Raw genomic sequence first — 72,089 nt, forward strand, 5'->3', positions numbered from 1 at the left:
AGATACATATTTTATATCACCTTGATAGCATCATGGAGATTTTGTTTGAAGGGCGTAAAACTAAAACCTGGAACAACAGTTAGGAACCTAGTACTAATTCCAGTAAGAAGTAATTGAGAACAGGCTGGGGGGATGGACAAGGAGGAGATTGATTTCAAGATGTATTCAGAGGTAAAATATGCAGATCTTTGTGACGGATTAGCTGTGAATCAAAAGAATACTGCATTAGCTCACGAGTTTCTGGTTGTGAAAGTGTGGAGGAGAAAGGAGTGTATTTGTTGTGGTATATTTATTAGTTGAATGGATGAATTGATGGAGTTGTAAAACAGGAAGGAACATAAACAGGTTTGGAAGATACAGTGATACTCAGTTTTGGATATGTTGAATTTAGGATGCCTATTGAATATCTAATTTTCTTTCCTTTTTTTTTTTTTTAAGAGAGAACCCTAGTAGGGGTGGGGGAGGGGCAGAGGGAGAGAGAGAAGCCCAAGCAGACTCCTTGATGAGCATGGAACCTTATGTGGGGCTCTGTCTCAGGACCCTGAGATCATGACCTGAGCCAAAATCGAGACCCTTAACCGACTGAGCCACCCAGGTGCCCCAAATATCTCATTTTCAATACATTCATTAGGCAGTTTGATAAATAAATCTTATCTTCATAAAGAAAACTGGGCTACTAAATCTAAGAAAATGAAGTAGATGGCAAGTAGAAACTATATGGGTCTAGAAGCTACTTTCCTGCCTTGTTTTCTTCAGAATTACTCCACTGAATACAATATAATAGTTTGCAAAGCGCTTTAAAGACTGTGAAAATACTGTATGTGTGTGATGTATGTGATAAGAATGTGTTTATAGCTATATTCATCACTCAGAAAACTAAGAGGGACTGTAAAGGTCACCTGACTTAGGTATATTAATTTATAAGTTCTGAATATTCCACTTGCATAAAAGTCAATTTGGATACTTTTTTTTTTTTTTTTTTTGAGGGACTTTTAAGGTAAAGTTGTGGCAAAAGGGCATTTTCTTGACAGGAGGGGATTTTTGAGATCAGGCAGACCTGGGATTGAATTTTGTCTGTGCTACTTTCTGGCTCTGTGATCTTGGATAATTTGTCTTTCTTAGACTCAGTTTTTCATCTGTGGAAATAATAGTTTTCTTTTAGCAAGGTTGAGACTCCCTTTTAGTAGTTGTAGAGACTAGAGATAATGTGTAGGAGTTTTCTGGCATTTACAGTAGGCTACTAAATAAACTGAACCTCTTCTGATAGTTATTTTTAGCCTCTTTCCATCCAGTGTCATACTTCTGTTGTGAAATCAGTTACCGTAAAGATAAATATCTGGATTCTAAGCTATAGGTGTTTGTAGATATTTAATGATTGTAAAGGTTCCAATATATGCATAAAAATTAGTATTTGTGTTTACATCTGAAAAATGATTCCTAGAGGTTTTTAACAACACTTAATATAAAAGCTATGAGATAGGCAGTGTATTATCTGCATATCTTTAAAGATGAGGAAATTAGGATACAGAAGGGCTAAGTAACTTACTCAAAATTATAGCTAGTGTGTGAAAAAGGATTAGAATCTAGGCGGTCTGGCTTCAGAGCTCATAGCAGAGCCTGTGCTATGCTAAGTATGAGTGGGTAAAACTGTAGTGACAGTTTCACTTATTCTAAAGGAGTGATTCTTTGGTGATGTCTTCTCCATTCCCACCGTCTCTCCACTGTAGCTAATGCTCTTCACTAGGTTTGTGTCTGCCACATCACAAACCCACACCCCAATCTTTGAGAAAATGCAAGATGGTTCTGAAAAAAGCAAAAACAAAAGCAGTGTGGGTACATGAAAAATTAAGATGTGCTGCCCTCTAGTATTTATCAAAACTAACCTTTAATTAAGCCTCAGGTAATTCTAACAAGACTTTTACATCATTGCCCCATTTAATCCTAACAGCAGCTTTGCGATAACTTGTATTGGTCTTCTCATTTTATAGTGAGTAAAGAGACAATAAGCCGACCAAGTTTGCACAGCTGGAAAGTGGCAGAGCTAAGTCAAATTGAGGTGCTCTGGCTGAAAATTTCATACTTTTTAAAATGCTGTGCTACAATGACTTGGTTTCCATTTATTATTAGGAAAGTTCTGTTGAAAGTCAAAATGGCTTGCTCAGTTCATTTCCCAGACTGTGGATTTTAAATTTTTTTAAAGAGAATTTTTTTTTTAAGATTTTATTTATTTGTCAGAGAGAGAGAGAGTACAAGCAGGGGGAGCAGCAGGCAGAGGGAGAAGCAGGCTCCCTGCTGAGCAAGGAGCCCGATGTAGGACTCCATCCCAGGACTCTGGGATCATGACCTGAGCTGAAGGCAGACGCTTAACCAACTGAGCTACCCAAGTGTCCTGGATTTTAATTTTTTTTAAAAAAATTTTATTTATTTATTTGACAGAGAGAGCATAAGCAGGGAGAGCAGCAGGCAAAGGGAGAGGGAGAACCAGACTTCCTGCTGAGCAGGGAGCTTGACGCAAGGCTCGATCCCAGGACCCTGGGATCATGACCTGAGCTGAAGGCAAATGCTTAACCGACTGAGCCACCCAGGCACCACTGTGGATTTTAATTTTTGTATTTGTTCATGATAACGCCAAATGAGAAAGACATAAAATTAAGAAACAGAATAAATCATAGTATTAATCTTTAGGATCAATGTGATTTTTCCGCCAACCTAAGGATATGGTAATAAAGTTCATTTAAAAAAATTAAAAACACATTTTTGTATACAGTGGTCAGCATAGATCTCAGGTTCTCCCTAGCTCCTGCTTACTCATTGATGTAATTTTCCTTTTTTTTTTTTTTTAAAGATTTATTTATTTGAGAGAGAGAGTAGGAGAACATGAGCCAGAGGGGCAGGGGAAGAGGGAGAGAGAATCTCAAGCTGACTTTGCACTGAGCATGGAGCTGGACACAGGGCTCAAACTCATAACCCTGAGATCACGATGGGAGCTGAAACTAAGAGTCAGATGCTTAACCAACTGTGCCACTGATGAGCCCGTGATGTAATTTTCTTAAGTTGCTACGAGTTGGAAATCACAGTAGTTCCTGTTTCTGCTCAGCGGAAGTGGTTTTGATCCCTGCTTTCTCCAGTAGCTTCTTCTAGGAACAGGGGCTGGTTGGAAGTTCTTTTTTTTTTTTTTAAAGATTTTATTTATTTATTCGACAGAGATAGAGACAGCCAGCGAGAGAGGGAACACAAGCAGGGGGAGTGGGAGAGGAAGAAGCAGGCTCATAGCGGAGGAGCCTGATGTGGGGCTCAATCCCATAACGCCGGGATCACGCCCTGAGCCGAAGGCAGACGCTCAACCGCTGTGCCACCCAGGCGCCCCCTGGTTGGAAGTTCTATTCACTTACTCCAAGCATCTGTTCCATTTCTGATAACTGGTGGAGCTCTTAAAGATTGCTGGCAACATGAGCCATATTGGCATTAGGCTACATTTATCTGAAAAGTGTAAGGCGTAGTAAAATCCAGTTGACCTATCTGATAAAACGATTTAAACCTTGTGCTCTGTAGATCAGCAGTGATCATATATTCATTGATGGCAGTATATTTATTTTGTTACATCTGCTTTTTTCTTCGCTAACTCCTTTTCACTTCTTTGTGTTTTCTTTTTTTTTTTTTAATTTTTTGTTTTTTTTACTTTTGCCTCCCTTTCTTGTAGCTTAGGCTTTCTAAAGGTACTGCTTAATTGAACTTCATTAAATGAAGTTTCCAGTGTCCATTGTGGAGCAGAACTTTGTGGGCAGGACTGCAGTGGTCACCAAATGTAGTGGCCACAACTGTTTTTGGTTTCTTGAAACCCAAAGAAATCCTTCATAGATCTCTGGGGCTTTGTGTCATAAAAACTTTTTTGAATTTTGTTTTAGGAACTGCAACCATGAATGAAGAAAACATAGATGGAACAAATGGATGCAGTAAAGTCAGAACTGGTACTCAGAATGAAGCAGCATTACTTGCTTTGATGGAAAAGACTGGTTACAACATGGTTCAAGAAAATGGACAAAGGAAATTTGGTGGTCCTCCTCCAGGTGTGGATTTATTTATGTTCAAAAATATTGAATTTTTAATGTACATTAGGTATATATATCTACAAGTATCCCAAACAATAGTTCTTTTTTTTATTATGTTATGATAGTCACCATACAGTACATCCTTAGTTTTTGATGTTGTGTTCCATGATGCATTGTTTCCGTATAATACCCAGTGCTCCATGCAATATGTGCCCTCCTTAAATACCCATCACCGGACTATCCCAATCCCCCACCCGCCTCCCCTCTGAAGCCTCCAAACAATAGTTCTTTCCTTAAAACTACTTTAAGACCTTAGCAATCGTTTTTACTGTTGTGAGGGAAAAGGGGTAGATTATATATGTTATGCATGTTTGACCCTTACCTTTTTTTCTACTCTGCTCTTGGTTTAAGAAATAGTTGAGAAGGAAGTTGGGTTGTTTTTTTATTTTTTTTTCGTGGGTTTTTTTTTCCCCCAATTTTTAAATTAAATTTTAGTTAGCGTATAGTGTAATTTTGGTTTCAGGAGTAGAATTTAGTGATTCATCACTTATATATAATACCCAATGTTCAACGCAGCAAGTGCTGTCCTTAATACCTATCACCTCTTTAGCCCCCCCTTACCCTCCCCTGTCCTATTCCCCCCCTCCCCCAGCAACCCTCAGTTTATTCTCTGTAGTTAATAGTCTCTTATGGTTTGTTTCCCTCTCTTTTTATTCCCTTCCCCTATGTTCATCTGTTTTGTTTCTTAAATTCCACATATAAGTGAAATCATATGGTATTTGTCTTTTTCTGACAGACTTATTTTGCTTAGCATAATACATTCTATCTCCATCCATGTTGTTACAAATGGCAAGATTTCATTCTTTTATTCCATCGTATATATACACCACATCTTCTTTATTCATTCATCAGTTGATGGATGTTTGGGCTTTTTCCATAATTTGGCTATTGTTGATAATGCTGCTATAAACATTGGGGTGTATGTGATGTGCCCCTTCAAATCAGTATTTTTGTATCCTTTGAGTAAATACCTAGTAGTGCGATTGCTGGGTCGTACGGTAGTCCTATTTTTAACTTTTTGAGAAACCTCCTAACTGTTTCCCAGAGTGGCTGTACCAGTTTGCATTCCCACCAACAGTATAAGAGGGTTCCCCTTTCTTGGCAACTTCACCAACATTTGTTGTTTCTTGTGTTGTTAGTTTCAACCATTCTGACAGGTGTGAAGTGGCATTTCATTGTAGTTTTGATTTGTATTTTCCTGATAATTAGTGATGTTGAGCAGCTATTCATGTCTGTTAGCCACCTGGATGTCTGCTTTGGAAAAATGTCTATTCATGTCTTCTGCCCATTTCTTTTTTTTTTTTAAGATTTTATTTATTTATTTGACAGAGAGAGACAGCCAGTGAGAGAGGGAACACAAGCAGGGGGAGTGTGCAAGGAAGAAGCAGGCTCCCAGCGGAGGAGCCTGATGTGGGGCTTGATCCCAGAACGCTGGGATCACGCCCTGAGCCAAAGGCAGACGCTTAACGACTGCGCCACCCAGGTGCCCCTTCTGCCCATTTCTTAACTGGATTATGTGTTTATTTTGGGTGTTGAGTTTAGTTAAGTTTTTTATAGATTTTGGATATTAACCCTTTATTAGATATATCATTTAAAAATCTTCTCTCATCCTGTAGTCTGACTTCAGTTTTGTTGATTGTTTCCTTCACTGTGCAGAAGCTTTTTATCTTGATGAAGTCCCAATAGTTCATTTTTGCTTTTGTTTTCCTTGCCTCTGGAGATGTGTCTAGGAAGAAGTTGCTATGACTGGGGTGCTTGAGTTGCTCAGTTGGTTAGACATCTGACTCTTGATTTCAGCTCAGGTCATGATCTCAGAGTCATGAGATCTAGCCCCACATTGGGCTCCATGCTCAGTGCGGAGTCTGCTTGAGATTCTTTCTTCCTCTCACTCTAAACAAATAAATAAAATCTTAAAAAAAAGAAGTTGCTATGGTTGAGGTCAAAGAGATTGCTACCTGTGTTCACTTCTAGGATTTTGATGTTTTCCTGTCTCATACTTAGGTCTTTCATACATTTTAAATTTATTTTTGTGTGTGATATAAGAAAGTGGTCCAGTTTCATTCTTCTGAATGTTGTTGTCCAGTTTTTCCAACACCATTTATTGAAGAGACTGTCTTTTTTTCCATTGGATGTTCTTTCCTGCTTTGTCAAAGATTAGTTGACCATATAGTTGTGGGTCTGTTTCTGGGTTTTCTGCTCTGTTCCATTGATCTATGTGTTCATTGTTGTGCCAGTACCATACTGTCTTGATGATTACAGCTTTGTAATATAGCTCAAAGTCCAGAATTGTGATACCTCCAGATTTGTTTTTCTTTTTCAAGATTGCTTTGGCTATTTGGGGTCTTTTGTGGTTCCATACAAATTTGAGGATTGTTTGTTCATTGAAAAATGCTGGTGGATGGGGTGCCTTAGTCACTCAGTTGGTTAAGTGTCTGCCTTCGGCTCTGGTCGTGATCCCAGAGTCCCAGGATCGAGCCCCATGTCAGTCTCCCTGCTCAGTGGGGAGTCTCCTTCTCCCTCTGACCCTTCCCCCTCTCATGCTTGCTCTCTTCCTCTCTCAAATAAATAAATAAAATCTTTTTTTAAAAAAAGAAAAATGTTGGTGGTATTTTGATAGGGATTGCATTAAAAGTGTAGACTGCTTCAGGTAGTATAGACATTTTAACATTATCTATTCTTCCAATCCATGAGCATAGAATGTTTCTCCATTTCTTTCTGTCCTCCTCATTTTCTTTCATGAGCATTCTATAGATTTCAGAGTATAGATCTTTTACCTCTTTGGTTATGTTTATTCCTAGTTATCTTACAGTTTTTGGTACAGTTGTCAATGGGATCAATTCCTTGATTTCTCTTTTTGCTTCTTCCTTATCGGTGTATAGAAGAAATGCAACAGATTTCTGTACATTGATTTTGTACTTGTGAATTTGTTGAATTTGTGTATCCGTTCTAGCAAGTTTTGGTGAAGTCTTTCAGGTTTTCTAGTTGGGTTTATAAAGAAGTCAGGGTTGAGTCACTGTGGAAAAGAGTACTTTAGCTATTAAAGGAGAGGTCGTTTTTTGGAGGATTTTGGAAGAGCAGTGAGTAGAGGAGTGGTATTTATATTAGAAGGCAAACCAGATGGAAACAGCTATATAAATATGATGTTTTGCCTTTCTACTAGTAGCCAGTGTAATTTATTTGCTCAGAATCCTCCAGTTAGCTTTCTATTAGACTTAAAATAAAATCTTGGCCTCTAGCCACATGGATGGTGGCACTGACTACCACTTTAATACTACCTCAAGTATGCATTAGCTGTATAGGCCTGTGTGCTGTATGTGTACTAACATATAAAACTCTTGCTCTTTCTTAATGATATATTTTGAAGATTTATTCCCTCATTTTTTTCATGTCTCTGCTTAAACCTCATATGCTCAGAGGTTTAACTGACTACTGAGAATATCAACTCTTCTGTGGCTTTTTCTTCATAGCACTTATCATTGTCTCTTTTCTCTATTGAATATAAGCCTTATGAGGAAAGGGTCTTCTATTTTGTTCACTGTTGTGTCCTCAGCATCTAGAATAGTGCACAGCACATAGAAGGCACAGTAAATTTGTGGAATGAATGAATCGTTGAATAGTGCATATAAATATCTTACTAGAATTTGTTTATTTTTGTCTTTCAGGTTGGGAAGGTCCACCTCCTCCTAGAGGCTGTGAGGTTTTTGTAGGAAAAATACCTCGTGACATGTATGAAGATGAGTTAGTTCCTGTATTTGAAAGAGCTGGAAAGATATATGAATTTCGACTTATGATGGAATTTAGTGGTGAAAATCGAGGGTATGCTTTTGTGATGTACACTACAAAAGAAGAGGCCCAATTAGCCATCAGAATTCTTAATAATTATGAGATTCGACCAGGGAAGTTTATTGGTGTGTGTGTAAGCTTGGATAACTGCAGATTATTTATTGGAGCTATTCCTAAGGAAAAGAAGAAAGAAGAAATTTTGGATGAAATGAAGAAAGTTACAGAAGGAGTTGTAGATGTCATTGTTTATCCAAGTGCAACTGATAAGACCAAAAATCGTGGTTTTGCATTTGTTGAATATGAATCTCACAGAGCTGCTGCTATGGCTAGGAGAAAACTAATTCCAGGTAAACTTAACCTTTTAGAGTTTATTTTTTCATATTAACCTTATTTTAAATATGTAAAAATGATAGCACCTCATAGATCAATATTTTGAAAATATGTAATGCCCTTAGGTATAGAGATTTTTTGAGTAAGGAAGTAAAATAAAGGGTTCTAAAAAGATAAGAAGTTGTTCCTATAAAATGAGTCATTATCTGTAATATACTAATTTTTACTGAATATATATGCTTTTATTGTGTTAATTGTTGTTTGATAAAAATCCAAAAGACAGTAGATAATTCTTCTAATTTTTTTTTTTTTTTTTTAAGATCTAACCCATTCCAGAGAGAGAGAGAGAGACAGACAGCATGAGCAGGGGGAGAGGGAGGGAGAGTGGCAGAGGGAGAAGGAGAAGCAAGCTCCCAACCAAGTAGGGAGCCCAATGCAGGGCTCCATCCCAGGACCCTGAGGTCATGACCTGAGCCAAAGGCAGATGCTTAACAAACTGAGCCTCCCAGCCTCCCTGATAAACGTCTATTTTTGAAATGTATTTGTTCTGTTGACTCTTGAAATGAATTCCACCATAAGTTCTGGCTGGGTTTGCCCTAGTAAAAACTCTCATGGACATTTTCATGTGAGAAACTAATGTTTTAACCAAATATACTATACTGGTAGGTATTTGAGTTCCTGCTTTTATGGAGAAAGTTTTATTAATAGTTTTTGACTTTTAGTTGATTTAATTGTCTTCAGGTTAATTTATTTTTTTACAGGTACATTCCAACTATGGGGCCATACCATTCAGGTAGATTGGGCTGACCCAGAGAAAGAGGTTGATGAGGAAACCATGCAGAGAGTTAAAGTTCTCTATGTAAGAAATTTAATGATCTCAACTACAGAGGAAACTATTAAAGCAGAATTCAACAAATTCAAACCTGGTGCAGTTGAACGAGTAAAGAAACTTAGAGATTATGCTTTTGTTCACTTTTTCAACCGAGAAGATGCAGTGGCTGCGATGTCTGTTATGAATGGAAAATGCATTGATGGAGCAAGTATTGAGGTAACACTGGCAAAACCAGTAAATAAAGAAAACACTTGGAGGCAGCATCTTAATGGTCAGATTAGCCCTAATTCTGAAAACCTGATTGTATTTGCTAACAAAGAAGAGAGCCACCCAAAAACTCTAGGCAAACCACCAACTCTTCCAGCTCGTCTCAATGGTCAGCATAGCCCAAGCCCCCCTGAAATTGAAAGATGCACTTATCCATTTTTTCCTGGAACAAAGCTTACTCCAATTAGTATGTATTCTTTAAAATCTAATCATTTCAATTCTGCAGTAATGCATTTGGATTATTACTGCAACAAAAATAATTGGGCACCACCAGAATATTATTTATATTCAACAACAAGTCAAGATGGGAAAGTACTCTTGGTGTATAAAATTGTTATTCCTGCTATTGCAAATGGATCGCAGAGTTACTTTATGCCAGACAAACTCTGTACTACGTTAGAAGATGCGAAGGAACTGGCAGCCCAGTTTACATTACTTCATTTGGGTAAGTTTAAAAATACTTCAAATAATTATTGTAGAATATGAAACTAGGAAACACTATTATTATAAATTATTTTGAATTCGTGGTATTTAACATAAATTTTACCTCAATTTTATGAATTCATGGTATATTTTTTGAGACTTTTCTCCTTTATAATCTTTCTATATTTAGCCTTTTAAACATTACTTAGGGTAAAATTTGGTTTTGATTTACAGAGTTCATGATCTTATTTCATGAATTTATTGTTTTTGTAATCACTAATCCTTATTTGATAATTTCTATATAAGTTATAGGATGTTACTTAAACCAATTCGTAAGAGTGTCCCCACATCTTTGGTGAAGTCTACACAGGAATCATTTTGGGGGGCAGCAGTAGGGAGTTGGTAAAATCAGAAGTACTTCAGATGGGTTATGTGTAGACACAGCCTTCTGCTCACCAATCTGGAAATTTGTCATTACTCATGAAAGACAAAAAGCATCACTAAGAGATGTCTAAGACCATTATCTTCTTTAATTTCAAGGTTTTAAAAAAGTAAGTTTCCCTAATGCCTTTGAGAGATAGTTAAAAAGGCTTTGGTAACAAAATATTTTGCATTGTGAAGGAAGAGATGCAATATCACTCTGGTATTTTCTTCTGTTTTTCATTGTTATGTTAGCCTCCCCCCAACCATCACTTTTTCTGTTTTTTGACACAGCTCTAGATTGCAGTTGGTGATTATTTTGTGCCCCAAATAATATTTATTAGAAGAATAGTGGTTTCTTGAAAATAGCAATAAAAGGGAAGAGTCCCCAAGAAGGATTATAATTGTTTGTTGATTATATAATTGTCAAACTCTTAGCTTAAAATTGATTTGTTATATGGTTGGAGAACCACACTACTGAAGCTTATGTCTATTTAAAATTGATACTCTCAAATTTGTTAAAGAGAAGGCAGTCTAAGAGGAAAACCATTGTCAAGGGGAGAGGGAATTTTATACATTGTATAGATGTATTTTACACAGTGCTTATCCATCATAACCACTCCCACGGTATGCATATTTTTAGGAGATTCTGATTATCAGAATTTTAGGGCTGAAGGTAGGGTTTCTTTCAAAGAAACTTTTTGGTAGTGTCCTCGATTGTTAGTTGGAAACATTTGGGAATTTTACAGTTGTTCAAATTAATAAATTCTTAAGTATGATTTTCATTAATGCACAAAATAGAAGCCTTCCATTTTTTCTTTTAATAAAGACAATTTAAGTTAAAGGTAAAATTATGTGGGCAGCAAATAATTCAAATTAGGGTTCTTAGAAAAAATGGATCAAATTATTTTTTTGGAGTGGAATATAGGTAATTAGTTGCTGAGCAAGATTTTCTCAGGATACTTGTATCTGATCTAACGTGGTAATGCTGAAACATATTTCTGTCCCTACTCATGTTCCTTACAAATTTAACTTAGCTTAAATTTTCAGTATTCTTAAAATATAGTCTTAGTATATGTCAGATTTTCTATTTAGACATGATTTGCCCATCTGGTTATCCCATAAAGAAGATCAAATGTTATATGAAACTGGGAGTTTTTCATCAGCTTTTAATTCCATTATTAAGATGGTTTTTACTTGAGTCCTAGGACCATAGTTAATTTGTATTGACCTTATAGTTCCCAAAGAGAACCCCTGTTCATGTATACTGGTCCCAACTTGATTTTGTTTTTAGGGATGTAATTAGCTTCAATATATGAAATACTTAGAAGGCACAGTTTGCTTTACTCATCTGTTTCAGATTTTATCAATCTTACATAAAAGCTACTTATAATTAAAAAATGGACAATTTGTGTTTCATATATTTTCTCAGTTTCTAATTACCATCAGAGAGAAGACCCAAGATGCAAATATAAGCCAGAAATTTTAATTTTAATTTTAAACACTAGGGCTTGTTTGGATGTACTACACAAGGCTTGTGGCCTTATCTATAGGAAGTAACATAAAAATCCTTATTGCAGTTGACCAGAAATGTGAGTGAAGGTTGAGTAGAGGCAGCTGAGGATAAGGAGGGATAGAATTTAGGAAAGTGTAAGAATCAGAAATCAGGGGTCTAGAAATCTTTGATTAGAAAACAAATGCCTGACCTTTGGAGGTTATTAAAGTAGGGCAGGAAGTATAGACAGCCGGGAGGTTACCTGTTGCTATATGGGAGATTAAGATATATATAGATTGAATATTGTTGTTGGCAGTATTCTGGTTCGCTTTCTACTTCTGTTAGTGTTGGAGTCTCTGGGCTTTAAACAGTTGATGCCTTTTTAGGTGCAGATCTAAAGGTTGCAAAGTTTTATTGGGTGGTTAAGGGTTAAGATCAGTTGGTGGTAGTGGTGTGTTCTTAGAGGGGAAAGGGTGGTGTGTTCTTCCTATGCAGCTAAATATTTACATGTTTCAAGCACTGGATTTTTCTGAGATCTTGAGAGGTTGTTATTGGTTCCTGGAGTCTCAAATAGAGTTCATTAAGTATTAAATCATTTTTGGCTCTGTTTTCTTAAAGAATTTCTTAAAGAATTTCTCTAGATAGTGAATTTCCTATTTTAGGAGGTTTTCTTTGGGAGTAGTAATTTTTTTTCTTTTTTTTAGTTTGTTTTGATACGCTTCTGTTAACCCTTTCAGTTTGATGCTATTTTAAGCATTATTATCCAGTCTTACCTTGATGATCTTTGACTATTATATGTGATATAGTCATTTACCTTTTTATTTCAGAGTCCTTTAAGAATGTACTTTTAATATCCACATTGTTTTGGTATTACCATGCCCATTTTTCAAGTTTGAAAAATAAAAGAGAAAAAGTTAGACTTTAGTTAAATGATCATCATTGGTGTTACGAGGAAAATCGTTTTCTTGAAGGGATAATAGGTACCTAAACGAGTACTAGAGATCAGAGAATTTACTTCTAGTGACCATTTAATGCTCTTAGCAGAACCCCAAAAGTTCTTGGTGGGTAGTACTTTACAATCAATTTTTTAAAAAATTTGGGTTTTTTGGTCCCATTTAAAGTGTACTCTCTTTTAAGCAAAATACCCCTAATAGAAGAAGCTAAAAGCTGGGAGTAATGCCAAAATTGAACCCTCTTTTTTTTTTTTTTTTTTTTTTTTACTTCAAAATTGGAGACTATCTTCATCTTTATAGTGTCAGAGAATGATCTCTCTAATCTCATTTTAAACTGATTTCCCAACCAGTGGGATAAGAAATTGTCACCTCTTTATATTTAGGAACCTATAGTATGTGGGATACTCAGTAGGTTTAATACATAGAATACATACCTGTGGGCTAAGAGATAGATAGGTTCTGTGCCAAGTGTTTGATGTATGGCGATATCATGGGTCATTCAGTGTCATATCTTTTTATATAAGCATTTTCTATTTCATAATTTTGTATCTGTTTAATAATGGATCAGACTACCATTGTGAATAATCTTGCTTTTCCTAAAACTTTGCCTCTGTTTTGAATATGGGCCTTCCAGTTTTCCACTGCTTTCCCCTGGAGGATTCTTCACCACATAGGAGTGGGATAAGCAAAATTAAGGAAATAAAGGAAGGTCCTGGAGAGTTATAGTTTTGAAGAAAGTAATCCTGGAGAATACTTACTAGAAGGAGGGAGGTAGCCTCAAGTGTATATTGGCAATTCACCTTGTTATACAATTTATTAATAACTAATTGAAGGCAAGGCATTTCTTTTCTTATTTATAATAAGAATACTTGTGTAATACTGACACAAGTGGCAGTGTTTTACTTGTATGAACCACACAAAGCTTTCAAACAGGAGTAAAGAATCTCTGTCACAGACCAACTTGTGCCATTGGTTTAATTTCATCTGACTTGTAGACTGTTGTTTTGGTTATGACTGATAAAATTTCTTAAAGAACAAATTTTCTTGAGTGCCTCTCATGTGCTAAGTGTACTTTTGTAGCAGTCAGGAGCTAAATATAAATAAAACATTGTTTTTGGTCTTAAGGAGTCATGATCTACTGCAGAAGGCAGAGACAAACTCTGCAGAAGTTTTGAAAGTAGGTAGGAAGGGCACACCTCCCACTTGATTAGAGTTGTAAATCTTGAGGAGAGTTTATGGGCAGAGGGGCACAATGTGAGCGAATACCTGCTAGAAAAATAGCATGGTGGGGGGTTAATGGCAAACAGTTGTGTATAGTGTTTGCTTTGGTGATGTCAGTCAGATTTTAAGGATTAGAATTTGAGAAGATGTGGACTTTAGTTAATTGAAATTTCATCAGTCTTACTTTTTAAAACTTTGCAAGTTTTTTTGTTTTTGTTTTTGTTTTTTTAGTACAACTATGTTGGCTTTAGTAGCTTTTCTTCTGAGCAAGTAATTTTTTTCTGGATGAATCCACCCTAATTTGTATGGACTATTTTATATATCATTTTATGGTCAGCTTTTTAATATCTCCTTCCTTTCTATTTTCAGTATTCATTTTGTGGCTGACTTGCATATTGCTTCTCATATTTGACTTTATAATGACATGCTCATTATAATTTTTAATATTTTCTGGTCATAGAGTGGTAAAATATTTACATATATATTCCAAGCATGATAGCCATTATCTTTGCTATCCCTTTAATATCATTAAACTTAGGTTTTGATTTTTGCTAGCACTTGTAATTTGGTTGAAAGTTATAAAATAGAAGATACAATGGGATGAAAGTAAAACTTCTAAGAAGTTTTAATCTGAAAAATAATTGGTGCTTTTTTCCTTATGAGTTATCATTATTTCCAGATTGATGGGCAGAAATGCAAAAATGAAATTTCTATTAAAAAAATTTGCTGACAAATTGCTTTGAAACAAACTATCTGTTTTTTTTTTTTAATTTAGGAAATAATTTTGGGAGACAAGCTAAATATTTATAATGGTTGTATCATAACGAAATTTATTATAAATAATTAAAAGAAAAATAATGCTTTTAGAAAGTTATTTTTCCAGTTTTAATTACAGACCTAACTTTGATGATACTATTTCAAATTGATATTTTAAAGAAAAATAATTTGCTGAATTTGCTTTAAAATTTAAATAAGTATGAATAGCATTAACATTTGTACATTAATTTGTTTTCATATGACCAAATGGTGAGATGAAAATTCCATTAACTCAACTATGTGTCTTTGACCCGCTAGGGGCCTAGTGCTTATGAAAATGAATTTTTGTTCCTCTTGAAGCACATACTATTTTTTCCTACAATATCATCATCGGGTTTATTCATAATTCTTATTGTATTAACACTTTTGTATTAATGAACCATAATTATCATGGAGTTAGTAATGTGAAGAATCAGCTTATTTAATAACACAGAGTATTGAGTAAAAATATAAGAACCTGTAGCCTCAACCACCAACAAACCGTGACCTTGGATGGCAAATGAATCATTCCCTCTGTGCATCTCAAAGCCTTCGTCTCTAAAATATCAGGGTTTTTACCTGGTGAGCTTTAAGGATTCCTTTATCCCCCCAATTTATGGTTTTGTTTAAAATACAGTCAAAAATCTTATGAAGAACCAAAAATAATACTTGAATTAATTCTTTTTACATATACCAAAATATATATTTGAATTCAAATAGTTTAAAACCAAGAGCTGTTTTTGTAAGAATTAACTATCAGTTTAATATCCCTTCCTTTATATAACTGAAAGCTTTTATCTACTTCACAGCAGAACAACTGGAAAAAAAAAATGAAAGAGTCTCCTATTTTACTTGCATGATGACAAATAATTGCTTTTTGGTTATTTCCTTCCCTGAATTTTTTCAGTTAAATATAATCAAAACTAAGATTTTATAAAACAACCTAATTACTTAAAAGTTTGGACATTTGTTTTCTTTTGTAACAGAGAATCTAAGAAAATAATGATGTGTATTAAAACATATCATGTGACCAGTATTTGTTCCGTAGTTATGTTATTAACTGGCTAATGTGTTCTGTGATTTTATTTGCTTTATATATTTATTTAATCATGTTTGATCCTTTTTTCTTGTATCTTTGATTAATACATTCCTAAAATACTTATTCTAATACACATTTTAACAGTAGCTACTGCTTTATTTTTAAATTTAATATCTGATTTTGTCATTTAATATTTAAAAAAATAATGGTTTGTAAATTTTCCCCTCTTCTTTCAAATGCCACAATAAATTTTGCATGTATATTCCATTCTTAGATTTCAGCAGCAGTTTATAATTTTGCCACATGATGTCCCCTAAAGATATTTTTTAGCATGGCTTTGAAAGGAATTTCAGTATTATATTGATATTTCTCTCCTTTATGGCTTACTTTTTTTGGGGGGACGGGTAGAATCAGCAAAATCTGTGTGAAAAGCTTCATTAGTCTTCTGCCTGTCATGCCCTAATTTCTGTTTTCTGTTTAAAATTTAGTAGACAATAAGTGTTTAGGCTATAGCAATATAATTTGGTGAGTGGACTAGTAGTGAAGGGAGACAAAATGTTTTCAAAAACATTGGTTTTACTGTTTTATTTTTATTGTTTTAAAAATGGTTTTACTATGATGATTTTATTCAAGTAATCATCTGTGCTTTTAACTACCTTAAAATTATTCAGTGTCAGTTGCTTCCAAGCCTTTTGGTTAGATTAAATAACTTTTATTAGTTAATTTCAGATATATCATCTACTCTACAGCAATTGATCCTCTGTTCTAGAGTATACATCCTCTATGTAAGACATGGTAGTGCACTACCTCCAAGAATGGTGCTTTTACTTCTGGGGGTTCAAAACAAAAGAAAGCAAGATAAAACTTTATTCCCCCAATCTAATTAGAAATTTTAAATCACCAGAGTATTAATAAGTACTCAGATTTCCTTGCTTCTTAAATCTGTAGTATTTGCCTAAAGATATGCTAGTTACATGTGAGCCATTATTTATCTCATAGTAAGTGACATTTGAACTATAAAAATGACCTGTATGTAGGTTAAAATATATAGGAATGCAATCATTAGAAAACAATCAGTTGTAATTGTATTGCCTGATAATTTGGTGAGTGCACTGTGAAATGTCTCTTTTGTTTTGTGTTTAAACAGCGTAGCTTGATTTTTATACACAGATTAACTCCAGGGATTTGCATTTGAATAAATAAATTAATTAAAAAAAACTAGGATGTGCAATTGCAGCTTCCTTATACAGTAAATATCTATGTTGACCTTCACTTTTTCTCTTGCACATTTTGATTTTCTTTCATTATATTTTCTAGAAAGGATATTATTACTAGAAATACTTTACTTTTTTAACTTTTTTTTTTAATCCTGTTTTGTGGGTAGATTTTTGTAAGACTGCAGTGCAAGCCCATTAACTTAATATTTTTTCTTGTTACCTTTGTTTCAGCAATACACGTTCCAGTCTGCTTGTTTACTGGCCAGATTATGACATAAACAAATCAGTTTGCAGCTTATGTGCCATATATGTGTGTGGCTTTTTTTTTTTTCTTCCATTGCTGTGTTAATTTTTGGTTCAAGAATGACCATATCAGTAGTTATGAATTTATGAAAATTATAGATTATTTTGGGCACAGAATTTATAAGATTCCAAGTGAGCCATTATGAATCTTTGGAAAAAAGGCTTAAAGTTATATTCTGCACTATGAAGTTAATAATTTTTACCAAGAGTAAAAAAATAATTTAAGCAGGGACATGTTTATTAATTTAAATGATTCTTACCTGTGTGTATTATGTCTCCATGTTTCCTTGAGATCTCACAAATCAAGTTTCCTTGAATGATTAAGAATCCCTTAGGGATTCCTTGGTATGAAATTTAGCTTTATCAAGTACAGAAATAGAGGTGGTACTAGAGCATTGGAAAGCTATTCCTTTTCTCTTAAGAAGGAGATACTAAGCAAAAATAGGATTACTTGCTCCGTGAAAGCACTCTCCTAGCTTTTGAGGGGGATTTACAAATATGACGAAATAGTCATAATTGTTTTTCCTTTTTCATTTCTTAAATTTTTTTCCTATGATTTACTTAATAGTAGAATTAAGATTTTTTTTTTTTTAAGATTTTATTTGTCAGAGAGAGAGAGAGCATACAAGCAAGGGGAGCAGCAGGCAGAGGGAGAAGCAGGCTCCCGGCTGAGCAGGGAGCCTGATGTGGAACTCCATCCCAGGACCCTGGGATCATGACCCGAGCCAAAGGCAGACACCAACCAACTGAGCCACCCAGGCATCCCTAGACTTAAGATTTTTTAACTTTTTGTATTGCGGTGCATCTAGGATATCTGTGATTTTTCTGTTCTTTTTGCAGTCATCTACTTTTATTTATGTACCAGTATTTTTTAAAAACTTCACTTCTCTTGGTTTTTAAAAACTTTTGTACTTTATTTTTACTTATTTATTTGTATTTATTGTAGTTCATGTGCAAACAAGGAGTTGTGACATTAGTGAATGTGACTTGGGGAGGGAGATGGACAAGCTTTTTCATCAATCCTCTAAGGCTTCAGAAAGTAGATTGGTGATGTCAGGCACTCTTTCATTTGAATTGGTAACTAAGGGAATGATTCCATTGCTTTAAGATTTTAAATGAATTTTTAGGTAATTTTTATTTTCATTTCCTTTAATCTGATATGCTATATTAAGAGTTTTTTCTATGACAAGAAAAATTCCATCGTCAGCTCCCAAATATTTATATTTAGATATGAGGAATGAATAAACCAAAACTTAATAATCCAAGTATAATTGGCTTATTTATTTAATTATATTTATTTATCCCAGGATGCTGTTTACACGTATGGTTTGTCAGTTCAGGGAATTTACATACATTCTAAAGCCCTGTTATAAAACCCAACTTAGGAAAAGTTGGAAACTTCTCCTCAGCTCAGTTTCCTATAGGGGAGGATGGCATTATCTCATATTGCTGGAGTGCACTGACTTAAGTAGAATATTCATCTTCCCTCTATCTTTTCTCTTTTTTTTTTGCTGATAATGGATGGGCTATTCACTTTAATCCTTACTTCACTCTTTGAAAGATGTGAAATGGATTATTAAAAATGTATAAAATACAAAAGGATTCAAATTTTAAAGATTTATTTATTTTAGAGAGGGAGAGAGTACACAGGAACTGGGGAGGGGCAGAGGGAGAGGAGAGAATCTCAAGCTGACTCACCACTGAGCGGGGAGCCTGACTTGGGGCTTGATCCCAGGACCCTGAGATCCTGAGATCCTGACCTGAGCTGAATTCAAGAGTCAGATGCTAAACCAGCTGAGCCACACAGGCACCCCAGGATTCACATTTTAAATTGAAAGAATTGAAGCAATGAGAAATTGTGAGTAGAAAAATAAAGTCAAGCAAAACTAAACAATGTACTGTTTAGGGATATGTGAATATGTGGCAAAACCATAGAGAAAAACAAGGGAATGATTAACACTTAAAAATTAGGATCATGATTATTTTAAGGGTTGGAGGGAGAAATTGGAAAGGATGCAAGAGAGACTTCATAGTTATTGATAATTTTCTGTTTCTAAGCCTGGGGGTGAGAACATGTTTTTATTTTGTAAGTAATGTAACTGTACATTTATATTTTTTATATTCTTCTGTTTGTATAACATACTTTTACAATTAAGTAAATAAGTTGGCAAAGAATGAAAGCCAACCAGCCAAGAGTTAAAAACTTGAATTATTTTATAAAAATTAGAATGAGTCATTGTACCCTAGAGATTCTCAAATTCATATAATTCAGGGTAATCTAGGAAAGTTGTGTTGTTTCCAAACCAAATATTTTTATCCTGCTCAGACTGTATGTGACATGTTTTGTTTTCTTTTGGGCACTAAGGCTTAATTAATCCTTGACAACTAGGGAGGACTTGGAAACTCTAATGCAAAGTAGGACAGTGAGCAACTGAAGAATTTGGGGCTTTTTAGTCTATAAATACTAGTATTTATAGGGGAAATATGATGGCTGTCTTCAAGTGTTTGAAGAGCTGGCACATGGGGAAAAGACTTTAATATGAAGTCCAGGGGTTAGAATTAAGTCTAATAGAGGAAAGTTTTGGGGGGTGCAGATTATGATTTAATACAACCCAGAACCATGTAACTGTTTAAAATATTAAAAGTTCTGTTTCTGTATCTGTTTATAGTGTTAAACAAATGTATGGGGAAAGGAAAGACTATTTCCTTTATTTACTAGATGATTTTAACTCCGAATTATCTTCTTTAACATCACTTAGAGTTTATTAGCCTTGCTGTTTTGAAGCCCTCTGAAAAATGTGCTTTTCGAAACTTTAATGTAAGAAAGTTTGGTTTTGGCATTCTTATTCTCCTATCAATAACCCTTTTGTTTATTATTATTTACTCCTTCAGGCTTTCTTTTCTTCTTTTTGGTTTATTAACTGGCAGCTGATTGTTAATCCTTGTTAATATGTGTGTTCATTCAATAAATACTTAACTGAACGCTGTACTTTGTCTATAAAGTCCTGAGGATCTGTAGTGAATCAGACCCAGTTGCTGTGCCTTCATAGGGTTTATCTTCTATGAGGAAGATACTCAGTGATAGTTCTGATAAAACACTCTGAAGAGGTACAGGGTGTATGAGAATACGTAACTGGATGACCTGACCTAATCTGAGATGAGAGGATCAGGAAATAGTACATTGCATTTAGAAAGAATTTCAGCAAAATGAAATCCAGTACTTTAAATTTGGTATAGCATATAGGCTTCATAGACTAAAAGAGCATGGCATTTGGAGCCAGATTTCCTGAGTTCATATCCCGGCTTCATTACTTATTTGGAAAAGTTATTTTAACCTCTTTGTTCTTTAGTTTCCTCATTTGTAAAATGGGAATGTTAACGGTATTTATGTCGTAGGGTAATTGTATATATTAAATGAGTTAAAATGTTAAAAGGCCCACAGTAGTGCCTTTTGTGTATTAAAATGTGCCATATAAGTATTGAAAAATAACATTTATTCAGAAAACAAATCCAAGAAAACCGTTTCTAATCATTTATATAATATTATTAGTAATAAAAATAGTTAAGATTCTTTGAACACTTATATAGGTACTATGCTAAATGCCTTTATATAGTACATTATTCTGATACTTCCTTGGGGTAAATATTACTTTAATGTCTACATTTTCTTTTGGTAACAAATGAAGAAACTGAGCCTTTAGGAAATTAAATAGTTTGCTAACTGGGATCCCCCAGTTAGCTAAGAGGCTGTATGCTCTTAGCTGCTGTTCTTTGCAATGTCACATGATTCAAGGGAAAAACCGACCTTAGTCTAATGTTAAACATTTGATAACAGACTGTGAACTTGTAGGATATTATTGGCCAGTTATTTTTCTAAAAATTAAAATAGAAGGAGATTGGTCTTTGTTCCATGCTTTATATCCTTTGCAGAGACAGTTTTATCTTTACCAGTCCTACAAGCCCGTATATCAGATCTAGGACATCTGTCTCAAACCTAAATGAATCATTCCAAATTACAGAGATCTTGGAAACATACTTTGTTTACAAGGTAACTTCGGGATTTTTTTTTTTTTAAAGATTTTATTTATTTATTCTACAGAGATAGAGACAGCCAGCGAGAGAGGGAACACAAGCAGGGGGAGTGGGAGAGGAAGAAGCAGGCTCATAGCGGAGGAGCCTGATGTGGGGCTCGATCCCATAACGCCAGGATCACGCCCTGAGCCGAAGGCAGATGCTTAACCGCTGTGCCACCCAGGCGCCCCTAACTTCGGGATTTTTAAGTTTAAGATGAACATTGACAACCAGGAGTGTATGTGTCAAGGTGGCAGATGATGTTTTTTTCCCTCTATCAGATGCTAGACAGAATTTCAAATAGGCAGTTTGTTTATATCTATTTTATGGTCCCTTGTTGTTTGGTACTCTCATTTGCTCTCTGATTATGCTCAAAACATCTCATGTACATAATTCAACCATATAATTTTTCACTCCCAATTATGTCTGCGTTTTTTCATTGTTATTTCCTTGTTTAAGAACCAACAGTGGCTTACTATTGTGGTATGATCAGGTCCTCTGTCCACGCTGTCTTGTTCAGAATGCTTTCCTGGTTTTCCCCATCTTACCTAACCAGAGACAAATACCTCTTCTTTTGATCATCTGAATTCATGCTCATTAGCACTTCCAGGCTTTTCCTAGTGTTATTCACTCTGCTGGGAATATTCTACTTGCTTTCATTTACTTAACCTCTTATATTAAGCTTTTCCTAGACATAGTAACTGCTGAGGATGACTTGTTCTTTATAATATTACTCAACAATTTAGTAATTTTTATATTACTGTTTATTTACTATTATAAAATTTTTGATCCCTCAGGATTGTAAAGTCAAAGGACTTTGCATGTTTTTTTTAATTGTTATTATTTACTGCATTGGTATAGTTTAGTACTGTCTCCTTTAATACTTAGCATGTAGTGCTTTTCAAATAATTGAAAATTATCTACAATGCTCTAAGATTAAAAGATAAAGATTCTTTTGAAAGATAAAGACTGTGCTTTAGCAGAAAATGAAAAAAGGTTGGGGAAAAAAAATCTGAGATATGGAGTTGGTAGGTACAGATACAGAATAATTACATTATGCATGGTGGTTAACAGGATGATATATACTTAGATTTCCATCAAGTATATAGTTTTTAAAATGCTGATAAATGAGTATTTCAAAACAGTGAAATCCTTGAAATACAGACTCGTGTCATGGATTATTTTATATTAAAGATGTCTATATTATATATAATATATATATAAGTGAAATTTGGATAGTGGAAGAATAGGAGATTTTGTTTGTAGGAGTATAAAATATAATGGATCATACTGGGTACAATTTTATAATTTTATTGACCATTATGATAGCTTCTTAAGTTCATTACATAAGCTGTAGTTATATTTAGTGCCATCTATAACATTTGTTAAACTTCACAAATGGAGAATTATTGGCAATAGCTTATTTATTGTATGTTATTTCTAAACTTATACTAGCGTGCATTTCTTCTTCATTCTTCTAAACAGGTATAGACTAAGAAGATGGAGTTCTTTCACTTTAGTTTTCTAAAGGCAGGAAAAACCCTGAAAATTCAGGTTGCTAATATAGAAGTTTCATTTGGAATATACTGGAGTCCTGTGCATTCAGTTATTTTCTGTTTGAAAAGAAGAAAGAGCAGTATGCAATACCTGAAAGTCTGAAACACAGTTCTTCATTTTTCGTACCAGTTATTTAAAAATTTATATGGAATTCTTCCTCAAACTGAAAACCAGTGAAATCTTCAAAGATACACAGTGTGCTTGCACAGTTAGTTTTAAGTGATTTTAAAAACTTTTCATCACATGTTTATAGAACAATTTATATCTACAGTGTTAGGTCTTAGTGGATATAATGAAAACAAATACCCTAATTAGTAGGAATTTTACCTAGTTTATCTTTTTTTGGCTTCTGTTCCTACATAACAGAAGACTAAAAGTAACGTATCTAATGATTGCAGTTTTATGGAAAACAAGATTCTGTTTCTGATCTTTGAAGTTTATCCTATTCTTATTCTTGACTTTTTGACATGCCTTTTCTTTTCCCTAGCTTTTCCATTGTGTCTGGATTACTGAATAATCCCTTACCGAGTAATCATTATGTTGTATACCTGAAACTAAAAAAAGAAATTTCTTTTGAAATAATTTCTTAGAAATAAATTTATTAACAGTCAATACTTGTTATAACCAAAAATTAATTGTAAAACTCCAGGTGGGCACCTGAGTGGCTCAGTTGGTTAAGCTACTGCCTTTGGCTCAGGTCATGATCCTGGAGTCCCAGGATCCAGTCCAGCATGGGGCTCCCTGCTCAGCAGGGAATCTGCTTCTCCCTCTGACCCTCCCCCCTCTCATGCTCTCTCTCTTTCAAATAAATAAATAAAATCTTAAAAACAAAAAAACAAAAAAAACCCCTCCAGGTGGTAGTATGTGAAGGCCTTATGGAGGGATGACTGGTTCCATATTTAATAGTAATTTCAATTAGCATCTTTACTGAAAATCACCATTATAGTTTTTATTTTATTTTATTTTAAAGATTTTATTTTATTTATTTATTTGACAGAGAGAGAGACAGCCAGTGAGAGAGGGAACACAAGCAGGGGGAGTGGGAGAGGAAGAAGCAGGCTCCCAGGGAAGCAGCCTGATGTGGGGCTGGATCCCAGAACACTGAAATCACTCCCTGAGCCGAAGGCAGACGCTTAATGGCTGAGCCACCCAGGCGCCCCCACAATTATAGTTTTTAAATTACTCTGAATCATTTTATCTTTATAATTGTATTATGAATGGTTTTATTTTTTAGTCATAATTATAAATGATCAGTTTCTCATTTATGTATATCACTACGGTAGCTATTGTAATTCCCTGTTATTTTTTAACTTGGTAAGTTATTACATTACATACAGACAGAAGTCCACAAATCATAACTGTAAGCTTTGTGAATGACTACAGAGGGATCACATCTGTTTAACTATCAGGTAAAGACATAAAATATCAACACCCCAAAAATCTCCTTTGTCTGTACCCCAAAGTACATATTAAACCTTCTCTCTTCCCAAAGGAAACCATCCTTCTGACGTCTTTGTTTTTGAGATTGATACAGCATTTTATATACTTTCATCTGGCTTCTTTTAACATTATGTTTATGAATAAAGATTGGTCCATGTTGCATGTGGCAGTATGGTTCATTCACTCTCACTGATGGTAATACTCCATCAGAATGTTAGAATTTATTTGCTGTTTCTATTGTTGATAGAAATTTGAGGTGCTTTTGTTTTTTGCTGTTTGAATAATGATGCTGTGAAGATTCTTGCATGCATTCCTGTTGAATACATGGGAGGAGAAGTGGGTCATATTTTTAAAACTTTAGTAAATAATGCAAAAATTTCAGGAATTATATAAATTTACACTTCATGACCAGCGTATGGTTTCAGTTGTTCCAAATTCTTGCCAACACTTGGGTATTATTAACCTTTGAAAAATTTGAACATTCTGGATAGTATATATTGCTATCTCATTGAGATTATAACTTTTATATCACTGTTTACTAATGATACCGAATATCTTTTAATAGGATTATAGGGCATTAAGATATCCTCTTGATGAAATGTCTGTCTTGTTTTAAGTTTCTTGCTTTTTTATTGTAGTGGGTTGCTTGCTTTTTTCTTTATTACTTAAGATACAAGCCCCTTGTTGGATATATTTTCTACAAATACCTTCTTTTACTGTGTGACTTACCTTTCTACTGTATTCATGGTACACTTTGAAAAATAGAGAAGTTTTTGATTTTAGTATAGTTCAATTTATCAGTCTTTTAGAGTTAGTCCTGTTTGTGTCCTGCTAAGAAATCTTTGCTTACTGCAAAGTCAAGAAATATTCTCCTATATTATATTTTAGAAATTTTTTTATCTTTTAAATTTAGTGAGGGTGTGAAGTACATGTTCAAGTTTTATTTTACCCTCAGTATGTATCATCATTTACATAGCACAACTTATTGAAAAGACTGTCCTTTTCCCATGATTCTGAAGTGCCACCTTTAGCGTAAATCAAGTAGGTATGTATATGTACACACATGCACACCTATATGCACATACATGCCTTATTCTGGATTTTTATTCCATTGATCTAATTTAATTTACTACATTGTCTTAATTACATGACTTTGAAAAGTCTTTGGTAGAGAACATCTGTACATGTTTTTTCTTAATTATCTTGGCTCTTCTCAGCTGTTATATTTCATATGAATTTTACAATTAGATTATAAATTTATACCAAATTTATACCAAAAAGAAGTCCTACTGGGACTTTGATTAAAACTGAATTGTACCTGTAGATCAATTTGCAAAGAAATGACATTTTATAGTATTGGAACTTCTGATCCATGAACATTATATCTTTCTCCATTTATTTAGGCTTTTTAAAATTTTTCCAAACATTCAGTATTAGCCTACTGTGAAAATTTCCCCTACATCTTTTATTAGATTTATTTGTAGGTATTTAATGTTGTTCATTGTTATTGTAAAAAGTACCTTTTAATTTTGAGTCCTGATTGTTTCTGTTTATATAAATAAAATTTATTTTTTATGTATTGAATAAAACCATTTATTTGATTCTAATGGTTCGATCCTACATTATTTTAAATTTTCTACCTACACAGTCATATCAACTGCAAATGATGAGCTTTTTCCTTCCTCTCTATCCTTACACTTTTCTTTTTTCTCTTGCCTATTGCACTGGCTAGAACTGCTTGTCCAGCATTGAATACAAATGATGATAGAAGGCATCCTTTTAAACTTTCACTATTTCTCCATTAAGGTATAATGTTTGTTGTAGCTTATATTATAGAAGCCCTTTGTCACATTAAGGGCATTTCCTTCTATTCCTAGTTTGCTAAGAGTTTTTATCAAGAATGAGCTGGGTGATGAATTTTATCAAATGTTTTTTTGTATATACTTAGATAATTATATCATTTTTATCTTTTTTTTCTTTTAATGTGCGTTGCATTGGTGTTTCAGTGTGACATCAACCTTGTATTTCTGCAGTAGATGCAATTTGGTCATTATGCATTATCCTTTTTATGTATTGCAAAATTTGTTTTTTTGGTATTTTCTTTAGGATTTTTACACCTGTGTTCATTACTGAGATTGGCCCACACCTTTCCTCCTAAAAACAGGAAGTTTTTTCTCTTTGTGCTGTGGAAGAGTTTGTATACAATTGGTGTGATATATTATTTTGAGTATGTGAGATATCATCTAGGAAGCCATCTTAGTTTAGAGTTTTCAGCCTTTCTTTTACTATAATATATGCATATTCAGGCTACAAATTTCCCTCCTAAAGTATGGTTATAGCTGCAACACTTATATTTTGCTGTATTTGATTGTTATAATTTATTTCAAAATATTTTGATTTTTTCTTGAACATGGGAAATTTTAAATTCTAAACATGTGGACATTTTTGTAGTTACCTATATGTATTTTTTACTATGATCAGAAAGTATGATTTCAGTCCTTTTGTTTTTTAACAACCAGTTAATATAAACATTCCATGCCTGCTTAAAAAAATGTGTTTGCAATTGTTGATTGTAGCGTATTTACGAGGGTTGCTATGGCAAAGTACCACAATCTGGGTGACTTAAGCAACAGAAATTTATTTGCCCACAGTTCTGAAGCCTAAAAGCCAGAAATCAAGGTGTTGGCAGGCCATGTTCTGGTTCAGGCCAGTAGGAGAGAATTTCCTTGCCTATTTTAGCTTCTGTTGTCAGCAGTCTTTGAGTTGTTAGCTTATAGATGCATAACTCTAGTCACTGCCTCTGTTGTAATATTGTCTTCTCCCTCTGTGTTTGTGTCTTCACAAGGCAGTCTCCTTTCTGTTTTTCTCTACTCCTGTAGGGATACTGATCATATTAGGTTAAGGCTCTGTCATACTCCATTATGACCTCATCTTAACTAATTACATTTGCAATGGCTCTGTTTCTGAATAAGGTCACATTCAGAGGTGTGAGCAGTTGGGACTTCAGCATATCTTTTTGGGGCACACAATTTAGTTAGGTCAAGTTGTTAATCATATTTAAATTTGTTTGTTTTATGATTTTTTTTTGTCTGCTCATTTTGTTATTGAGAGAGGGTTATAAAAACCACCCACTGTGATTCTAGGTCTATTTTTATTCCTCCTTTGGTTCTGTCAGTTTTTGCTTTTTATATTTTGAGGTTATATATTACATGCATAGAAATCTAGAATTGTTATATTTTTCTGGTGAAGTGTGCCTTTGGTCATTTTACTGTCATTCTAGCTGTGTCATGTATTCCTGCCTTAAAGTGTACTTTACTTTCTCTGATGTTAACATAAGCTTATAAGCTGTCTTTTGGTTAGTTTGCATATTATATATTTTTCCATTTTGTAACTTTTACTTTTCCTGTATCTTAGCCATAAGATGAGACCAGTATATAGGTTCTGTTGTTGTTGTTCTTGTTGTTGTTGTTGTTGCTTTTGTTGAAAGTCTGCTCTTTGAGTGTTTCGTCAGCTTGCATTTAATGTACTTACTGATTTGCTTAGAACCTCTCATCTTGCCATTTGCTCTCTATTCCTTGTTCTATTGCCCTGTTTCTCTTTTCTTACCTTCTTTAGATAGATGATTGCTTGGCCCTTTTCTCTTCTTTTAGCTGTATTAGCTGTAGAGTCTTTACTGTTCTTTTAGTGATTACCCTGTAGACTCCAACTTGCATTCTTAACTTACTGAAATCTGATATTAATGCTTTTATCACATTTCTAGACAATGCAAAAACCTTTGTACACTTTAACTTATTTCTTCTTCCAATTTCTATAGTGTCTTGGTATTACCATATGTTTTATCTTTTTTTTTTTTATAAGTAGGCTCCACACCCAGCATGGAGCCCAATGCGAGGCTCGAACTCATGACCCTGAGATCGAGACCTAAGGTGAGATCAAGAGTTGGACACTTAACTTACTGAGCCACCCAGGTGCCCTGGTATTTCCAAATGTTTTAAACTCATATATTTTAACCCCCTATGCCTAATTATAATAGTTTTTTGTTAATATGCATTTGTATTCATTTACCATTTACATATTTATCATTTCCTTTGCTCTTCATTTCCTATAACATCTCCATGTTTCCACTATGATTGTTTCTTTATATTCTGTCCAAAGAACATTCATTTGTATTTCTTTTGGTGTGGATATGCTTATTACAGATTACTTCAGTTTTGTTTACCTGAATATGTTTTTGATTCACCCACCTTTTGAAAGGATATTTATATTTTTTTAGATCAGCAATTGTTTTCCTTTCGCCCTTTGAAGTTATAATTCCACTCACTGTCTTCTGGTTTCCATTGTTTCCATTGAGAAGTCAGCTGTAATTAACTTATTTGTTGCTTTGAACATAAACTCTCCTCACCCCTGCAGGGAGTTTTAGTATTTTCTCATTATCTGTCATTTTTGGAAGTGTCACTGTGATGGGCTTACATACTGTTTTCTTGGTTTTTATCTTAATTGACACTTTTCACCACTTCTAAAATCTGTGAATCAATGTTATTCACTTGTTGCAGAAAGTTCTAAGTTATTCTGTTTTCAGATACTGCTTTTGTCTCATTTTTTTTCTCCTCTTTATGTGGTACTCCAGTTACACCTATGTTAGACCTCTTTACTGTATCCCATGTATCTGTTGTGTTCTTTCTGCATTTTCCACTTTTTTATATGTTTAGTCTGTGTATTTTCTTCAGACCTTTATTTGGATTTATTTCTCAGTTATAGAATTTCATTTGACACTTTCATGATTTACATTTTTCCTTCAAAATTTTTAGTCTTTTATTTCCTTGAGCATATTAGGCATAGTCATTTTAATATCCAGTTTTGAAAACTTTATCTAAATTCCCTGTAGATAGATCAGTTACTGTTGACTGTTGTTTTTATTGGTTTTAGGTCACATTGTTTTATCTTTGTATGACTGGTTATTTTTGATTGAATGTCAGATATTGTCTATGAAAAATATAGGTATAGTTTGAAAGCTAACATGCTGTTCTGTTTATTCAGGGAAGATTTATTTTGCTTCAGAAAGATGGCCAAGGGACTGGCAATCCCAGATTGCCTTATTAATCCAGGCAGGATTGGGAAGAGTTGAAGTTGAATTTAGTGTCTTTTAAAGTTGTTCTATTTCTAGTTCAGTTTTATTCAGGTTCCAGGCATGCCTTATCACTAGCTCCTCAGCTCTAATTTTTGTCCTTTTATCTTCAGAAATTTGTTGGTCTCTTGTTATCTTCTGTTGGCTATCAGATCCCTCTTCAGAGTTGGCCTGTTCTTCTAGGGGAAAACACACCTCTAAAAGATGTGCAAACTATTTTGGGTTTTCCTTCTTATCCAAGATCACAGTCCCATAATTCTTCACTGTCTTCCTTGGTCCTTCTCAGTGTTTTTTGATAAATAATTTTGCTTTTTAGTAGTTACCTGCATTTTCTAATTCTCACCAGAGGGTTAATTGAAGTTACCTAATTTCATCATGTTAAATATTAAGAAAATATTGTGACTGTTTTTTTTTTCTACTGAGTTACTATCTTTAAGATGGCTATTTAAAAATCTGTAGTTCTATGTGGATCATCAAATATTTTCATTTGTTCATACTTTTTTGTACAGTATCTTAGCGTAGGGGTGGATGTACATCCCTACCAGAAAGCTTTAAGGGATATAAGGAGATAACTACTAAAATGTATGGATGTCCAAAGTTGTACTATATATGGTTATATTAGGCTTCAAGTAGATAAAATTTAACTGTAATTAGTATTTTTTTAAGCTTAGTATTATTTTGGCCATCTATCTCTTTTTATGATAGAAGGAAAGGATGTTGATATTTTTCAAATTTGTTTAGATTCTTTGGGCTATCTGCTTATCAGAAATTGGGCAATCTTATTTGTTTTTAAAGTCCTTTATTTTATTAGTACTTCTTGGAAAAACCAACTAATAAGGACTTAATTGGTATAGAAAGGTTTTTTTTTATTATGTATTAACTCATACTTTTCATTCATGTATTAAAATACTGTTCTCTCTGTTCATCTTTGCAGAGATTTAGAAATGATAATTATTTGTCACTTGTTTCTTTTGTTCTTTAAGTTTATTTTCCTATTTACTGATTAGGTTTTTAACTAAAGTTATCAAGGATTCCATGCACTTCCAAGATTAGGGATAACATCAATCTCAAGACTCAATTCTTTTCTGTCTTCACTGCTTACAGACAGGGAACACAATCTCTTCAGCCTGGACCTATGTAGAAGAATTTGGAGAAAATAAACAGGTAAGAAAAAGTCTTTTAGGAATATTAAGTGATATATTTAGTTTTCAGAAAGCCAGTTCTAAATTATTCTTCTTATGGTTATAAGAAGAAATATTTAAAATTGTCTAAAGAAGCTTGTGAAATATTTGATAATAATAGCTTTGTTAATTATAGATTCATTAAGCAAGGTTTTAAAAAGTTAATCTGGTTTCCGTATTTCAGGTTTTTCTCAAAGCTTGTAGCATACTAATGTATATTGTTAACCACCACAGATGGTAAACAGTATTTTAATGTGGATGTTGTTGGAGTGAGTGTGTTATATGTAGATTATTCAGCATTTCTCAAGCTTATCTGAAAATTATCTATTTTTTGAACTAATAAAACCACAGTTATTGTTGATAGAATTTAGAATAAAATTTATTTACTAGGATTCATTCACTCTTTAGTTTTTTCAACATGGTACTGAGAGGATAAGTTTTAGTAGGATGTTAAATGTCGTTTATAGTTTGAATAAAGATTACTGTCATTCAAACTCCTTTTCACATGTTGAGCAAAAAGAATGTTGTAGTTCCCTGGGTAGAATCCATGTACTAGTTCTGGGTTTTTAAGTAAGCTAACGTCATCTTTCTGTACCTCAATTTCCTTGTTGTTAAAGAGGAAAATAATAGTATTTGTTTCGTAAGGCTTTTATAAGAATTAAGTAGTGCTGATGTTGAATAGTTATTTTTGGCACTTAGTAAGTACTCAGTAAATATTAACTCATTAACAGAACTCATACTTCACATACAAGGAAAGGTATTTATTATGCTTGAGGCTTATAACTTTATTTTTGTACATCTTAATCTTAACATAAAGATTCAAATATGTGATGATATTCTCAGAAATACCTTTTCTTACAAGATTCTATAGTTCAAATTTTGAATTATGAGGACTAATTTTACTGATAGAAATGAAACTTGAAAAGAGTTGCTGTCTTTACTAAGGCTTTTTATCTTCTCTTCACTTTTGCCCAGATAGTGTTTCTAGTGAGCTGCAGTTTTTGAGCCATACTGAAACCTAGATAAACTGTAGCACTCAGATCATAATTTTCTCTCTTATAGGTTGCTTTTCTATTAATCTCTTCCAAATGGTTTAGAAACTATCTTTAAAGGAATTTGACATAATCTATTAAACAGAGGTAGCAAACTGGAAGCTCTGGATATGGTTTGTTAGGTCTCTTTGGTTTTTTGAAAGGAAAGCAACTAGATTTAATTTCAGTACAAATAGCTAGACACCTGTTTTATTTACATTTGGTCCTCTTTGAGTTCTGTTTTCATTTGTTTGTTACATCTTAGCCTCTGAGGGCATTGGAATTTGTAGTTACTGTGTTTAACATAGTTCAAGAATATTTCTGTTTTGTTTTTAATGTTTCCCTATTACATATTAGCCCCATTAAAAGTTCTTCCCAAAGTGATTTACAAAGTTGTTCAGTGAAATAACTGTTTCTAAGGTCAAATGAGTTTGGGAAAAGCTGTGTACTACATACTGCCCTAGGAAAAATCATAGTGCTTATTAGCATATTGAAAATCATCGTAGTAACAACCTGTGTAAGTGTTAAATCCAGTTTTACTGAATTTTTTTCAAGATTTATTTAGCTAAGGGATTCTTGTTTTGAGGTACTTGAATTGTACAGGGATATAGGTTGGGAAACACTGAAACTAGCTCAAAGAAACACTTGGGTTTTGTTTATAACCTTATCGAGGTATAATTGAAATACGATAAAGTGCACATTTAAAGTGTACACTTTGGTCAGTTTTGATTTATGTATACATCTGTGAAACGATATCACAATCAAGAAAACAAACATTTCTGTCACCCCATAGTAATAACCTGTTCCTCCTTCTATCTTCTTTTCCAGGCAGCCACTGATCTGATTGTCGTTACTATAAATTAGTTTACTTTTTCTAGAATTTCAAACCTTTGTTTTTGAAAGCTTAAATTGCAATCTTTAGATAATTTAGATGAAAGCAGTAGTAATTTCTTAAAAATAAAAGTACAGGTACCTGACAATTATATTTATGAAAATTATTATATACTCTCAGTTTCAACAGTAAGAATTTAAAACTCAAATCACTCTTTCAAAATTATATAGAAAATATATTGTAAATTTAAAAAATACTTCAGTTAAAAACAAAAGCAGATGATTTTTTCCCCAAAACTGAATCTGAAAAATATAATTACTCTAGTAAAAACAGAGAACTAACCAACTAGAAATTTATAAGAAAGGATTTAGAGATAATAACTTTCATTCTTATCCAGCCACCATTACTAAGATTAGCATACTGAAAGCCTCCTAAAAATCATCTTAAAACAGAAAAACTGACCTAAGCTACTCTGTGAGCCTAGTCTTAGAAAAAAAAAAAAAAAAAGGTCATTTCATGTCTACTTCTTGCTCTTTGCTGTCAGTTGCCTATAGCAAAAATTAAATAGAGGGTAAAAATACCTTGTTTTGGTCAAAATTTAATTGTAAAAGTAAATGAGGTAAAAATGCCAGTAAATTTGATAATAACTTAAGTGTTCTAGCCAAAAATATCACTTAAAAATTTCTAGTTAATGATTTTTAAATGTCATAGGTTATAAGTTGTTTAAATAATTAGCAATTTTGAAAATTCCTTCCTCTGCTTTACAGTTAATTCATAATAATTCTGTACTAGGATGGAAAGTACAAAATAAATTATAAATGTCATTTACACTATTATATAGATTTTTTAAATCTCTCTTTGAACCCAGCCATGTTTTATGTTCTGCATATATACAATGCTGTGTTACCAAGTGTTAACACTTGGGCAGAGGAAGTTCAGTGAAAGAAAGTTACTGAGTTATTTCAGTTGTGGCCTATTTGAATGTTAGAAATTGAAATAATAAAATGGTGAAATGAAATTTTTAAAAAAAATTTTAATAAAAATCCTATAGAAATCTGAAAAAGTACTTAAAATATGTATTAAAGGTATGGGATATGTATTAAAGATATGGGAAATTTGTTTCACAGATCAAAATATCAGGTGCTTCATACTCATACACTGCTTTTGGGAGGCTAAAACAGTATAGCTGTCTTGGAAAACTGTATAGTTGTCTCAAAAAGTTAAACATAAAATTACCTTATGACCCAGCATGTTGATTTCTAGTTATTTGCTTCAGAGAATTGAAAGCATATGTCCACATGAAAAATTTTTTTTTAATTTTATTTATTTATCGGACAGAGAGAGACACAGTGAGAGAGGGAACACCAGCAGGGGGAGTGGGTGGGGGAGAAGCAGGCTTCCTGCTGAGCAGGGAGCCGGATGCGGGGTTCCATCCCAAGACCCTGGGATCACGACCCTGAGCCGAAGGCAGATGCTTAAAGACTGAGCCAGCCAGGTGCCCCCCACATGAAATTTTGTACACATTATTCCTTAGCAGCATTATTCATAACAGCCAACAGGTAGAAAAACCTAAATGTCCATTGACTGATAAGTGGATAAACAATATGTGGTATACTCACCAGGGGATCTAAAGAGGAATGAAGTTCTGATATATACTACAACATGGGTGAAACTTGAAAACAAATGCTAAGGAGCTAGTTAAAAAAGATGACATAAATTGTATGATTCCATTTGTATCAAAAATCCAGAACACGCAAATCAATAGAAACAGATGAATTAGTGGTTCCTGGAGCTGGGGGAGAGAAAATAGCGTAGTGACTGCTAATAGGTAGAGGGTTTCTGTTTCGGGTGATGAAAATGTTCTGGATAGTGGTACTGGTTGCACAACTTTGTGAATCTATTAAAAACCACTGAATTGTACACTGAAGAAGGGTACATCAAAAAGAGGGAGTAGATGTGAAGGTAGAACTTAAATAGTTAAGGAGAAGAAAAAAATAGTTAACAAGGAGAATTATGAGGAATGTACTTATGGAGAATTAAAGAGTATGGTCAGAAACAAACCAGAAGAAAAAGATAGCCAAAATAAGTATAAGAAGACACTTTGAACTCAATTTAAAGTCTCCATTAAGGGTTTCCTCCGTCTTTATATGAAGCAGAAAAGCAGTTGGAGAATCCATGATGTTTGGTCAAGATGTGTAAGAGAATTAGAAACAAACAAACAAGACACAAATGGAGTAAAGCAGTGCACATCCATTGCTTAGATTTTCACTGAGAAGCATATTGATGGTGTTTCTCTCTTGTGTCAGAGAAAGGTAGTAGACCGAATTATCACTTACAGAAGTGGGGCTGACAAAGAGGTGGTGAATGTGCTGCCTTCTCTGCCCTTGCTCCCAGGGCAGTGGCACAACAGTTACTCTGCTCATTCTAGCTGCAGCTTCCGAATCCTTGGGAATCCGGGGCCCTTTTAGCCATTACTGCTTGATTAGAATTGGCACTTAAGGTTAAGCCTATTTGCTATATAGATCAGAGTTATTCTATGAAAATGTTTGTATTCGCTCAAGTTATGAATGTGAAATTGTAGACGATTTGATCAAAATGCTATCTCTAATCATTATATTAAAGCAAGTGACTTTATTTATTTATGCAAAAGGGCCTTTTCTTCAAATGAAATTCTTTGATAACATTTAGCATATAAAACGGGAATGCAGAGCTGTGTGGGTTGCAATGGGAAATGTGGGGGTAGGTAGGTATAAGCAGCAGCCAGATAGCTTAGAGTACCATGTACTGTATTTCTACCCTGTGTCTGTAACAACCTCTTGAGACACTTTCCCCAACCCAGTTTTGAGAAGATTTCCAGAGTGAAAAAGCTTGGTCAAGTAGAAATAATACTTTCCTAGGAATTAGGAGACTTAATTTTTAACATGTTTTTCTTCATTTAACTGTGAGAGTATCCAACAGTAACTTAATCAACCATCTTTTGTCTGTGTCATTCTTCAGTGAAAGAGGTTGTTGGTGGAATTAGACTTCTGAGGACCAACCTACCCCGGGTTATGATTTTAAATTAGAGGATTTGATTAAAAATTTTATTAATATCAACAATAAAAAGTCAAACCAATAAAAATGAGCAAAAGGCTTGAATACATCCTATACTAAAGAACATGTTCAAATGGGCAACTAAGCACATTATTAGTCATGAGAGAAATCCAAATTAAAACCAAAATGAGATACCATTTCACATCACTGGAATAGTTATGATTCAAAACACTGGCAATACCAAATGTTGGTGAGGATGTGGAACAACAACCAGAGCTCTCGTATTTTACTGGTAGGAATGTCAAATGGTCACATTGGAGAACTGTTCAGCAGTATCTTGTCTGCCCTATGACCCAGCAGTTTCACTCCACGTTATTTACCCAAAAGAAATGAAAACATATATCCACAAAAAGACTTGTATGAGAATGTTCAGCACGGCTTTACTCATAATAGTCAAAATTTAGGAACAACTCAAATATTTTATCTGTCAACAGGTAAATGGATAAAAAATGTTATAGTGTACACATACAACAGAATACTGCTGAACAGTAAAAAGGAGTAAACGGACACACACAGCATGATGAATCTTAGGAAGTATATGGAGAGAAAGAAGCGAGGCTTAAAATTTCTTTAAAAATAGATTTTGTATGAAGTCTAAGAACAGACAAATCTAAGCTATAGTGAGAAATCAGAAAGTAGTTGCCTCCAACGGAAGGGCTATTACTGGAAAGGAGCACCAGGGCCTTCTGGATTGATGGATATGTTTTATAGCTTGTTTTAGGTATTGGTTGCCTAGGTTTATAGAGTTATCAGAACTCATTGAAATGAACACATAGGATGTATGCATTTCTCTGTATGTAAATTGTACCTCAATTTAAAAAGTATTAATACAGTTGAATAATTCTTGGTGTAAAACTTAAATTCTGAAATTGGCTCTATCATTCCCTTAAGAAGGGGAAAGGGGAGGACAGATCCAAGTCTGAGACAGAAACAGTGGGATTGAAGAGCTAAGGATATTCATTGGGAAGAAAAACCAGGGGTGGGCAAGTAAGTATATGCTAGGAATTCTGACTCACTTATTAATTTATTTCATAAAAATCAGCGATGCTTTCTGATTTTTATTTTCTGTGATATATATTGTATGTTAGATCTAAGGAAAACATGATTCATCTAGGCTTATGTCAGTAGTTACTATCTTAAGTTTGATATGTATTGTATTTTCTAATTACCCAGATTTTTTCTGAATATATTTAGATTCTTGTAATAAAATTTATTTTTGAAATGCTTGTAAAATCTTATGATTTTCCTAGTCTGTAGTATTAGGGGGAAATTTTTTTCTCTTGATTTATCCTGTATGAATGAGGTCATCAGAGTCAACTTTTAGTTTTGTATTTTAATGTAGTTTCTTTAGAAATGTGAGAAGACAACAGTTGATTAGTGTATTTTTAAATTAAAGGTTTACAGTAGGAGACTATTTAAAATGCCCATTTTTAGACCTAAGTACTATGCCAGTAGCCAATCGTCTGGCTATCTTCTTTGTGAATTCCCTGACAATCTCTCTTTTGTCTACATTTCAATGAATAGGCTGCATTAACTGTTGCATGGGTATAAACCCAAAGTGTGAAAGTGATTTCTCTGAAAACTACATTTTCCCCACCTGTACAAGTATAACTAGTTAAAGATATGCTCTTCTAAATCATATTGTCTACGACCACATTGTTAAAAATTGAAAGAGCTAATTGTATCATAGATACATGTCTAATAAGGAATTGACTGTATTTGTGTAATATTCTTTAGGAGGAGAGAATCAGAAATTATTATTTTAAACAATTAATTTGAATTATAGGAGCACTAGGTTTCTGTTAATACTAAATACCATACCCTTCAGGCATAGTAGATCCTTTAAGAAAAACAATTCTGTGATACCTACTTATCCTACTTTGGATATTAGAAAAGCAAATGGTATCAAAATAATTCCTTATCCAGTCTCAAAATACTGAAAATATTTTGAATTGGATATTTTAAATGTATTTGTCTTCTTGGAACAGACTGCTTTTATTGATTTTATGGTACCATTAATAAAAATAAAAAGATTATAAAATTAATCAAGTTAGAGTTTTATAGTGCTAGAAATTAAACCTATATTTAACTGATTTTTATTTTTTCCATTTTTTTTCTTAACTAGGTCCTTACTGATGTTGCTTGAGCTTATTCTCCTGCAGTTGATCTCATTCCTGTTGGCTAAATATTAAGTCCCATGACAACCTTAAGTTAATGCTCATATGTTTTAGGCCTCATCTATAATACCAGGAAAATACAGAAAAAACTTGACTTGTACATTAGATTACCTAATTCCTTTTCTTTCATTCCTAGAAACACCATAACTTTTATAAATAATCATTTTATAGTCATTGTTAGACCCTTGGCTTAATCTACCCTAAAGAACATAGTTGAGTTTTTGGAAAGTACAGGATTTACAATTTGGTCTTTCATATTCATACACACATATAAACATTACAATTAATGAAGCAGGAAATTATTGGTGCATAAGATGAATGTTTATTGTGGAGTAGTACTATTTCAAATATAACTGTTTTTTAAAAAAATAATTTGGCTTTAATTTTTGGATTTTTCTATACTATAAGTTGATAGTTTCTTGAAGTTTATTTTATAAACATGATTCATTTTACTCTTTTATGGTACAAGTAGGAACTCTAATATTAAATTGGTGTATTGAGTTATACAGATGTTTGTATTAGTATTTAAATAATGAAATATTCGACAATTAGTTTACACCAAATGTTTTTGCAGTCCAGGGAAGAATGTTTCTGCTGGTTTGATGCCTAATACAGTATAAAAAAAAAAGCAAATATGAATTCGCTGTTTTTTTTATCTTTTCTTCATGGACTACCCCTTAGCATCAGAACCAAACTTAAAAGGAGCTGCATTGTGGAACAAGAGAAATCAGAGGTTCTCACTTTTCTGTGATCAGAACCACACAAAACAGTGAATAGATATGCAAGTAAAAGATATCCAAGAATTCATTCTAGTAAGATCTCAAGTGTTGTGTCCGTGAAAGAAACTCCTAGGACTGACTGACAAAACTATCAGGATTTGCAATGCTGTGAATGTTGAAACAGTCTTTACCAGCAAAATAGTAATCGCAGGATTTTGAATGTTAGAACATTATGTTAAACTGTGATTATAGTTTTAATGCTTTGTCTCTTTGAATTAAATTTGTATCCATAAAGATGTGCAGCATAATTGTTCATGTATTTATTTACAGACTACAATTTCCGTCGCAGCTCAATAAATAGTCTTTCCCCTGTTAGTGCTACTGTCTCTTCTGGGACTCCCAGCGTGCTTCCTTATACTTCAAGGCCTTATTCTTATCCAGGCTATCCCTTGTCACCAACAATATCACTTGCTAATGGCAGCCATGTTGGACAGCGACTATATATCTCCAATCAGGCCTCATTCTTCTGAAGAAGCTATTGTAAACATGAGTATGAAAGTTTCTTTGTAAAGCATGCAAATTAAAACTCTGTTTTATTTTAGAATCGGGTTTGCACATTTGGTTTTAAAATGATAAATAGATACTTATTTCAACATAGTAAACATCAACCATAATTCAGAATAACCTACAGTTGTAGAACTTATAAAAATGCTAAGTTTAAAAAGTTATTCAGTGGTTTCTCTTGATAAAGTATAGCAAACTACTCTTCTTTTTAAACTTTTGGGATTTTAAATACTTCTAATTCCTGAGTGGGCAGTAGAACTCAATAGTTTATGTTAAATTTTTGCATAATAACTTTGCCAAATAGCATTTCACAAATATTTAAGCACTTGCAGACAATGGTTACACTAAATTTGATTACCAAGGATCACTATCTGTATTAGAGATTGTAACAGTTATATACCAGAAGCATCTAACTATTATGTAGAAAGAAATGAAGGGCAAAAAGATTAAGATACAAATTTTATGCAGTACTAAAGGAAAAGCAGTCTACCGTTGTGGTCCTTGAAAATAACTATAAATATTTTAGTTAATTATTTGTTACAGAAATAAATTTTAATTTTGCTGTTAATGTATTTCAGGTTTTTATAGTTATGCTTCTTTTATGTTTTTGATATTCACTGTATAGTTGTTTGAATAATAAGTGTTACAGTTTTTTAATGTTGTAATCATGTGTTGTTTAATTTTTGTACTTGAATTCAAATTCTTTGACATTAAATATGTGATGCTTCTAATATGCATGTGTTTTCTTTTTGCTTATTAGTATACACAAAAAAGTTAGCTCTCACCATCACCTTGACCTTTTCATAGGCTAAGTGTCTTCATGGGACCAAAGCAAAGCATATCGCAGACAAAAAATTGTTAGTTTTGTGAAACAGTAACCAAAAACCTTTTCAGGAGCCAATAGAAATATTTTGTTGATGAAGCCACTGAAGTTTCCTTCTTTTACTTTTGAATATTTAGTGAATCCAGTCATTTGGACTGTTTAATGGTTTGGTAATGTACATTTATAATGGATTTCTAATGATGGTTTACATAATTGATAATCAGGGACAAGAATTTTTTCACTGTAAGATACCAGAAGTTAACTTTTTTGATTAACTCATTACGTAGCAGCATAGAACACGGGATTTGCATATATAGAATATGAAGTGGTTGCAAATATTTCTTCTACTACCTCTAGTTTCTAGCAGAAGTTATATGGAGAGTAAATTACAGTTGACCCTTGAACACAGGTTTGAACTGGACAGGTTCACTTATACAAGGATTTTTTATATAGTACTATAAATGTATTTTCCTTATGATTTTCTTAACATATTCTTTAGCTTTATTGTAAGAATACATTATATAATACATATAACATACAAAATATGTGTTAATAGACTATGTCATTCAGATCAACAGACTCTTAGTAGTTAAGTTTTGAGCAAGTCTAAGGTTTATGTGGATTTTTGACTATATGGGGGCCAGGGGGGCAGTTGGCGTCCCTAACCCCTGTGTTTGTTGTTCAAAGGTCAACTGTAGTCTCATTTGTTTTTCACCCTCTATAGAATGCTCATTCCATATAACCATATGCAGTACTTAACTTTCCAGGTTCCTGCCTTAGATTTTCCAATTTAAATGAGCATAGATACTATACTTAACCAAAATTAATTTTTTTCCTGACATAGATTGTATAGATCTTGCAGTTTAATTACCATGACTTACAAGTCATATCACTCCTTTGGCAAGCACATGGAATGTTTATTTAGTCAGCTATTGTGCTAAATACCCTTGGGATGTGGAGGTGACTCAGATTCCAAACCAAAAGAAGACACATTAATACAGTTTTTCATAGGAATTTTGTAATGGCCCAAATAATCATAATTACAAGTCACCACATAGCATTTTCATTAAAAAACAAACCCACAAACAATTGAGAGAGCTTACCAGCCGCTGTATTTGGAGACCCATAGTAATATGATAGAAAGTACGTAAGCTTTGGCTATCGTATTGTATTACCACTTCTGCCAAGTAACAGTTCTTTGAACTTGAAGACAGTTTTTGATCTGTCTGGGCTATATTTTTTCATCTGTAAAGTGATGATACACACCTTATAATGTTAAAAACATCTGGCAAGTAGAAGGCGCTCAAATGGTACCTGATATTATTTGGGTATAATTATATAAATCATACACTATTTGTACCACTCTTTCATCTCTTCTCCCTTCAAGCAGAAATCTAGAAATCAGTACATTTGTGTCAAACACTGTCCCTTTATATATTGTAGATGAACAATTAATTTTGTTCATACTGCACATGAAATTTCATTTGGCTTGTGAACATAGCTGCTAATTACTTGATGCTTTAATTCTTATACGCTATATAAGGCCTTTGATTCAAATAAGGGCTTCCCTAGTTAATTCATCACAAACTTATGGATAAGCCTGTTACTTGATATAGCTCACTGGTCAGGGAAAAATTCTTAAGACAGTCCTTTATCAAATTCTCAGGGCAACTTTGTGCGACGGACCATGGCTGAGATGTGGAGTAGTAGGTCCTATTATGTAATGATCTATTTTGCATAAAATCCCTTGTAAACAGATCAGAAGGCTATGCAGAAAGCTTAACCTTATTTCTCTAGTTTAATTCCTTTACAGTTTTACAGTGGGAAAGAATTCTTTAACTATGACTTAAAATCTAGTAGCCATTATAGAAAAGGTTGTTAAGTTCTATTTAAAAAGAAAAGCGTGGGGGCGCCTGGGTGGCACAGCGGTTAAGCGTCTGCATTCGGCTCAGGGCGTGATCCCGGCGTTATGAGATCAAGCCCCACATCAGGCTCCTCTGTTATGAGCCTGCTTCTTCCTCTCCCACTCCCCCTGCTTGTGTTCCCTCTCTCGCTGGCTGTCTATCTCTGTCAAATAAAATCTTCAAAAAAAAAAAAAAAAAAAGCGTGCATGGCAAAATACCACATGTTAAAAGACAAATGACAAACTTGAACAAGAATTGCAGGTTATTTTTACAAAGGGCTAATCTCATATTTTTATCAATAAAAGACCATCCACTCAAGGGGCACCTGGGTGGCTCAGTCGGGTAAGCATCTGACTCTTCATTTCTGCTCAGGTCATGAGCTCAAGGTCATGGGGTCTAGCCCCTTGTTGGGCTGTGTGCTCAGAGTCTGCTTGTCCCTCCCTCCACTCACATTCACTCATTCTCTCAAAAAATCTTTAAAAGAAATACCATCCATTCAAGAGAAAAATGGATAAAATAGGCAGATGACAGATGGCCCTTAAATGTGTAAAAAGATGCTTTATCTCACAAGTGTAAACTTAAAGTTCAGATTCAAAGAAATTCAAAGGTTTGATAAAGTTTTGGTGAGATTTTAAAGAAGCATTCTCATATATTACCGCTGGAATTATAAATTGGTATAATTCATATAAAGAGCAATTGGGCAGCTCTTGTCAAAAATGACAAATACTTCAATCTTTTGACCCTGCAGTCCTAATTCTGGAATATATTTGCATGTGTGTGCAAAATAATATATTTTGGTGATTCATTGAAACATTTTTTATAGCCCAAATACCCATCATTAGGGGACTGATTAAAATAATACATTTTTTTGGTGTATATTAAGAAGTACAAAAAGCAGCCTTCAGAGAACATTGGAGAGAGGAATCCAAACTGAAATGTCACCCACGGAAGGATCTTTGACCCTTGAATTGGCTGCCTGGGGTAGCTTATGCCAATTCCACTGGAGTATCTACTGCCTGACCTTTCAAATACCGCAGTACAAGCGCTGAAAGAGTAGGTAGTGATCTTAGGCATCGCATCTGGAAAATACAGTGTGTGAACCGGGATGAATCGTTCTCTAAGCAGAGAAGGGGAGCATGGTATTCCAGTTAGAAAAATAACATGTAAAGACGGCACTGCGAGGCAACAGAGCACGTGCAGGGAAGGAGAAGTTTGGAGAGGCTGGATCGTACAGCGCAGGACTGGCAGAGGGATGAGAATGAGGAGGGAACCTGGCCTAAGCCTGGAGACAGAGGTGGGTGTTAGGGCGCCAAGGGCCTTGTGAGCCCTGTTGTGGGACTTGTGCGTTATTCTGTGGCTCATGGGAAACCGGGTGCCGAAGAGCCTGGAATGGAGAAAAGAATGATTATCGGCATTTTAGAAAGGCGGCTTAGAAGACAAATTGGCGATGGTTGAGGCCTTGAGAAGGAGAGCCGGGTTAGGAAGGCGTTCCAGTAATCCCGGCGATCCATGACAGCAGCCAGGGCCCTGTGAAGACAGCTGGAAATGACTGGATGGAGAAGTGGGGGAAGCGGGAGGAACCCAGGGGCAGCTTTTCTCCCTGGTGAGGGGAAGGGGTATGCTGGGTCGCACAGGCTGGCAAGTAGCTTCATCTGTGCGCTTCTTGATTCTCTCCTGTACTGTGAGGGGTGGAGGCTCGAAACTGCATTTCCAGGCTCTTTTGCCCCCTGGGGTTCCGGACTTGATTTAGATTCCGCTGATGAGCTGTACCCACGGGAGCTCTGCGATTTGGAAGTGAGGTAGAGGCTATCCCCCTACGGTTCGGCGTGCTGGGGGAAACGTTGGAGACATGCTCGTGCTCCCGCTGGCGGGCGCCCCTGTCGCCATCCGCTCTGCCTGCGCGAGGCGGTGCCACGTGGAGGCAGCGGCTGTGCGCCGAGTAGCACCCGCACCTGCAGCACGTCGGAACTGCGGCTCCGGACTGACCGCGACTGGGAAACCTCAGCTGTCCAGTGGTGGCTCCTGACTTCGAATTCCGTCTAGCAAATCGTGTAAGCGCTCAGTTTCCCGTGTTGAATCCGTTCCTGCGGGAACTATCTAGAACGGCTCCTGTTTCCTGCGCTAAAAGAGTGGGTGAGTCCCTCCCTGTCCTCACTACGGGGCAGCCTTCTCCACCAAGTGGCCAGCTACCTCCATCACTCACCGGGTATCTGAAATTTTTAAAATCTTTGCGCAAAAGTGAGCTGTAAGAGTGAAGGCTGTGTAGTTCAACGTCGATGAACTATATCTAGGGAAAATGCTTAAAAATTTGGCAGAGAGAGACAGCCAGCGAGAGAGGGAACACAAGCAGGGGGAGTGGGAGAGGAAGAAGCAGGCTTATAGCAGAAGAGCCTGATGTGGGGCTCGATCCGAGAACACGGGGATCACGCCCTGAGCCGAACGCAGACGCTTAACCGCTGTGCCACCCAGGCGCCCCAAGAAATACCATTATATTCTTACCTATGAATGGGCGAAACAAAAACCCCAGATGGATGAACGAATAAGATGTTGAAAGTTGAACACATGAACATGGATGCTCCAGGACGGGCGAATTGTCCCAGGCATAAAACGAGCCTCAGAATGTCAGAGCCTTATAGGAACCGGAGCTCCCTCACCTTCTCAGCCATCCCGCATACTCTCGCTCTAAGTAACAGAGAACCCACGGCTATTCTCGTGGCAAAGCAGAAAGAGGACGTTTCCTGCTTCACGTTGCTATTTGTTGGAGGCCTGGGGGAAGGAGAAAACAGGAACCTTTCCTCTTCACCTAGTTTTGTCCGAAATTTCCGCAAAATACTACACCTCAGTGGCCACTGACTCCAAGGTGGCTTTTCTCAGAAGCCCTTGTCAGGTCAGGGATTTGTCCCCAGCAAAAGTAATGACACTTTCAGGTCCTTATCTTTCTGGAACAGTTTTTTACCTAAGTTTTCCTGCAGGGGGCAACATCCTCCAGTTTATGAGGACAGAAGCCTGAAACCGTGCAGTATCAGCCCTCTGGCTTGCTAGATTGCAAGGGCTTTTGGAAAATACAAAGTTACAAATGCGTTTGCTTGAGTCCTAGTCTATAGTTCTTGGATGAAGGACAATTATATACTCATACTTTTTTTTTTTAATAAAAGACTTTAAAAGAATGTGTGTTCTCTTAAGTCAATCTCAGTTGACCATATGTGTAATATGTATTGTACACACAGCGCTGGGAAGGCCCTCATGATCTAAAAGCATCACTGACCACCTGCTATAATTTGTCTGAAGAGCTGGAAAGAGCTACCAGGACCGGGGAAAAGGTGGAAGGAATGAAACATTCGGGGAGGAGTACAGTGGGGATCACCATTCCTCATGCATTTCATCGGTCAAAACTTACTGGCTGCCTCTTACGTGTGAGGCATTGTACTATGTGCTAGGGATACAAAAGTGAAAAAAAAAAACAGTGTTTCTGGAATCTTGAGTTTATTTATTTATTTTTTAAAGATTTTTAATTTATTAATTAGAAAGAGCACAAGCGGGGGGGAGGGGTGGAAGAGGGAGAAGCAGTCTCCCTGCTAAGCAGGGAGCCGGATGTGGGACTCGATCTCAAGACCCTGAGATCACCACCTGAGCCGCAGGCAGTTGCTTAACCAACTGAGCCACCCAGGTGCCCCTGACCTTGAGTTTAAAGAGAAAAAAAATTAATGTTTGGCAATAATGCATTTTAAAGATTTCTTTCAATCTGATTTTTAAAATATTTATTTTTCAGAGAGATCGGTGGGGCACATCTGTCCTCTCACTTTATCTTTGGGCCTCCAGAGGACAGATCACTTTTACTCTCTTCATACTTCACGGTTTTCCACCACCAGATGACAGCACCCAGGGAGGACTTTGCCAGATCCTCACTTGCCTTGACTTTCCTGCAGCATTTGAGGCCATTTCTTTTTTTAAAAGATTTAATTGATTGATTGAGAGATTGATTGCTCTAAGTAACAGAGAACCCGTGGCTGATCTTATGGCAAAGCAGAAAGAGGACATTTCCTGCTGAACACTGCTTTTTGTTGGAGGCCTGGGGCAAGGAGAAAACAGGAACATTTTATGCTCTTCATACTTTGCCTGGTTTTATATTTATATACAAAATATATTTATATATACGTTTATTTATATATAAAAATATTTTATATAGAAAATATTTCACTTATAAATATTTTATTTTATTTATAAAATTATATATATTTTTATATATAAATTATGTATATTTATATATAAAAATTATATATATATTTATGTATAAAATTTTAATATATATTTATATATAAAATTTTTAAATATGTTTATATACAAATGTTTATATGTAATATATAAAATATTTTGTTTTATATTTACATATATAAATATATATAATATATATAATATATTTATATATAAGAATTTTATTTATAAATATATAAATATAAATATTTATTCATATAATATAAATTTATATTATATAAAAATTTAATGATATAAATATTTATATTTATATAATATACATAAAATTTATATATAAAATATTATACATATTTATATATAAAATATTTATATATATTTATATATAATTACTAATTTATATTTATATGTATATTTATATAAAATATTTTTAATATATATTTATATATATAAAAATGAGGAAGAAAGACAGGGAAAGTGTGCAAGTGGGTGGAGGAGCAGAGGGCAGACCCTGTCCTGAGTGTGGAGGGGCTTGATCCCAGACCCTGAGAACAACCCCAGCTGAAAATCAAGAGTCTGAGGCTTTACCGACTGAGCTACCCAGGTGCCCTGAGGCCATTTCCTAGAAAGCTTTACTTGTATGTGATTTGCTAAGTGTCTTCACACATATACATTTTTTAAAAGATTTTATTTATTAGAGAGAGAGAGCACATACGAGAGAGAGAAAGAGGGAGAGAGAAAGCAGGAGCAGGGGCAGAGGGAGAGGGAGACAGGGGGCTGGATCCCAGGACCCTGGGATCATGCATGACCTGAGCTGAAGGCAGACACTCGACCAACTGAACCACCCAGGTGCCCCTCACACATACTATTTTTTTAATCCTCCTTCAAACCCTGTAATGTTAGCAGTGCAGTGAAGCTGAGCTATAGTGAGATGAAGTGAACTAAGGCTCTTACCTTCCTTTCCAAACATACCACATGCTTTATTACTATTTAGATTTTCTTTTTCTTCATACTGTCCATCTAGATATTCTGTGGAAATCTAAAATTCAACATATCTGTAATCCAACTGACCACATCTCTTATTTCCTAAAGTACTGATTCTCTAACTCACATCAGTCTTCCCCTTGGACTTCCAGACATGTCATCCTTTATTTCTATCCTGTTCACCTGCCACTGACATTCCTTAGAGTCTGAACTAAGTTTGTTTTTTAAATTTTATTGATTATGTATGTATGTATGTATGTATTTATTTTTAGTGTGTGTGTGCGTGTGGTTTTTTGCCTGGAGCATTATAGTAGCCTTCAGACTGAGCTCTGTATTGATGACTTCCTCCCATGGGCAAAGTTTATAATTATATATTGTCAGCATCTGTATTTGTTTATTGCCTATGTGCTTGGGGGCAAGGACCCAAGTATATACAACATTTGGAATAATACACTGATGTTTCTTAATAACTATTAGTTGGATGAATGTTAGAGTGATGAATGGTGCTGTAATCATCTTCTCAACTCCCACTTCTGAGTATATCAGTCTTGCCCCAAAGCTTCCATGGCCAACCCAGGTCTACGCTCCATTGTCATTATCTGGCCTATACCTACTTTTCCATTTGTCTGATATGGATGTGGAAAAGGGAACACTTGTGCACTGTTGGTAGGATTGTGGATTGGTACAACTACTAAGGAAAACAGTACAGAGGAGCCTCAAAAAATTAAAAATAGAGCTACCATATGATCCCACAATTCTACTTTTGGGTGTATATCCAAAGGAAAAAAACAAAAACAAAAACAAACCCACTAACCCAAAAAGATACCTGCAGCTCCATATTTATAGTAGCACTATTTACAATAGTCAAGACACCAAAACAACCTAAGTGTGTATCAAGGGATAGAGGAATAAGTAAGTTGTGATATATATACACAATGAAATATTATTCAGCCATAAAAAATGAGGAAATCCTACCATTTGCAACAACATGTTGGACCTTGAAGGCACTGTGCCATGTGAAATAAGTCAGAGAAAGACAAATACTGTATGATCTTACTTACATTTTGAACCTCAAAACAAACAAAAATAAACTCACAGACATTGGAGGAAGACGGTCAAAAGGTACAAAGTACCAGTTATAAGTAAGTACTAGGGATGTCATGTACAACACGATGACTACAGCGAGCCCTGCTGCGTGGTACATGGGAAAGTTGTTAAGAGAGTAGATTGGAGAGTTCTCATCACAAGAAGAAATTTTGTTTTATTTTCTCTCTTTTTATTGTATCTATATGAGAAGATGGATGGAACACTGAACTTATGGCAATCATTTCCCATTATATATAAATCAAACCATTGTGCCATACACCTTTCACTTATATGGTGATATATGTCAATTATTTATGAAAAATTTGGAAAAAGTTTCTTTAAAAAAAAAGGATAGGTTTTGGAGCTCGATTGCTCACTGTGGAACTGATAACAGAGAGCCGTCTTTGGTAGGTGGGGTGCAGATTGCTCCCATTGGTGCTCTGATTGTTAAAACCTTTCCTAGTGGTGAATTGTGATGTTGTGCTGTTGGAAAGGGTTACACTAGCTGGTGCAATATATCAGGTATTTGAAAAGTAGGGAAGAAACTGTAACTTTAAGAACAATGGAACTTGATGACTCCGGGTAAGTTTGATTGATGTTCTAGAAAATGGTGATGAAAAGCTGAGAACATTTAATAGGCAATGAAAACCAAGTGTGAAAGCCAGAGGACCTAGGTATCTTACAAAGAGGCTCTCATCTTCTGAAGACGCAGCTCAGAGAAGGTGTGAGGAATGCCTAGGACTTAATTGTCAGAATAGCTCAGCTCCAGAAAGGGTTAAATCCCCAACCACAGCAGGTAGGTCCTGGTTAGCAGGCTGGTTGGGAAAGAATGGGACCTTGACACAGAGAATGAGAGATTCCCCAGATTGCCAAATCTTCTTTTTCTAAATTTTTAAATATTTTTGAAAATTTTTAAATTGTTTAAGAAGTTAATTTTAATCTTAATTCCAGTATAGTTAATATACAGTGTTTTATTAGTTTCATGTGTACAATATAGTGATTCACCAGTTCCATATAATATTCAGTGCTCATCAAGATGAGTGTACTTTTAATCCCCTTCACCTATTTTACCCATCACCCCCTCCCCTGGTAACCATCTGTTTGTTCTCTATAGTTAAGAGTCTGTTTTTTTGGTTGTCTTTCTCTCTTTTTTTTTCACTTGTTCATTTGTTTTGTTTCTTAAATTACGTATTGAGTGAAATCAGATGGTATTTGTCTTTCTCTGACTGATTTATTTCACTTAGCATTAAACACTCTATCCATCTCGTTGCAAATGGCAAGATTTCATTATTTTTATGACTGAATTAATATTCCATTGTATGTATGTATGTGTGTGTGTGTGTATATCTCACATCTTCTTTATCCATTCCTCTATCAATGTACACTTGAGCTGCTTTCATAATTTGGATATTATAAATAATACTGTAATAAACACAGGGGTTCACATATCCCTTTGAATTAGTGTTTTGTATTTTTTGGGTAAATACCCAGTAATGTGATTACTGGATTATAGGGTAGTTCCATTTTTAATATTTTGAGGAATCTCCATACTGTTTTCCACAGTGGCTGCACCAGTTTGCATTCCCACAACAGTGTAAGAGGGTCCCTTTTTCTCCACATCCTCGCCAACACTTGTTTCTTGTGTTTTTTATTTTAGCCATTGTGACAGGTACAGGTTGATACCTCATTGTGGTTTTGATTTGCATTTCCCTGATGATGAATGATGTTGAGCATTTTTCATGTGTCTGTTGGCCATTGGCATGTCTTCTTTGGAAAAATGCCTGTTTTTAAATTTGATTATTTGGTTTTTGGGTATTGATGTATATAAGTTCTTAATATATTTTGGATACTAACCCTTTATCTGATATGTAATTTGCAAATATCTTCTCCCAATCCATAGGTTGCCTTTTAGTTTTGTTTGTTATTTCCTTTGCTGTGCAGAAGCTTTTTATTTTGATGTAGTCCCAGTAGTTTATTTTTACTTGTATTTCCTTTGCCTCAGGAGACATATCTAGAAATGTTAGAAAAATCACTGCCCATTCTCTCTTCTAGGTCTTTTATGGTTTCAGGTCTCACATTTATGTCCTTAATCCATTTTGAGTTTATTTTTGTGTACGGTGTAAGAAAGTGGTTCAGTTTCATTCTTTTGCATGTAGCTGTCCAGTTTTCCCAACACCATTTGTTAAAGAGACTGTCTTGTTCCCATTGCATAGTCTTGTCTCCTTTGTCAAATATTAAGTGACCATATAATCATGGGTTTGTTTCTGGGCTTTCTATCTTGTTCTATTATCTATGTGTCTCTTTTAATGTCAGTACCACATTATTTTGATTACTACAGTTTTGTAGTATAATTTGAAATCTGGAATTGTGATACCTCCAGCTTTATTTTTCTTTTTCAAGATTGCTTTAGCTATTTAGGGTCTTTTGCAGTTCCATACAAATTTTAGGATTGTTTGTTCTAGTTCTGTGAAAAACGCTGTTAATATTTTGATGGGGATTGCATTAAATCTTTAGGTTGCTTTGGGGACTATAGACATTTTAACAATATTTATTCTTCCAATATGAGATGAAATATCTTTCCTTTTTTTTTGTCATCTTCAATTTCTTTCATTAATGTTTTATGGTTTTCAGAGTACAGATTTCACTTCCTTGGTTAAATTTATTCCTGGATATTTAATCATTATTGGTGCAACTGTAAATCAGATTGTTTTCTTAATTTCCATGTCTGCAGCTTTATTATTAGTGTACAGAAATGTGATGGATTTCTGTACGTTTATTTTGTATCCTGCAACTTTACTGAATTCGTTGATCAGTTTTAGTAGTTTTATGGTGGAGTCTTCAGGGTTTTCTATATATACTGCTGTCATGTCACCTGTAAATAACGAAAGTTTTACTTCTTCCTTACCAATTTGCATGACTTTTATTCCTTTTTCTTGTCTGATTGCTGTAGCTAAGAATTCTACTACGATTTGAATAAAGTGGTGAGAGTGAACATTCTTGTACTGTTCCTAACCTTAGGGTAAAAGCTCTCAGTTTTTCACAATTGAATATGATGTTAACTGTGGGTTTTTCATATATGGCCTTTGTTTTGTTGAGGTTTGCTCTCTCCAAACCTACTTTGTTGGGTTTTTATCACAAATGGATGTTGTACTTTGTCAAATGCTTTTTCTGCATCTATTGAAATGAAATTATGAAATTATGGGTTTTATCCTTTCTCTTATTGGTGTGATGTATCACATGGCTTGATTTGTGAATATTGAGCCACCCATGCATCCTGGGAACAAATCCCATTTGCCTGATCCCCAAATCTTGAGTTCCCAGATTGCCCTGAACTCTCTGACCCTGAACCATCCTCCCCCGCTATTAATAGCAAGCCTTCTCCTTTTGTTGAAGGTGACGCAGAGGCACCCCCTTGGGTTCTTCCCTTGTCTCTCCTCCTGGCCACAGGGCCTGCATCCAGAATTAAGTCCTAACACAACCCAGCAGGATGTGCTGGGCCTGATAAAGGAGGAAAGAGAATCAGATATGCTGTGACACAACACACGTTGGCGGGAGTCAGGAGAGTATGAACGAGACTGTGTTCTGAGGTGCTTGATTAGTGGAGAGGATATTGGTTTGTGGGCATTCTTCAGTGATACAAGATTTAACACCTTGGCGAGGAACCCAGAAGATGTTTTGAACTTGCCACTAGGGTGGTCTCTAGATACTGAATGGTGGGGCTTAAGCTGAAATGTGAAGAAAGGGTGGCAGGTAGCCAAGCAAAGGAAGTTGTGGGGTGGGTGGAATCAGGGACAGGGCAGAATTAGGAAGCTTCCCTGGTGCTGCAGGGCAGGACTTAACTGCTTTTGAGGTCACTGCTCAACCATAATTGCAAGCCTCGCTGTGCCCCTCAGAGACTCTGTTCCTCAAACTCCTGCTCACCAAGGCATGGCCTTTAAACTTCCAAGGGCTTTCTAGCTCTGCAAATCTCTATCTTGCTTCATTTCAGTGTGGCAGAAGCCAATATAAACCTGCTTTGGGCTTGCTTGTCAGGTGTCTCTTTAAGGTAGATTTCTCTGTGGATCCATCTAAGCAGATGCCCTGGGAGGAATTCAGACCTGAGCATCAAAAGATTGTCATCAGAATTATGTTTGATTGCCTCTTCTTCCTATAGAGGGTTACCCTCTAATGATTATCTTAAAAATTAATCTCTTATCATCTCTCTTTCTGTATTTTTTCAGTAAGAGAATGAAAAAGGGCTTTAGGCTGGAAGGTCGTTTGGTAGGAGATTTCAGACAATGTGAACAGTCTCTAAAAGCATAAGAGACCTGGAAACAAGAGATACGGTTGAAGGAACTCGAGAGCTGGAGTGTCGAGTATGACAGTTGGGTGATGAGTCACAGGGCGTGATTGCTAAGCACAGGTGGGATGCAGGGCTTCCTAAACCAGGCTAAGTTGGGAATATCACCCGAGGGGTGTGGGACACAAAAGAGGGCTTTGTTTGGGTTGCAACATCACCAAAATATTCCTAACTATAGTCTGGAGGATAATTTGAAAGGGAGGATTTTATTAGGTAACTTTTATTTATTATTTTATTTAATGTTAACTTAGATTTAGTTCATAGTTGCTAGAGTAAACAAATATTTAAGTAAATAAACATTAAAAATTATAAATATATATCAATGTTATATGTGCTTACTAGATAATAAATTATATTTTTATAAATAAAAAAATTGCCAACATTTATTAATTAAGTAACTTTTAACTAGAAAGCACATGTTAAATCATTGTGGATGAGGCTTGACAAAACAGCAGACAAGATCCCTGGCCTCCATGTGTGGGAGGCTTTGTGGCCCAGTGAAGCCATTGTTAAGGCTGAGCCTGGGCCTCTGTTATTAGCTAATAAAACAAAAATGATAATGAGCATAATGACCTGGAGGTTGTGTAGATTAGAAGAGGAGCGGGAGGAGTTGAGGATTCCAGGTAAGGTGGGTACCATGCCAGGTTCCAGCCCTGACCTTGGGGATGAACATGGGAGCAGCAAGGGTCATCAGGACACGTTTGTAGTGTGCGGTACAGCGGTTGTGGAATTAGCACAGCACTGTCGCAAGAAGAGGGTCAGGCTACCTCCCCAGCCTGGACTTGGCCTTCCTTACCTTTCTGTCAAAATTCTATGTTTTAAAGTGCGCCTCGGTTACTACTTCCAACTTCTCAAGTTGGAATGGGCATCTCTCCTCAGTCATTGTGTGGAGGCCTATCTTACTACTTAACTCTTCCTCCTTGATATGGAGCCAGCTGTGAACGTGACTGTCTTCACCAGATTGAAAGCAGGACTCGTAAAGTTTTGCATCTTCCACTGCTGAGCACAGCCCCTAACACCCAGAAAGTGCTCAAGAAGGATTTATTTGTTTAATTGGAAAGTGACTCAAATCCCCGGCTGAAAAATTGGTGTCATGGTGGACTTGTGAACAGACTCAAAGTGCTGGTCCTTCCCAGTGTGCTTCACAGAGTCTTTGCTAATACATGATTCTACACATTTTGCAAGGTCCATTATTAGCACCTGCATGATTGCCTTTTCCTCCTGGCCTTGATGTTTTAGTTTTATGTTTATCTCATCCAGCTGTAATACATCGATTTTGGTAAATTTTCTCAACTTTTGTGAAATGAAGCGGGATACACATAAGTTTTTAAAGGTAGCTTCTTCAAATAAATAATGAATATGCACAACTTCTCTAGTAAATATAGAGCTCTGTGAAAGGGGGCAATTATAAAGGAAAACGATTGGTAGTAGATTCTCCAAACTGTAGGAATAGACTCTTAGTGTTCAAAATGTGTCTTCAGAAGCAAAGGGAGACCTGCTGTATAGGTTATGAAGTTTGGTAAACTGTAAGGACTGTGCTCGCAGCGTGGTGTAGGACTCTGCTTTCATGATTCTGAATGAGCCAAACTCATGCTGGCTAAGTTTCTGAATATGTCACCCTGAGCCTTGTTCTTCCTTACAGCTACGAGTGGGATAGAAACTCACGAATCCATTACAGATGAGCAATGCAGGAATTAAGCTTGACTGATTTTCATAATAAGTAAAATTAAATTCATTCTATGCAAAAGGAATAGATACTTAGGGAGGTTCAAGTTTGCATATAAATTTAGTGATGTTATTGGGCTCCAGTAGACAGATTTAAAAAATTCATTGATTTGACATTTGATTAACATGTGTTTCTTTTATACACTTTATAAGCTGAATTTTTTTCTTCAAAAAGCAGAAGAAATCCTGACAGTTGATCTGAAATTCCAAACCAACAGCCATTTCTCATAGACACGAATGAAGCTTTAATTATTTAATAGCAATTAGTAATTATGTCAGTACAAGCAGATGCTTTGCTGAAAGTAGTGCTCTTGTGGGCCTATGTTTGTGCATACATAATTTCACAATTTTACGGTTCGTTTTTTAAGTAAAATTTGCTTTAGTGAATATATCACTCTTGAAGAAGTTTAACTTATAAACATATAGCTGCATTGACTTTCTTTTTACTGAAGGCATGTGTACAAGCAGGTCTCCAAATCACAGTGCGTACAAAATGTGGCAATAAAGTCATGAATGATTATCATAAATATTTCAATTTATTTTTAGAAGACTTCTTTATTTATTTGAGAGAGAGAGAGAGAGAGAAAGCAAGCGTTCATGCGAGCAGGGGGGAGAGGCAGAGAGAGAATCCTCAAGCAGACTCCCCACTCAGCATGGAGCCCTGACATCGGGCTTGATCTCAGGATCCCTGAGATCATGACCTGAGCTGAAATCAAGAGTTGAACACCCAACCAATTGAGCCACCTCAGTGCCTCTATAAACAAATATTTCAAAAGTTGTGTTCAAATCCACTGTATGGGCCATACAAGAAAAATTAACCTCATTATTTCACTCATTTCTTATTTATAGCCTCAAACATGATTATTCAAGTTTGTTCAACTCATCCATCCCATTACCTCCAAATGACTTTGAGATTTTTCAAAAACCACACCCATTCTCAATGGATTAACACCATCACTGAGAGTATCTTCAAAGCAGGCTCTGTTTCTGACTCATCTTACTGTATAACGTATCATCTGGCTTATGTGTGGCTCAGCAAGCAAATGAAGAAATTCCTCAGGAATTTCTAAACCTCTTCAGTGCAGAGAATGCATCTTAAATTTCTGAGATATCACATAATGTAGCAGTTATGCCTCACACTGAAATGTCATCCATAGGAAACTGCATTCTATTTTGAGCTGGAAATGAAAACCCATTTATGGAAGTCTCTCTACCATGTGTGAAAGATTTAGGTGAAAATGAGTCATAACCAAAGCAATAGAATACTAACACTTTTCAGTACAATAGTACTTTTGGCTTTTCCAAGGTCTTTAAAGTGCATTATTTCATTTGATCCTCATGACAATCATGTAATATGAGCAAAAAGTAGAGGCAGAGGAGGAAATCTCCACCTACATTTAATGATGGAGAGTAAAGCTTAGGTAATTTGGGAGGGGGGTACTCAGTAAGAAAAAGAACCAAATTATGTAAGAAAAGATTTATTTGGGATGAGGAAAGAAGTCACAACAAATTAAAAACTTAAAAAGATGATAAATACTGTAATCATCTCCAAAACTAGAAAGATAACTACAGTTTTAGTAATGAACTACCTGATATGTATCCGTAGGAGATCTTCCCTACGTTTCTGGCAGTATAATCTTTGATTGCCTATTTATATGACAACAACTTAATATAATCTTTATAGAGATACGAGAAAGATAATTCAATCTTTCTTTTAGCCTGGTTGGTGGTGGTTTTTATGGGGGGTCCTTGGGATGCATAAAAGATGTGACTTTACACGCAGTTGCATTTGTGATTTGCAGGCTGTTACAGGATTGTACCCTAAAAACCTGAAAATGATGACAAATGCTCTTTTGCCTCATTCCTAACATACGGAACAACATTTGCGGCTCACTGATATTTGCATACACTGGATTATAAAATATATTACTAACAAGGGAGAACTTCTGTTTTGCCTTGGTCAGTGTCCTCTAGCAAGTTAAGAATTATTACTATATTTTTATAGTAACTAAATCCATTTGAACAAATTATGTAAATTACACATTAATTAAACATCATCCAAAAATTAAAAGCAAGACTTCACATCACAGAAAGAGGTATAGAACTTGAGTTACTATTCAACTTTTCTACATCCTGCTTAGTTCTAAAGAAGTTTAAGACAGTCCTTATTGATTCATACAATGCACCCTAGGAAATACATTTTAAATAGATGAGAAAATGAGGCGAAGGAAGAGAAGACCAGGGGAAAGCCAAATGAGACCAGGCCAGTGACTTCAAACAAAGAGAATCTACTAACGATCCGAGCCTCGTGCACTTGGGTACTGTGTTGGTTGAGCAAGTTACACTACCCCTCCGAGCCTTTGTTTCTCTTATAGGTAAAATGAGGACATTAGTAATAGCTACCTCATGGAGTTTTGGTGTGAGGATTGAATCACTTAATACATGTAAGGTACTAATATTAGATCATATTATTCCATAGATTGTGAGTTTCAAATATGACTAAGGTTTAGTATTAGCAACTCCTTAAAATAACGATCAGCAGACAACGGACTTTTTACAGTGTAGGCTGTTCTCTCATTTTCAAGTTTCTTCAGAATAATAGAACCAGGGCAACCTACCACGGTGATAATTTTCCTTTGTGCTGCAGCAATAACGATGTGATATCTGTTTGAAAACAGTTCAAGGGTTTGATTTAGTTTGAGGTTGAGTTCTGTCCCCCATCCACCAAATAGCGTAAAAGGCACCCTTTCATGGCTACCTGCATCCATTAGCCAGATTTCAGAGACAAGGGGGAAAGTGGAGAGAGACATAGAGGGGAAAATGTGTGTCAGTGCCTTCTTATTTGTTATTGTCATGCAGTCAGCGGCTGTCTTATTGACTATGGGTTCCCAGTACCTCCAACAATGCTAGAACAAAGTCTAGGCACTAGACAGGTGTTTGCTAGGCTTGAAGTTAGTGACTGAGAAGGTCAAATAAGAAAATGCACGAACAGTCGGTTTGGTTTGAAAAAATGTATTTCTAGCCATCTTTTCCTAGATAATTGAACACTTCATCTTCTAATGGAGATACTGAAATAAGAAACGTTGCAATTAATTTTTAAAGTCTGATTTTATTGATTGATGATAAAATGTCTTTTCCAAAATATGCTAACGGAGTGGAGGAGGCAATTTAAGAATAGGCAAAGTTTCTGCCAGTTACTCTGCTCCTCTCCAAGCCCTTATCTTTAACTGCTTATTCAAAATGGATTGCTGGCATCTCTGCTCTCGGGTTTGCAGGAAAGGAAAAAGAGCCAAAGTCCCGGAAAGGCAGCTTGTCTATAAAAAGGAGCTGACATAGAAGCTGTACACTTCCCTTTCCCTCACCTCTCATTGGCTCGAGCTGTCACACGGCAACACCTGGCTGCAAGGGGGACTTAGAATCGCATTCTCGGCTGGGCAGCCAGGTGTGTGGGAAGAACGGGTTTTGAAGGGATTTATTTGGCATGACCATTTTAAGCAGCATCAATGGTTTTCGTATTGCAATTCCTCAACACAGTACTATACTGTTTTCTTTTCTTTAGGAAGTAAAGCTTTAGTGTATTCAAAAGAATCTCAAGTGCATGACAACATTGAAGAGATCATCCCTGTGAGAGTAGATGGTCAGACTGGTAGTTACATTAACTTCGCTAGACTAGTTTAGCCTTTGCCTTACCAAATTTAGAGATAGGTACCTGGGAATGGAGTACTGTCATAACAAAAAGTTGCTGATATGTTGCATCTTAGCAGACGAGTGGCAGGTGACAAGGAAATAGGTATTGTAGTCTGGAATGCCACTGGCCATTTTTGATCACATAATAAAACATGCAGATTAAACTGTCTATTTTTAAATAAAATATCTTAAAAAACTAGGGATAAAAGAGAAGGTAGCATTCTTATTCTCCAAAATAACTATAGCTAACATCACACTTGATGATGAAATGTTGAATTCTTTCCCTTTGTGATTAAGAAGAAGACAAGCATGTCTGCTCTCACCACTTCCATTCAACACTCTACTTGAGATTCCAGCGAGTTCAATGAAATTAGAAAAGGAAAAAAAAGGTAAAAGGATTAGAAGGAAGAAACAAAACCGTCATTATTCAGAGTTTGGTGAGAGTTTGCAAAAACAACAGACACGAATTGAACTGTACAGATACCATACACAAGAACATTAAAAGTATGGAACACTTTGGAATAAATCCAACAAACTATGTGCCAACCTTCCACAAATAATCTTAAAAGACTTTATTGAAAAAATAATATAAAAATGGAGAGTTATGTACAATGCTCATAAATTAGAAGACTCAGTATTATATAACATGCCAATTAATTTAGAGAGTCAATGTCATCTGAGTCACAAACTGCTGAAGGCTTTGTGTGTAACTTGGCAAGCTAAGTCTGAAATTTATACAGTACACAAAAGGCCAAGATTGCCCTAAAGAAGAACAAGTTGGTAAGATTTGTTTACAGCCATCAAAACAACTTAGGCAGTGTGGTATTGGTATGGAGATAGTCAAATCAGTGGAATGGACTAGAAAGCCCAGAATCATATCTACACACATAAGTGTATTTGGTATTTGACAGAAGCAGCACTACAGATCAATGGAGAAAGGACATAGTTTATAACAAATGATGCTGAGACAATTTGGTATCCACGTGGAAAAACATGAAACTTGATCCTACTTCATCCCATACTTAAAAGACAATTCCAAGGGGGATTAACCTCTTCCCATATTTTATCGATTCAAAGAGATACATTTTAAACATTCAAATATCTCTTTCTCTGAAATCAGGATGTTTTCACAATCAGTGCCATGTCATAGTTTACTTAGCTTATATAATCTTTCTTTTTCATGTTGTATATATTAATGGTGGATCTTACATTTGACGATGACTTAGGTTTGATGAAATATGGTGTAACAGTTTGGGTCTGATCAGGAAAATAAAAGTCAATCAGTGTTCCAAGAATGAAACATTTTAATACTGAGAATTAAAGGCTTCTACTACCATTGGGAGGAGTAGGGAAGGGAAGAGCGGGAAAGTTGTCATTGCTGATCTAACCCAGCACTGCTTGAGAGCTCACCTGTAGGCAGCTGAAAATTGCAGGAACCTTCGAGAAGCCACTGACCACTCCCTCAGCCTGCAGCTTCCCAGGAAGCTGGTATCAGTGATCTCAGGTGCCTAGAGATCTGCATAATTTGAAGACATGCATTCCTCTGACCCTCTGATGCTGTTAGCAAAGTGTTATAAGAAAGAGATATGCTCAGGCTACAATTTGGTCCCCACTGTGGATTGTGTGCATATCGGGAAGGATGTAGATAACATACATAAGCTGCTTTCTCGTTTATACCTTTCTGGACATGAGGAGCCACTCTGGACCAGATGGAAAAGTTGCCCATCACTCAGGGATCCTGAATTTTGATCTGGCCACAGTAACCGGATGGGACTTTGAGTATTTTAGGAAAAGGGTAGTGTGTTGCACACGTCGGTAGAATGGTGTGTAGGATATTTGGCGGACAAAGGGGCAAACCACAGCCGAATGCAAATTGTCTCCTTCTTCCTGGATATGTGGTAATTTATACAGAGACTACATTTCTCAGTCTTTCTTGCAGATAGGTGTGGCTATGTGACTAACACTGGACCAAGGAGATCGGGGTAGAATAAGTTACGTTTTCAACTTACATATCTTCTCCAACTTACGGACCAGTTACTTTTCCCAGACAATGGTTCCTTTTTCCCCTGCGGGAACTGGAACACAGACATGCCAGAGACCTGACTATGACCATGAAGACAAGGACAATGCCTTTGCGAATGACCAAGCACGTGGTGGACACAGGGATCTCAGAATGCCCATGTGGAGCAGAGAGGTCCTGCCAGCCTAGAACGGCTAGACTATAATGTGGTAGGGAAATAATAATCTATCTGTAAGCCGTTCTATGTTGGGGTCTCTGATCTATCATATCAAAATTATAACCATTGACAAATACTCACAATGGATATGCTTTCAAGTTATTTTTGTAGTTATTTTACCACACAAGGAATTCAGCAATAACTTTTTAGTTCTTGAGATCATTTAAAAATGAGCAAACCCAGGACACCTGGGTGGCTCAGTTGGTTAAGCATCTGCCTTCAGCTCAGGTCATCATCCCAGGGTCCCAGGATCAAGTCCTGCATCAGGCTCTTGACTCAGTGGGGAGTCTGCTTCTCCCTCTGACCCTCCCCTCTCTCGTGCTTTCTCTCATTCTTAGATAAATAAATAAAATCTTAAAAAAAAATAAAATAAAATGAGCAAACCCAGAGCCTTATACTTGAAGTTTTTCCATGGTCCTAGGTTTTCCATAAATTCCTCTAAAACTTGTATTCCCATCCCAACAGATGATTAACTTAGACAATGTGGATCATTTTTCATAGAATATCTTTACATGCAAGTCCAGGGACACTGTGAAAGCTCACTGAATAGTCTTTGATTGATTAGAAATGATGTAAGTAGACCAAATACTGTGGTGTTTCAAAGAAATTTTAAAAATTAAACTTAAAAGAAAGAGAGCCCTCTTCTTCAATTTTGGATAAAGACGTTAATTTTGGCCTGAAGTCTGAAGTTCCTGACTGAAGCCATTCTTTGAGCCATTAAGAAGTCGCTTATTTTTCTATTACTCAGGCATCAAAAAAGACAAAATCTTACCATTTGCAATGACATGGATGGAACTGGAGGGTATTATGCTAAGCAAAATAAGTCAATCAGAGAAAGACAATTATATGGTTTCACTCATATGTGGAATTTAAGAAATGAAACAGGATCACAGGGGAAGGGAGGGAAAAATAAAATAAGATGAAATCAAAGAGGGATATAAGAGACTCATAACTATAGGAAACAACTGAATCTTGCTGGAGGGGAAGGGGGTAAAGGGATGGGGTAACTAGGTGATGGGCATTAAAGAGGGTACATGATATAATGAGCACTGGGTGTTATATGCAATGGATGAATAACTGAACTCTATATCTGAAACTAATGATACACTATATGTTAATTAATTGAATTTAAATAAAGTAAGATAAAACAAAAGAAGTGGTTCATTTGTCACACTGATGTATGTTGGATTCTATTCTTTCCAGCCATAAAGCGGTCTTTGCTCATCATTACGTCCTTTTATTGAGATAGGTAATTCTGAAATTTGTTTGTAGGTCAGAGTCTTGTATATAACGATGTCTACATCATTTATTTTAGTTTTCCTGAGGTGTTCTTTCTTAATTTTAAATGTTTCTGGTGGCTTTCATCACCTTCTTCAGCATACTCCTCAAGCTGTCTTCTTGAAGATGGGTCATTCCATTTAAAACTGCACATCCCTCCCACCCCAACATGCCTGATCCCCTTTACCACTCTCTAGACAGTTTCTGCTTACCATCTGCCAACATGCTATGTGAGTTCCTTATTACAGTTATGGTTCATGCCTGTCTCCTCCCACTAGAATGGAAGGTCCATTCAGGTAGCGATTTACGTCTGTTTTATTAACTGAAGTAGCTTTAGTAGCTGCAGTGGGGGCTCGGTAGATAACAGTTAAATAAATGAATAATCTGCCACGTTATTGAAGAATAATTTAATTTAATTCTCGTTAGATGAACAATTGAACAATTTGACACAAGGAACCCGAAAAGTGTATTCGACTTTGAAAACCTGAGTATATATTTTCAGGAAAGGTATTCAGACAGCAAAACGAGTGAAGCCGAATTTCTTTTCTACTTCCCTGTATGAGCTGTTGCTCACTTTGGCCAAGAAAAAAAAATTGCCATGTGCAAGGTTAATGACTATTCCACGCTATTTCAGCCCACGATCTTACGACACATTATGTTCACAAGCTGAACGTGTCATCCCACGTTTCTGTTCGTAAGTGCAGATTTTTGCGCTCTGTGCTTTGTTGACTCTGTACAGCTGCAGCCGGCTGGTTCTGGCAGTTCCGGTACCACCTCTAATGATGAGGGCTCCATTTCTGGGCTTGCTGTGTTGCCACCAGGCACAGGGGCGAATTCAATCCCGCAAAATAAATTTCACATATAATCATATATAATATTGGGAAAAAAGGGGGAGGAAGGCAAATAAGTAACCATTATTCTTGCCTGGACGGCAGGGGATCACGCCCCGTGCACATTACCGTTTGGGTGCAATTTAGTGCTGTCTTAGTTTGCATTCCTCCATCTATTCACACTTTTACGTCCTTCTAGGAGTAGCTGACATTTGTTCACCTACTCGTGTCAGATACTGTTATAAGCATTTCATGTTATATACACATTTTATGATGAACTCTTCTCAGCAATATGATGAATTTGATATTTTAATGATCCCCTTTATATTGAGGCATAGAGTCAATTTCCCCAAGTGCACGTGGGTGGTAAATGGCAGGATTCGCATCCCCACCAGTAGACCTTCTGTAGAGCCCACGCTCTCCAATGCTACCCTCGTAGGAGATTACTATTTGAGTCTCCCGTTCAAAGGTTTCCTGAAGCCTGTGAAATGTACTTCCCTTGCCAGTCAGCACTTTCCACACTCTGGCTTCGCCCTGCCCTCCCCTGCCTCTGCCAACATTCTCTCTGCCTCAAACACTCTGCTTCACTAAAAGATTCGTTGCTGTTTCCCGCCTGCTGTGTCTGGGGTGATTTACTTTTTAAAATCCTTCATCAGAGACCATATGATATGTAGAAGTGTATTAATTATCTTTAATCCACGTGGACGGCGCTTAGCTGCCCGAAGAGGAATATACACTTCAGGGATGGTGAGGTGGCATTTAATCAAAAGGGTACTTTCAGAGGAGAGAGCTCTAGGAGCTCTTCATCTATTTTTAGCCCTAATCAACACTAGGCTTTTTGTTGATTAGCAAAATGAATGTTAGAAATTAGTTTTTGCTAGAGAAAGGAGTTGTGTTCTAGATGTGTGAATTAGCCAGATATATGGATAGAGTGTAAGAATCCAGCAGGCCCAGTAGTCTCCACCCTTTGGGATGGTGCCCATGGCTTGGTGCCCATGACTTGATTCCCAAATGTTGCCTGTGGGCAGCCTCCTATTCAGAAAAGTTTGGTTGTGTCAGGCTAAACAGAAGGTTTGTTGACCTTGCCTTTGAAAAATTATTAGTTTCCTCGCTAGTGACCCTTTCATGTCAGTTAGTTATGTTTAGAGCACCTAAAGAGATGGCCGGGGCTTGACCTCATAAAATGGGTTTCGGAGCCCCCTCGATTAAGCATTTGACTTTTTTTTTTTTTTAAGATTTTATTTATTTATTTGAGAGAGAGAGAGAGAGAGAGGGAGAGTACAGAGGGAGAATAAAAGGGAGAAGGAGACTCCCCACCCAGCAGGGAGCCCAATGTGGGGCTTAATCCCAGGACCTTGGGATCATGACTTAAGCCAAATGCAGCTGCTTAACCAGCTGAGCCACCCAGGTGCTCTTCGGGTGACTCTTGATTTTGGCTCAGGTCCTGATCTCAGGGTCTTGAGATCAAGCCCCTTGCACTGGGCTCTGTGCGCAGTGGGGAGTCTGCTTGTCCCTCTCCCTCTGCTCCCCCTCCCCCACTCATACTCTTTCAAATAAATAAATAAATAAATAAATAAATAAATAAATAAATAAATAAATAAAATCTTTAAAAAGATAGGTTTCTATTTATTTGTCTGTTTGCTAATAAATGTTTGTGGGTATAGACAAGTTCAGCTGAGAGTTACTTTTCTGGAAAGTGGTAGTGAGATTGCGGACGCTCCCAAGGACCTCCCATCTAATTGCCCTTACCTATCAGTGGCTACAGATATCTTCTGTAAAATTCTCATTATTAATGGCCACATCAGCTACATGAGTTTCGTACCACACCTGTTCCGGGTTTCCAGGTTCATTTCTCCTTTTTTAAACTCTTCTTATAAGTATTGTTTCCTGCTGAGTTACTGTTCATGTCAGCTACACATTTCGCAGAACATTTCATCTTTTTATTTTTATTTCACGGCCCAGCTCAAAATTCTACTTTCTCATGAAGGTTTTGCTGACTCTTTGAACCCTCTCTCATCACTGCGCTGGGCTCTTAATGCACTCATGCATAGCACACATAAAAAAGCTTTTGATCATACTTGAATTTCCCTGACAGTGTTCATTACTTGACTGCGATACAACTTAATGGAGGGACAGGACTGACATTAAGGGGATCTCAGTTGATGATAATGCCAATTGCAACTGGGAGCCACTCCTTTGCAGATGAGTGGGCAGTGTTGCTGCTTTGCTCTCAGGCACCTCTGCCCTTTCCTCTGGGGGTGTTTTGTTTATCATTTTTCTTTTGTTCTCTTATTTACCTTTGGGGAGTTTGAACTTTGATAGAAGCAAAATGACAAAGTGAAGGCTGAAAATCCAGAGAAGTGGTACCTGGATATGTGGATTCCAGATCAGAGGAGAAAGATTTTAATCCACCAATTTATTATTTTTAACTTGCAGTGACATGCACCATAGACTGTCCTGCGATAAAAGCCATGCTTGTTGCTGAAATTCTTGTAGGGAAAACAATGTTGTATGGTAAATCTGGAGTTCTGTAGCTCCATGCCCTTCTCTTTAAATTAGTAGTTTTTACAGATTTTTAAGAAAACTAGAGATTTCTTAGGAACCTTGTTTTGTTTGTTTGTTTTTTATAATAATTTTTTATTATGTTGTGTTAGTCACCATACAGTACATCCCTGGTTTTTGATGTAAAGTTCGATGATTCATTAGTTGCGTATAACACCCAGTGCACCATGCAATACGTGCCCTCCTTACTACCCATCACTGGCCTATCCCAATCCCACACCCCCCTCCCCTCTGAAGCCCTCAGTTTGTTTCCCAGAGTCCATAGTCTCCCATGGTTCATTCCCCCTTCTGTTTACCCCCCCTTCCTTCTTCCCTTTATGGAACATAAGAAGTAGGAAGATCGCTAGGAGAAGAAAGGGAAGAAGGAACCTTGTTTTATACATACACATACCCATATATAATTTTATCTATTCTATACTTACATATAATATGTATAATTATTTACATAATTATACATATACATATAATTGCATCAGAAAAGACCACATACCAGGGTGAATTATAACATTAACAGTTGAAATAACATCTATTCCATGGATTTTAAATGTCCCGAAAGGATAGGAACCTACTGAATACTTTTTTAGATTTTCTTTATGCTCAACACAATCCTAGGCACAGGGTAGGAGGAGGCAGGAGGAAACAGATCCAGTATTAAGTGCTGGTTGACTTGAAGTCCATCCAGCATTTTAAGTAAATTCTCTGACAAAGGAAATCAACTTCATATACGTAATTATTCTTCTAAACATTTTATAAAACTGATTAATTTAAAGTATTATACCTCACAGCAGCTCATTAGAACATTGAGAACTTGAGAAAACTTAGTGTCAGAGCCAGATCAAATAACAGATTTAGATAATAGAATTTGTAAAAAATACAAACAGAGGTTTGGTTACTATGGACTTAACTACTTTATTAGAAACAGCTCAATTAATTTGTTTCACCTGCTTTCACAAATCATTGTGTTGTTCCTACTTGTAACTTGATCTAATGAAAAAACAAACAAACAAACAAACAAAGCCCTAATCCTTATGAGCTGGGTGATGTAGCCTAAATTATGTAATATCTCTGGGTTTCATTTTTCCACATTTACCAAGTGGGAACAGCAGGATTCCATGAGCTGATGTGACAGCAGCCAGTACCGTGCCTGGCACATAACCAACAATCAGCAGTACTAATTTGCTGGGAAACAAGTTGATATAACTTATTCAGAGAGCTTTCCTTAATTGTATCAGATAATCAATTATTGAATGCTAATTAGAAGCAGCATTCCAGGATGGTGGAAAGTGTGAACATGACCACGGGCACGCTGCAATACTTGTGACCTTAGGCAAGGCACGTAAACTTTCTGTGCCTCAGTTTTATCACATATAAATGGAAATAATAAGACCTCCCTTGTGTTGAGGATTACATTCTTTGATGTACGGAAAGCATTTAGAACAGTGCTGGGCAATGGCAGGGGCTCAATAAATTTCAGTGGATATTAAATTACATGCAAAGGAGTGTATTGAGAGTTACAGAGGATAATTTGCAAAGATGAATGTGATTCAGTTTCTTTTTCAAGGAGTTTATAATGTATTGTAAATGGTAGGAGGGAGAGAAGCTAGCCTGGTTAATCAAATCTTGAATAATGTGTAAAAGGAGATGCAGAGCAAAAAGATGAACTGCTGTAAGAATGTAGAATAAGGAGTCAGATTCAGATGAGGCGGACCAACGAGCGCTCCACTCATGGCAGTGGCATCAGAATAGGCCTTGAAGGATAAGAATCTTGTTAGACGATGGGAAAACTTATTTCAGCTCGACAGAATCACATGAGTACAGGGTCTTGAAGTGCTTGGAATATTTGGCAAATAGACATGGCTGGAATGTAAGCAGCATTAAAAAATGTAGGAAATGAAGGGGATGGGAAGTATTTTAGAATCAAGGAAGGAGAATCTTGCATGCAATGCTGAGAATGTATTCGGGAGGAATGGAGGCTAGCTCCTTTCCTTCCCATAATATGCAATATAGTATGAACTTTTCGAAAATAAGTGAATCACATTCATCTTGGAGAGTTATTATCCACTGTAACTTCCAGTAATTTGTAATGAGAAACTTTTTTTTTAACCTAATAATCTTTCTTTTTAATTGTGGGCATTGCAAATCCACATGCAGTTGTAAGAAATAATACAGAGGAAGTTTTTGTACACTTTTGCCCAGTTTCCCCCAGTCACTAACATTTTGCAATTATGATAAAATATCACAACTAAGATATTGACATTAATACAATTCTCTCATCTTATTCCGATTTCTCCAGTACTATTCATTGTTATGCATGTGTATTAAGTTTTTCACCTGTGTGTGTTTGTGTGACCGCAGTAAAGATCCTGAACTGTACAATGCCACGAGCGTCTCTTATGTTGCTTTTATAACTACACCCATTCTCTTCTGCTCTCTTCCCCCAGTTGCTGGCAAATACTAATCTGTCTTCCATTGCTGCAATTTTTCTAACTTATTGGGATTGGCCTTTTTCACTCAAAATAATTTCCCAGAGATTTATCGAAGCTGTTGTGTGTATCGATAGTTCCTTTCGATTGCTGAATTGTGTCCATAGTATGGAGGTACTGCAGTTTCTTTAATCGTTCACCCGTTGAATGGTATTTGGGCTGAGTATAGATTCTGGCTATTACAAATAAAGCTTCTATGAACATCCGCATGCAGGTTTTCTGTGAATATAAGTCTTCATTCCTTTTTTTTTTTTTAAGATTTATTTACTTATTTGAGAGAGAGCGAGCACATGCGTACAAGTCAGGGGGGTGGGGCAAAGAGGGAGGGAGGAGAGAGAATCCTGAAGCAGACTCCTCCCCTGAGCATGGAGTCTGATGTGGGGCTTGATCTCAGGACCCTGAGATCATGAATGACCTGAGCCAAAGTCAAGAGCTGATGCTTAGCCAACTGAGCCACCCAGGTGCCCCATAAGTTTTCATTTCTTTGGGATAAATACCCTGGAGTGTAATCACTGGGTCATTTGATAGTTGCATGTTTAGTTGTTTAGAATCTATTTTCCAGAGTGGCTGTACCATTTCACATTTCCATCAACAATGTACGTGTCATCTAATTTCTGCACAGCCTCACCAGCATTTGGAGTTGTCACTCTTTTTTTATCTTAGCCCTTCTGATATGAGGATAGTTATATCTCATTTGGATTCTAATTTGCTTTTATTTAATGGCTAATGACGTACATTTTTTCATTCTCTTATTTGCTATCTCTATCTCCTCTTTGGTGAAATGTCTGTTTATGTCTTTTGTCCATCTTCTAATTTTACTGTTTGATCTTTTTTATTGTTGAACAGGATTGAGAGAACTTTATACATTTAGATAGGTGGTTTGTAATAATTTCCTCCCAAACTGTGGCTTGACTTTTTGTCCTTTTCATTGAGTTTTCATAGAGTAAAATTTTCATTTTGATGAGACCCAGGGGATACAGAGACAAATGGCCAAGGGAATTCCCTCCAGAGATCAGAAGCAGGGAAATTCCACCTACCCACCCCCCACTGCCAGGACAGGACAGAGATTTCTCAAAATTCCTCTGGAAGAATTTCATCATTGCTATGGATCAGTGACTATTTTTTCAATTCTTTCCTTTTTAAAATGAAAGTGTTTATTGTGGCTATCTTGTCCTTGCCATAACTTACATATTAGATGTGAGTGAGTATATGTGCATGTGTGTAAGGGGAGGTCAGGGAGGCAGACAATGTGAATTTTTAGGTTATAAGTCACTGGACCATGGAAAGACATTTTTATACTGGAGAGGAACATGCATCACCCAGAGACTCTGGACTTTGAGTTGGATGCAGTTACTGGAAGAGACTTTGGCTTCTATCCTTTAGGGAGGAGGCAAGTGGTTTTCTTTGTGTGGGAAAAAAGGGTGGAAAGGATATTTGATGAGCAGAAGGGTGAACTGCAGTAGAGTTGGCCTAGCCATTTACCAAACCCATTTCTTCTTCTTCCTGGGAATACAGTTAGATCAGATATGGACTGAGTTGTGACCTCCTCAAATTCATATGTTGAAGCCCTAACCCCCAAAGTGACTGTATATAGAGATAGGGTCTTTAGGAGGTAATTAAGATTAAGTGAGGTCATAACAGCTGTGCTCTATTCTGATCAGACTGTGGCCTTATGAGAAGACTCTCTTCTCTTACTTCTCCCCTCTCCCTCATCTCTACTCCTCTCTTCCTACCCCCTCCTTCTTACCCATGTGATGACACAATGAGAAAGTGACCATCTATAAGCCAGGAAAAGACTTCTTACCAGACACGTTGATCTTGGACTCCCAGCCTTCAGAACTGTGCGAAATTTCTGTTAAGTCACCCAGCGTGTGCTATTTCATTATGGCAGCAGAGCAGTTTAACACAACTTTCTTAGATATGCCACATACATGAGTTCTAATGAATAGAAAGTGACAATAAGTGATGTGCATCATTTTCAGAAAAGGCCACAAAATTACTTTTGCTTTCTTTCCCATGCTCTTGTTCCTACTAATGGCTCAATGAAGACATCTCAGTGACCTTGAAAACAAAGTGTTAAAGATGGCAACGTAATAAGGTGGAACGTGCCCGAGTCTCCGAATCACTGATGGCAGAGAATGGCCCACTGATCAGGAACCCTTATTTTGGACTATATATGTGGAAGAAATAACTTGAGTTGTGCAAGCCAATATTTTGAGAGGTTGTCTATGATAGCAGCTGGAATAACTCTATCTAGTATAAGAGGAATGTCACTAGATAACATGGAGGAAAACAGAGATTTTTGGGGGGGAAATATACTAGGTCGATATTTTTGACGTCCAGTAGGCAGTTGAAAATTCGGATCTGTAAGAGAGAACAAAATGAGAAGGTGTCTGTGTTAGTCTGTTCAGGCTCTAACAAAATAACAGACTGGGTGGCTTATAAACAACAGAAATGTATTGTTTACAGTTCTGGAGCCTGGAAGTCTGAGATCAGGTTGCCAGCATGGATGGACGAAGCCTTTGTCCACACCGCAGAATTCTTGTATCTAGGGCAGAAAGGGCAAGAGAGCTTTGTGAGGTCTCTTTTGTGAGAGAACTAATGCCATTCACGAGGGTTCCACACTCATACCCTAAGCCCCTCTCAAAGGCCCCACCTCCGAACATTGTCACGCTGGACATTAGAATTTCAATATATTAATTGGGGGGGGGCACAAAGATTTAGACCACAGCAGTGTCCAAAGATATGAACTTTAAGAAAGTCTACATTTAAGGGGTTGGAAAATTAGGGAGACACAGCCAAAGGGAGTGTGAAAGAACAGAGAGATGAGAAACAAACCAACAAGGGAAAGCCTTTCAGGAGTCAAGGAGGCAAAGAGATTCAGGGAGGAGGTGGAGAATATCAGTTCCCACTAAGACGAGAATTTCTTCTTACAGAGAAGAAATGAATCTGTGGGTGACACCCCTGCTCTGAGAAGTTTGGCAACGAAGAACATGGTATACAGGGAGAAGCGTCTTCAGGTGGAAAGACTGCTGAGGTTTTGCTTGGTTTTGTGTGTTCAGTGAGAGGAGACTTGAACATATTTGTTAGTCAGAGAGAAAAGGAGTAACACAAGGCCAGATTCTTAAGGAAATAGAATTACCTGTACGATTTCTAATTAATACTTTCTTAATGAATTTGAAGTTGCTCAGCTCTCACATTAGCAGAAAGGTAAATTTCATGATATTTTCTGTGTTTGTGTATTTAATTTCTTTCTAACTCAGTCAAATATGAGCAGGTGAATCTTTCATTCCTTCCACTGACCAAATAATAACAGTTGTGATGAATTAGAAATACATTTTGTAGTTATAGTTCTTACTAATTACAATTATTTATATTCTTATTTAAAACAATATGTGTCTGTGTGTGTGTATACACTATATATAGTATAACTCTGGAGAATGTGCATTTAGGTCTAGAGCTTTATTTACATCTTTTGAAATGTGAGTAGTAGGAATTGTTCTTTTATTTCCGGACCTTTGGAACTTAATCTGTTTTTTATTCCGTACACATAAGAAAAAGAATGTAACACACACTATTGCGTATTGCGAAGAAAAGGAGGGAGAAAGAAGGACTTCCAGAAATTTCTAGAGGTTTCCACTCCCTTCCACTTTATTATTCCAAAACTTGTATAACACCTATTGTTGAGGAGAAAACTAATTAACATGCAGTGGCAGTCAGTTACACCTGCCTTGAATGATCTGTCTCTGTAAAAATGTGGGAAAATGAGATGTAAGTCTCTTTGGGGATTAGATATGAAAATTATGTTAGATAACAAATATCATATGTAAGACTCTTAAGACAGAGACTGGTACATGTAAGGGATCAATAGACATTTTTTCTCTTCCATTTCTTTCATAATTGTTCTTTGTTTTCTCTAAGTCCATAATTTAAAACAACTTTCCAATAATCTGCAGGTTAACTATTACTCTTTACTAATAATACCCAACAAAAATTATTATTCATTTAAATATATGTGCTAATAGCTCTGACGTCTATCCTGAAGATACAATTAAAATTTATTCCACATTGTAATAAGAGTCTTAATAATTCATTGAATCAACACCATTAGAAGTCATGGTAGTGGGGAAAAATAACTATCAGTAGTTTACCTAATATTTAATTAAGTCCTGTTTTTTTTTTAACTAAAAATAACCTAACTCTGAAAGCTATCTATTATGATAACCAAATTCAACTGACTCAGTCTCACAGTGATAGAATTCAATTTCACAGAATGATAGAATACCTGTTGTCCAGAAACAAGATGGTTTTCTCTAGATTGTTTGAGTCTTTTTTAAAAAAGATTTTATTTATTTATTTGAGAGAGAGAGAGAGAGAGAGAGAGCACAAGTGGGGTGAAGGGCAGAAGAAGAGGGAGAGGGAAAAGCAGGACCCTGGGATCATGACCTGAGCCGAAGGCAGACACTTCACCGACTGAGCCACCCAGGCGTCCAAATTGTTTGAGTCTTAATGTAGGAATTAGATACCGACTTTCAAAATCCTTTTTGATTTTTGCAGTTAGAAACAAATCTATCTCTAGCTTCATCTTTATCTCTTTCTTTACCTCCCTTTCTATGGCCATCCCAATGTCTAGATCTTCCTGTTATACATGTTTCCAATATATTTGTGGCATTGATGGTACACTGCCGTTTAACATATGAGATATGACATAGTACATTTCAGAAATGGAAATGTTAGCAGAGAATTATATTAAGATCCAGTCCAAGGTAACATTAACCTTTTCAAGAGGATATGTACTTCTTTGGTGAGAAATGAAGCAAAACAAGAGAAATGACCACATCACTAAAACTTAATTTAATCAAAGGCATACAGGCAAAAGACGAAGGTCATGGTCAATTCAATGGTTCTTCTTATGCATTAGGAATATGTCCATTTGGAAAAGGAGATTTAAATGGACTACTTTAG

At 35.9% G+C, this 72,089-nt stretch overlaps 1 protein-coding gene across 2 annotated transcripts; it reads left to right on the plus strand.

The window, feature by feature from the left end:
* The first annotated feature begins 3,916 nt into the window (after positions 1 to 3,916).
* On the plus strand, positions 3,917 to 39,029 carry RBM46 (RNA binding motif protein 46). 2 transcript variants are annotated; one of them, XM_045798628.2, is made up of 4 exons: positions 3,917 to 4,067; positions 7,772 to 8,239; positions 8,984 to 9,766; positions 38,744 to 39,029. In XM_045798628.2, exons 1-4 carry the CDS (start codon positions 3,917 to 3,919, stop codon positions 38,941 to 38,943), a joined length of 1,602 nt encoding a protein of 533 aa, XP_045654584.1. In that variant the 3' UTR covers positions 38,944 to 39,029. The 2 variants fall into 2 exon arrangements, with proteins under 2 accessions (XP_045654584.1, XP_087722480.1); XM_087866354.1 differs by lacking the exon at positions 38,744 to 39,029 and adding an exon at positions 30,485 to 30,540.
* Positions 39,030 to 72,089: the final 33,060 nt, after the last annotated feature.

This window comes from Ursus americanus, chromosome 13 (assembly GCF_024610735.1).
Source record: "Ursus americanus isolate L20-20 chromosome 13, mUrsAme1.1.p, whole genome shotgun sequence".
NCBI lineage: Eukaryota > Metazoa > Chordata > Mammalia > Carnivora > Ursidae > Ursus > Ursus americanus.

Bases quoted from the DNA above. Each gene is read 5' to 3' on its own strand.
- RBM46 (XM_045798628.2), top strand. From the start codon at position 3,917: ATGAATGAAGAAAACATAGATGGAACAAATGGATGCAGTAAAGTCAGA. The intron at 4,068-7,771 runs GTGTGGATTTAT...TTTGTCTTTCAG, and splicing joins ATTTGGTGGTCCTCCTCCAG to GTTGGGAAGGTCCACCTCCT. The intron at 9,767-38,743 runs GTAAGTTTAAAA...ATTTATTTACAG, and splicing joins GTTTACATTACTTCATTTGG to ACTACAATTTCCGTCGCAGC.